At 30.8% G+C, this 69,215-nt stretch overlaps 11 protein-coding genes across 16 annotated transcripts; 8 read left to right on the top strand and 3 right to left on the bottom strand.

Moving 5' to 3' along the window:
* Positions 1 to 9,425: 9,425 nt before the first annotated feature.
* On the top strand, positions 9,426 to 13,879 carry LOC105252567. Its single transcript, XM_025410536.1, has 6 exons — positions 9,426 to 9,968; positions 10,072 to 10,804; positions 10,962 to 11,365; positions 11,503 to 12,051; positions 13,317 to 13,708; positions 13,807 to 13,879. Exons 1-6 carry the CDS (start codon positions 9,753 to 9,755, stop codon positions 13,877 to 13,879), a joined length of 2,367 nt encoding a protein of 788 aa, XP_025266321.1. The 5' UTR covers positions 9,426 to 9,752.
* On the top strand, positions 12,388 to 16,603 carry LOC105252568 (protein ALP1-like). 2 transcript variants are annotated; one of them, XM_020027955.2, is made up of 4 exons: positions 12,388 to 13,259; positions 13,358 to 13,708; positions 13,807 to 14,034; positions 14,145 to 16,603. In XM_020027955.2, exons 3-4 carry the CDS (start codon positions 13,912 to 13,914, stop codon positions 14,925 to 14,927), a joined length of 906 nt encoding a protein of 301 aa, XP_019883514.2. In that variant the 5' UTR covers positions 12,388 to 13,259; positions 13,358 to 13,708; positions 13,807 to 13,911; the 3' UTR covers positions 14,928 to 16,603. The 2 variants fall into 2 exon arrangements, with proteins under 2 accessions (XP_019883514.2, XP_011258301.2); XM_011259999.3 differs by having other exon boundaries at positions 12,388 to 13,708.
* Positions 16,604 to 17,805: 1,202 nt separating this feature from the next.
* On the bottom strand, positions 17,806 to 20,022 carry LOC105252569 (mitochondrial inner membrane protease ATP23 homolog). The gene is made up of 5 exons (XM_011260000.3): positions 19,127 to 20,022; positions 18,798 to 18,843; positions 18,624 to 18,705; positions 18,199 to 18,423; positions 17,806 to 18,085 (listed from the first exon to the last, which is right to left on the bottom strand). Exons 1-5 carry the CDS (start codon positions 19,362 to 19,364, stop codon positions 17,888 to 17,890), a joined length of 789 nt encoding a protein of 262 aa, XP_011258302.1. The 5' UTR covers positions 19,365 to 20,022; the 3' UTR covers positions 17,806 to 17,887.
* Positions 20,023 to 21,190: 1,168 nt separating this feature from the next.
* On the top strand, positions 21,191 to 22,737 carry LOC105252570. Its single transcript, XM_011260001.3, has 4 exons — positions 21,191 to 21,464; positions 21,872 to 22,075; positions 22,154 to 22,291; positions 22,378 to 22,737. The coding sequence occupies exons 1-4, from the start codon at positions 21,403 to 21,405 to the stop codon at positions 22,604 to 22,606; spliced, it is 633 nt and encodes a 210-aa protein (XP_011258303.1). The 5' UTR covers positions 21,191 to 21,402; the 3' UTR covers positions 22,607 to 22,737.
* A 2,464-nt stretch (positions 22,738 to 25,201) lies between these two features.
* Positions 25,202 to 37,770, top strand: LOC105252571 (trafficking protein particle complex subunit 8). Of its 2 annotated transcripts, none has more exons than XM_025410440.1 (10): positions 25,202 to 25,623; positions 26,080 to 26,521; positions 27,172 to 27,417; positions 27,519 to 28,046; positions 29,544 to 30,063; positions 30,739 to 30,924; positions 32,140 to 32,871; positions 32,936 to 33,098; positions 34,714 to 35,791; positions 37,016 to 37,770. In XM_025410440.1, the coding sequence occupies exons 1-10, from the start codon at positions 25,467 to 25,469 to the stop codon at positions 37,281 to 37,283; spliced, it is 4,320 nt and encodes a 1,439-aa protein (XP_025266225.1). In that variant the 5' UTR covers positions 25,202 to 25,466; the 3' UTR covers positions 37,284 to 37,770. The 2 variants fall into 2 exon arrangements, with proteins under 2 accessions (XP_025266225.1, XP_025266224.1); XM_025410439.1 differs by having other exon boundaries at positions 25,203 to 25,623; positions 32,128 to 32,871.
* A 2,212-nt stretch (positions 37,771 to 39,982) lies between these two features.
* LOC105252572 (60S ribosomal protein L10) lies at positions 39,983 to 41,650 on the top strand. The gene is made up of 4 exons (XM_011260004.3): positions 39,983 to 40,084; positions 40,235 to 40,263; positions 40,687 to 40,992; positions 41,266 to 41,650. Exons 2-4 carry the CDS (start codon positions 40,241 to 40,243, stop codon positions 41,594 to 41,596), a joined length of 660 nt encoding a protein of 219 aa, XP_011258306.1. The 5' UTR covers positions 39,983 to 40,084; positions 40,235 to 40,240; the 3' UTR covers positions 41,597 to 41,650.
* A 746-nt stretch (positions 41,651 to 42,396) lies between these two features.
* Positions 42,397 to 47,655, bottom strand: LOC105252573 (E3 ubiquitin ligase Rnf157). The gene is made up of 9 exons (XM_011260005.3): positions 47,511 to 47,655; positions 47,243 to 47,361; positions 46,432 to 46,697; positions 46,195 to 46,336; positions 45,903 to 46,106; positions 44,639 to 44,881; positions 44,336 to 44,496; positions 43,983 to 44,247; positions 42,397 to 42,731 (listed from the first exon to the last, which is right to left on the bottom strand). Exons 1-9 carry the CDS (start codon positions 47,596 to 47,598, stop codon positions 42,555 to 42,557), a joined length of 1,665 nt encoding a protein of 554 aa, XP_011258307.1. The 5' UTR covers positions 47,599 to 47,655; the 3' UTR covers positions 42,397 to 42,554.
* Positions 47,656 to 51,452: 3,797 nt separating this feature from the next.
* LOC105255751 (mediator of RNA polymerase II transcription subunit 9) lies at positions 51,453 to 54,196 on the top strand. Its single transcript, XM_011265215.3, has 3 exons — positions 51,453 to 51,614; positions 53,190 to 53,295; positions 53,391 to 54,196. The coding sequence occupies exons 1-3, from the start codon at positions 51,508 to 51,510 to the stop codon at positions 53,529 to 53,531; spliced, it is 354 nt and encodes a 117-aa protein (XP_011263517.2). The 5' UTR covers positions 51,453 to 51,507; the 3' UTR covers positions 53,532 to 54,196.
* A 638-nt stretch (positions 54,197 to 54,834) lies between these two features.
* Positions 54,835 to 57,363, top strand: LOC112638529 (mediator of RNA polymerase II transcription subunit 9-like). 2 transcript variants are annotated; one of them, XM_025410420.1, is made up of 3 exons: positions 54,835 to 55,004; positions 56,357 to 56,450; positions 56,558 to 57,363. In XM_025410420.1, the coding sequence occupies exons 1-3, from the start codon at positions 54,940 to 54,942 to the stop codon at positions 56,696 to 56,698; spliced, it is 300 nt and encodes a 99-aa protein (XP_025266205.1). In that variant the 5' UTR covers positions 54,835 to 54,939; the 3' UTR covers positions 56,699 to 57,363. The 2 variants fall into 2 exon arrangements, with proteins under 2 accessions (XP_025266205.1, XP_025266204.1); XM_025410419.1 differs by having other exon boundaries at positions 56,357 to 56,462.
* Positions 57,364 to 57,984: 621 nt separating this feature from the next.
* Positions 57,985 to 59,896, top strand: LOC112638530 (mediator of RNA polymerase II transcription subunit 9-like). Of its 2 annotated transcripts, none has more exons than XM_025410422.1 (3): positions 57,985 to 58,154; positions 59,506 to 59,599; positions 59,707 to 59,896. In XM_025410422.1, the coding sequence occupies exons 1-3, from the start codon at positions 58,090 to 58,092 to the stop codon at positions 59,845 to 59,847; spliced, it is 300 nt and encodes a 99-aa protein (XP_025266207.1). In that variant the 5' UTR covers positions 57,985 to 58,089; the 3' UTR covers positions 59,848 to 59,896. The 2 variants fall into 2 exon arrangements, with proteins under 2 accessions (XP_025266207.1, XP_025266206.1); XM_025410421.1 differs by having other exon boundaries at positions 59,506 to 59,611; positions 59,707 to 59,879.
* A 1,633-nt stretch (positions 59,897 to 61,529) lies between these two features.
* Positions 61,530 to 68,573, bottom strand: LOC105255752 (GTP-binding protein 1). 2 transcript variants are annotated; one of them, XM_011265217.3, is made up of 11 exons: positions 68,402 to 68,573; positions 67,304 to 67,676; positions 66,357 to 66,468; positions 66,055 to 66,235; positions 65,791 to 65,969; positions 64,873 to 65,025; positions 64,490 to 64,739; positions 63,687 to 63,831; positions 63,290 to 63,608; positions 62,080 to 62,345; positions 61,530 to 61,945 (listed from the first exon to the last, which is right to left on the bottom strand). In XM_011265217.3, the coding sequence occupies exons 2-11, from the start codon at positions 67,397 to 67,399 to the stop codon at positions 61,763 to 61,765; spliced, it is 1,884 nt and encodes a 627-aa protein (XP_011263519.1). In that variant the 5' UTR covers positions 67,400 to 67,676; positions 68,402 to 68,573; the 3' UTR covers positions 61,530 to 61,762. The 2 variants fall into 2 exon arrangements, with proteins under 2 accessions (XP_011263519.1, XP_011263520.1); XM_011265218.3 differs by lacking the exon at positions 68,402 to 68,573 and adding an exon at positions 67,775 to 67,919.
* Positions 68,574 to 69,215: the final 642 nt, after the last annotated feature.

The following is a 69,215-nucleotide window of genomic DNA, read 5'->3' as shown; positions in this document are numbered from 1 at the left end:
CCCTGTATATATATATTTATTATTTCAAATTATTATGTAAGAAATAAATATTCATGCTTTCTCGCTTAATTATATTTTTAATATTAATAATATTAATAATAATTTTATCAGTTTTTATTTATGATTGCGAGAGAGAACCAGGAATCTTAACAGAAGGATAATAAAGCGCGTGTTCTTTGAACAAATATATGAATTATCGCATTAATTGAATGGAAAAATGACAATGAAATATTTTTCTGCATTAATATTTGATAATGTGGCCAGTGGAAATATTGTTATCTTTTTAATTTACTATTAATATTTGTGCAGTCTGCAGAAATGACAAAAGAGAAAAAAATATTTCTTTTATGTTTTCATTTTATCTTTAGCTTTATAAATTGAAATTTTATCTATTCGTGGGAAAAGTTATTAAAGAACAAGTATCGCTATTTTACTCCCAAATTGACTTTCCAGTCGGAATTAATGATACACTGTACTTATTATTAACCGAATTAGCTTTATCCATAAAATAATAAGGAAAATTTGCTTACCACCTCTTACATCATAATTTTATTTTGATCGAATTATATTAAATAATATAAGTCAATATGCGAGTATTACGTTTTTATGTCAGGTATTAATTAATAAATGATCTATATCAAATTTCTTTTTCGTTTTTTGTTGTTTTTTGTATCTGCTACATAAAATATGTTTATCGGAAATATATTGTGTATATATACACACACACACACACACACACACACACACACACACACATATACATATGCATTTGTACATTTACTGTAAAGCGTCAATATATAAATATTACATACAATTAATGCAAATAAATAATGATAATTTGTTTGTCATATTGCATGTAACATATCTTTAAAAATAATGTTTATAAAATATAATATTAATATTATCTTAATTTATAATATATAATATTATTATAACATATAATAACATTATTATAATAACATTATAATATATTATTATTATATATAATATTATATATTATATAATGCTTATAATATATACAAATTTCGTGCGGTTTTATTAACTTATTGAAAAGTTTTGACATTGTAATCGCGCCATATTTAGATTTATTTCGTAGCGTTGTTATTGTTATTAAAACGAAATCAGTCTGTATCAGGATATGAGAATGTACAGTACAACACGAAATATAGTACAGTATTTGATATGAAAACGAATATTTTCGAATAATTTTCATAATTCCTTTTTCATTGCTCATAAAAAAATTATAAAATGTTAATAGTTAAAATTATAATGTATTATACACACACACACACACACACATACACACACAATCTTATTTTCTAATTGAAGCATTAAATGTAGAAGCAAAGACAATTTATAATTTGTTACAAGCACAATGGAAAACAACGAAAATCTAATTAAATTGTAAGCGTGTCTTTTGTACGGAATAAAAATTCAATATTGAAGAAATTATGTTTGTCATACATACAGTGAGAAAAATGAGAGAAATGTCCGATGAAAAGGTAACGAATTATACCGATCACTTTAATCGGATATCTAATCGGAAAATTCCGAATTTTGAACTTTCTGATCAGATATCCGATCGATTGATATTTTCTGATTGGATATCTGATCGGTTTCTTTTTTTCCGATTAAAGTGGTCGGTATAATATCCGTTCCTTTCACCGGTTTTTTTCTCAGTGTAGCCGATGCATTTCTAATGTATATAAAACGTAAAAGGAGCGACAAATACCTACGGTCTCGGTGACTTTCTTCATGTTACATAAATATTGTTTAATCCTCCGAGGTCACACCTATTTTTTCAAACAAGGAGGTCACTCTGGGTCAATGTGACCCGAGACGAACTTTGATGGTTCGCCATTTGACCACCATTTATCGTCTTGAAAAAATTCTCGAATTCACTTGTGACATTATTAAATCGATTGCTATAAAAAAACAACTGCCTTAGGAATTATTAACATATTAAAAAAAATTCACAAAAAAATTGTTTTTTTAAAAAGAATGAATTTTACGAAAAAATGAACTACAGCTAGAAGGCTTCATGCCCGCCAATTTTCAAATTGCTCGCAAGATATTTACGAGCAAAGTTGAGGTTCGAGTCATATTGACTTAGTGTGACCTCGGAGGGTTAATTCAGATAAATCTCTATAAAAAAACTGAAATACTCAGATTTATTTCCTTATTATTTAATACTTATTAATCTTTTTAAACAGTAGAGATTTTTATTCGTAAGAAAAAATGAACGACGCTAAAAAATTGAAAAGGAAGTTTCAGCACCAGGCAGAGTCATTTTATACGGAGAACCTTTGGCATTGGTGTGATAAACATATTATAGCGTCCAGTATAGATCTCTATATCATACTCAAATTCCGCCAACTATCTCTAGAATCAAGAATCATTAAGATAAAATTCCCTGATGACAATATATCGTTAGACATATCTTTACAAATGATTGCAAACTTCATTTCCGGCGAGAATTTTAATTTAGTTGTCGATGTTTATATTCTGTTCTTTAGACACATGCAATATTTGATCACCTTAAATCTGGTCTGTATTATACATTCTTGTTTTTATCTTTAGTTTTATGAGAGTGAAATTTCGTAACAAGGGTCAACAGAAAAAAAATAAATAAAACCATTTCAAATTATTTTTTGAGACATTGAAGTTAATATTACATCTTATTTAATTAATTATATTAAATTTAATGCAACGCAATCTATATAAAACAATAAAAATAGCACAGTTAAATTTTTGCTTAAGAAATTTTACCTATCCTAGAATGTCGATTTTTACGAAATTTTCGTCTATTTTTGAGATTTAAAAAAAAACTGTGACATGATGAAGCAATTCTGACATCAGATTCGAATTCAGCGGGCCAAAATACATAAGACTAGCCTAGTCAGATCGCCAGCACAGGGTACTTCTATTGTGGGCCTGTGTTATTGTAAGTGCCAAAAATTAAAATTTTATTGATTGATTCGAGAATTCGTCAGAATAAATGCAGTAGCAGATGGTACGAACGGCACAAATGAAACATTCCAATCCCGACGAGAGAGATTATTGTTTGGGTACAATCGACAAAATATCGAAGAGAACTTGCATCAGACTTGTTGCAATTAATAATAGCCAGAATAATAATAATTTGCAACAATTATACGACTCGTACAGATTGTTAGGATTAAATATATTTTTTAAGAATTTTTTGATAATATTTTATTTTATATTACTTTGTTATATTTTCGTGCAATGCCAAAAGATTTAAAAGATTTGCAAATACATAATATTCTGATATGGACAATATTGTTTTTTAACTTAGATTTCTTAACAGTTTTTAGATATCCATTTTGTCGAATCAAATTATATTTTATAAATCAGTTTTATCGCACCAAATTAGATACTATATGTTTAATTGCGAGAAATAATGGATTCATGGAAAAAGTACAGGTTTTAATGGATATGCATACATCCCGTTCATACCGAATACTAGCTCCAAGAGGAAACATCATAAATCTTTCGACATATTTAATAATGGAAGGTTTTACTGTTAGAATGACTAGCGTGAGTTGTAATAATATAAAACTTGACGAGATATAGAAAAATTGTCAAATGTATGAATAGTACGAATAATTAACGATAAGTTTAATTAAAATGAATAATTGACATTAAGTATGAATAATATAAGATTTCAATTTAAATGAGCTGTAATATTATAAATGCAAAGAACAAATAATATACAATATATTCTATTATATTAGAAATTCTTCTTGGTTTCTTTTGATCTACTTGATGCCGTATTGAATTATATCATTAGAAGGTTGGAATTACACTGTTAATATTTTTAAAATACATTTGTAATATACATTTAAAAAATTAGTTTTTTATATATTATCTTACTCGCAATGGACAAGATAGATTGATCAAAAAACGATCGTATCTTATCAAGTTATACACAAAAAAAATATATCGTCCTTTTTCGATTAATAAATTATTAATCTGAATGTTAATTGTATGAATATGCATATATAGCTTACTTTCAGTAGTGTAATGTACACATAGATTATTGTATGTATTTATTAATTATTTTATTAATTATAATTTATAGGGATTTTAAGGGATTTTAAGGATTATAGGGATTTTAATTTATAAGGATTTTATTAATAGGGATAAAAAAAAGAGAAAATTAAAATTTCATAAATTTATTTGATATATTTTTTATCACTCTATATTACAGAAAACAAGCATAATGATATAGGAAAAATCTAATTTTAAAAAAATTTTTTTCTATATTTTGCAAAAAAATATTAAAACGTTTTTTTGTAGTCTTAAACATCATTAAATATGGCTGTAATAAAAAGTAGGAATTTAACGATAATGAAAATAACAAAATGCATGTTTATCGAATTGTCACATAAGATGGCGAAAAATATTGTTATTAATAATGTTATTAATTTCATAATAATATGAAAAATATTTACAATATTACGTGGTACATTGTGACGTATTACATATAATATAGATATTTATATATTATTACATAAATTACAATTATATCGACTTGTATATTGCGTAAAGATAAAGCTCAAAAGAAAAAAAATTTTAATATTTTACCTTTATCTTTTGTAGTTTAAAATTCCATCTATTTGTAAGTAAGTAAAGTTAGTAAAAAAGTACCATCCTGTTTCGAACCGGAGTTGATGATGCATTTTATTTAATCAAATTTACACAGTGCCATTTATAAAGTAACGATGGCGCTGCTTATTCTTATGTCTATTAAAATTATATAATTATATTAAACAGGTAAATAATATAATTCAGAATACATCTAATACTATCTTTTATAATACATCTAAATTATGTAATAATTGACGTCAAAGCATATTTTTCTTAGATATACATATACAGGGTGATTCTGAACAAACGTTTGTTTTTAAAATATCAAATTCTTGAATGAATTCTAAGACGATTTTTCCTTTTGCAAAATTTTCCCCGGAGCTCAGTTTTTAAATTATAAAAGAAAATGGTTTACTAATTACGGAACGAGTACAAAAGGTAGGCATGAACGCATAACAATTATTTATCAGCAGTATAAAGATTCTCTAGAGGGGAATAGTAGGCGTAAGCTAAGAAATCTGACCGAAAGTTGCAAGTAAATCCCTGGCAAAAAGGACTGGCTTATATCGAACGATGAATCGCACCGTCTCTGCCTACCTCATTCCGTACTTGTTCCGTAATTAGTTAACTATTTTCTCGATTCAAGCGCCATCTTTCGCAACATTCTAATACCGCGTGTGATAGTCCAGAGTTTCAGCCATAATTTCAATATTTGTGCAAGTACATTTTAAATAATCAGCCCTTTTCAGAGCTAGTAACCTTCAGAACTATAGGGCATGAAATCCAACTCTGCAGCATAACCAAAGTTTTCTTTGTTCAAACCTAGACATGCCGTATACCGGCCCTATTTCCGCCATATTGCATCGCTTCGCATCCCTTTGTCTAAAATACGTACAGCTAAGTACATATCAGATATTTTTTAACGACTCGGGAGAGCCTAAAAATCCGGGTAATTAAGTTCTCTCAAATGACAGCAACGAAACACAAAAAGCTGTCGCCTCTCTGGAAGTACCCGATTCCATCTCCTCTAGCTTTCCCCAAAAAGAACATTCAAAAAAGCGTAAAATGTCTCCTGAACCTCATCGTTCAAGTTCACCTCAATCAAACTCACCTCAATTCTCACTAAACAACTCAAATTCCTCAACACAAGGTAAATCAAATAACAATCTAATCTTAAAAACAAATAAACAGTCTACAACTTTATTCACAAATACTACGTTCTGCCGAACAATTTCTAATCCCTCGGAGGGTTGACGGACGAGGACCTTAATGAAATATTTGAATATTTACAACGAGACCATTTTTTCAACTGAAGGGAATAATATTACGACGTTGTAATGAATAATAATCACATTTGAACATTCTCTTTGATTTACAAATACACGAAATGCTATAGAGGAAACATATATAATATATATATATACATATATGTCTATATGCGTTACACATACCTGCCAAATAATAACCATAATAATATTTGTAAAATTTAATAAGGAAATATAATAAAAGAAAGCAGATTAAAAGGACAAATCGAGTCAGGTTCAATGCACCTAGAGTTTATTTCCCGTCATCAATCCTGTTCCTGAAAGAAGCGTGAAAGATTCTTAGTCTCTGGCGTCCCAGGATATAGCCTAGCAGGTTGCCTTGAAAAAGAAATAGAGAGAGGTTACGAGACGTAACATAGTTTAGTAGTTCGCATCATCGCATGCTATCTTGAAAAAAAGCGTTTATTTCTCGTTTGTACGTCGCAAAGTCGTGCGCTATCCGGAAAAAAGCGTTTATTTCTAGTTAGTTCAATAGTTCGCATCATCGCATGCTATCTTGAAAAAAAGCGTTTAGTTCTCGTTTGTACGTCGCATAGGCGTGCGTTATTCGGATAAAAAGCATTTATTTCTAGTTAGTTCAGTAGTTCGCATCATCGCATGCTATCTTGAAACGACAAACATTGTCAAGGTCCATATAACGTATTAATTCAACATGAAAACAATATTATCTATTGATCTCCTCAGCATTGGTCGTCTCCTTCATTCGTCAGCTTCACCATTAAAAAAGACATAGTCGAGATTTTAAAAAACCGATTACTCGAAGACAACAGTTCAGCTAAAAACTAGAGAAGCAGCGAATAATCTCATTAACAATTCAATCCTAAAATCAAAAAATCTAATCGCATTTATTCCCTTTTATAGGATATCTAGACAAGGAATTATCCGCCATATTCCTACTGATCTGTCAGAGGATGAAATATTGAAAAGAATTGACTCCTCATTTAACATCTCCTCAGTCAAGAGGCTCAATAGAAAGATAGCGGGCAAAGACCTGTCACCCAAATGCGTTTCGTCGAAATCTATTTTAATCAGTTTTAAAGGTCAGTTCCTTCCAAAATACATTTATCTCTTTATAGTCAGGCACGAAGTTATTCCTTACGTTACTAAAATCATTCTCTGTTTTTCATTTCTACGATATGAACATCAAAAACTACAATGCAAGAGATACCCTCGATGCTCCCATTATGGTGAAAGATCCTATGAAGAAAATATAACCTGCTCCAAAATAAACCAGTCTCCAACTTGCGCTAACTGCAAATTAGCCCACAAATCCAACGACACTGCTTGTCCGGAGCTTGCATTCCAAAAAAGAATCAGAGAACTTGCTGCTCTCAAAAATATTTCTCTTGATGCGAAAAGCATTATTAAAAGTAAGGACAAAAACCTATCCAATCGTTCTCCTTACAGTTTTGCTGACTTCTCAAAACTTAATAACTCTCCCACTCCTGATTCTATAACTTTTTCTTTCTTCAATCCAATCTTCTTCTCTTCCCCTCAAAACACGCTCCCCCCCCCCAAGTAAGTCGTTTGCGGAGATAGCCTCCAAACAAATACATAACAAATACTTCTAATTCCTCCTCCCCCTCTTCCTTCCACCATTTCCCTAACCATTTTTCTTCCCACAATTTGCCTTCATCTCATTCCCTCTTTACCCACTTCCCCATCCCTAACTCCTAAATTAACAAATCCCAATTTACCTCTTCAAAGTACCTCTCTCCTCCTCACTCTTTGTTTATAACCCTCAATGGCAGATTGCCACACTCCTCTATCCCTACAACAAAATATAACTTAAATGCCAACGCATCTTCATTCTCTTCTCCTCAACCTTCCTATCCATCGCTATCACATGCAGCCTTTTCTAACAGCATTAGCAATGCAGAAATATCCACATTTCCCCAAATGCTACTCTCTTTCATTAACATTCTCACTGAAAAATTCTTCCTTTTATTGCCGCCTTCGGATTAAGTGAACAAACTATTAATCCTTAACAATTATCTTAAACTGACTAAATGCTTCTAAATCATAAATCAAATTAACAAAATGATCCAAGCCAAACCACCACCCCAACAAAAAATTAAACATAAATTCCTTTTCTCTGAAAATTCTACAATAGCATTGCCACTCGCTATCTAACAAAAACAGACCATAAATTTTTTTTGCTCAATCTCACGATTTAATTGCACTCTCCGAAATATGGCTTCACCCCAACTTCCACTTTTTTCATTCCCAATTTTAATATCTTCAGAAACAACTGTATTCTTCAGCTGAATCAAGGTCTTCTCCTTGCCGTAAGAAATCCCCTATCATTTCATAGGACACAATATTCTTCTTCCAAATAAACTTGAAATCACAACTCTCACTATTCCCCTTGATCAAGGGAATCTCCTAATTCTATCTTTAGATCTCCCCAATCTATTCTCAATGATCAAAAGTAGGATAACTTTATTCAACTTCTGCAATAATTATCCTTTCTCAATAATTTTCGGGGATTTTAACGCCCATCATACTTCATGGGGATTTGAGACCAATTCTGGAGCGCGTATAGCCCTTCTCAATGCATCCTTTCTAACCTAATACATCTGTATCAATGACTAGGCACAAATCTATATCACCCGTCCGAGCCAAAAGCTCTCCATAATAGACTCGATCTTTGTCTCTCCCTCCATAAATCACATCTGAAATTCGTACATCCATACGGATAGCCACTTCAGTGATCACTTTCCCATCTCTACTACGCTCAACTGTCTTTTTTTAAACCCTAAAGCCTATCGCACACGAAATTGCATAGCTGCATGTGCATAACATAAGACCATATGGACCAATGAGCATCGAGTATTAAGTAGCCATATTGATTTACATAACATAGCATAAGCATAAGCATAACATGTGCATAAGAAATGAAAAAATCCATAAGAACGAAATTTTTATGCATATGGTCTATGTACAGCCAATCAAATGTCAGACATGAATTCCCGCCAGGATGACAACCTAGTTCCACCGTTATAGAAGTCTGTGGTATTTATGTTCACGCTAGACTGCATTAAAGAAAATAAATAAAAATTCATAAAGCTAAAATATGGAAGATCATAATAATTATTATTTGAAAAGAAGTGAAAATGAAGAAAATATGTGTGAGAACAGAATAATTAATACAATGACTTCGAGAGAGGAAGATTCGTTATTAGTGGATCTTGTTAAAGGTTATCCGCATCTTTATAATAAGGAATCAAGAGATTTTAAAGATATTATTAAAAAAAATAACTCATGGAAAGAAATAGGAGATATATTAAACACAACAGGTATGGAATACATTTTTTATATTACTTATATACATTATATATATATATATATATATATATATATATATATATAATTAATATATTATATATATTTATATTTAGCTTATAAAATAGATATATTTATTTATTTACCTTGCTCTAATTATCATACCATACTGGCTCTTGCCAATTTTTAATTAATAATTTAATTATTAATTATTTATACCTTGCATTTTACCACTATTCAAAATGCGGTTAATGATACATGTCACTAATGACACATATGACACATGTCATTAATACTGATCGAAAAGCGTCGCTAGCGCAATCGCTCTATCGATTAAGGCTAGTAAGAATTCGATCCGTTCAGCCGTTATTGAAATCCGATAATCTGAGTTACTCTCAACTGTTTGACTCGCGTATAGATACACGGAGTGCCGCGCAATGCTTCGCATGAACTTGGCGCGAGACACTACCGTGTCTCTTGATTTATTAGTTAGTTACTTGCAGTGAATATAGTAAGGTGATTGTAGTGAAAATGATGAGAAAAAGAGATATTGGAAGAAAATACGTAAGTGGCGCAGAGAAGGAGAGAAAGCGCAAAGCTCAAGAGGAATTTATTAATAGCCAAAAAGGCTCCATGAATAAATTTTTAAAAAGCACTATCAATACAGAAAAAAACAGGCCTACTCAAGAAATACCTGGTACAAATTCGCAAGATGATGAACTTGTGGAATATACAGATAACAATAATGTAAGTGTTATTACCCTAAAAACAAAATACTCCTGACCTGAGTCGGTTTTTAATTTAAGCTTAAGTAATTACAAAATATATTTAAAAAGAATTGTTTTTGCAGGATAATGGAAAAGAAACAAAAAAATCAACTGAGAACATAGATGAATATAAAAAACTTGAGGACATAGGCACATGGCCAGTAAATCTCGAGGTAACTGAAAAAAATATTTTAATTGAAAAAGGACCCCGTAAAATTTGTTCAAATAACTATCCGAAAGATGAAAAGGATAGATGCTTTTCGGAAGTATATTACACAAGGAAAATGAGCAATGGCGAACAAATTGATAGACATTGGCTAGTATATTCAAAAGAAAAAAATGCTATCTTTTGTTTTCCTTGCAAATTGTTTCGGAGTGGGTCAGGCCAGTTGGAGACACATGGATTTAATGATTGGCAGCATGCATCAGAGAGAATTAAACAACACGAAGTATCTAAAGTACACTTCAAAGCTATGGACACATGGAATGAAGCTCGTTTAGCTCGTATTAGTGCTGCAAACTGTTCTAATATTTCTCATATGTCTGAAAAACTTTATATTGAAGAAAAACAGAAATGGAGAAATATTTTGGAAAGAGTAATAGCCATTATTCAATATCTAGCCGAACATAATATGGCATTGAGAGATTCATCCGATTTACTGAATACTCCAAATAATGGAAATTTTTTAGGCCTCGTAAAACTTATGGCTCGGTATGATTCTGTTCTAATGGAACATGTAAATCATGCTAAAGAATCAAGAAATGTTGTTACCTATTTAAGCAAAAATATACAAAACGAACTTATATCTCTGATGGGTAATAAAATCAGAAATACTGTGATCGGTCGAATAAAAGCTGTCAAGTATTTTTCTGTTCTTTTGGATTGTACTCCAGATACTTCTCATCGGGAGCAACTTTCTTGCATCATACGATATGTTCATATACACAACGGTGAAGTACAAATATGTGAAAGTTTTACCGGGTTTTTGGTGGTCAGACACTAGCGGATTAGGATTGGCAACAACTCTAAAACAACATCTGAATGATTGTGGACTTGATTTTACAAACTGCAGAGGACAAGGATATGATAATGGAGCAAACATGAAGGGATACAAAGCTGGTGTCCAAGCCCAACTTTTACGAGAAAACCCAAAAGCTTTTTTTACACCGTGTGGCTGTCATAATTTAAATCTCGTATTGGCAGATATTGCTAGCGTTTCTCCCAAGGCTGTTACATTTTTTGGTGTTATTCAACGATTTTACACATTCTTATCAGCTTCTAACTATAGATATGATATAACTAAGAAATATTTAAAGCTTACACCAAAAACGCTATCTGATACTCGATGGGAATGCCGCGTAGAAAGTGTAAAAGCTGTACGGTTCCAAATTAAAGAGTACAAATATTTGAAGAAATTTTAACCGAACCTAAAGATCCAAAAGCTGCTAGCGAAGCTACTTCTTTATTGAAAGAAATTCAATCTTTTCCATTCATATTATCCACTGTTATATAGTATGAATTACTCGTAAAAGTCAATAGAGTAAGTAAAATGCTTCAGCAAAGGGACGTGCAAATGGATGTGGCCATATCACTCCTTGATAATCTGCTAAAAGAGTTATTAACTTTTAGAGAAGATGGCTATCAAGAGTGTGTGAAAACCACAAAAATTATTGCAAAGCAAAATAACGTTATTCCTCATTTCCCTCAAAAACGGGTTGCTAGATCAAAACGACCGTTTGATTATGAAAGCATCGATGATCCAATAAGAAATGAAGAAGAACAATTCCGCATAGAATATTTTCTCCTCGTTACCGACCAAGCCATTGCATCATTTAAGGAACGTTTTAAGCTGTACGAAGATCTCAGGAATAACTTTGGATTTCTCTACGATTTCAGAAAAATAAAAACAACATCTAAAGAAGACTTGATGAAAAACTGCATGGACTTCCATAATATTTTACAGGATGGACAGAATTCTGATGTAGATGGAGCAGATCTTCTTGAAGAATTGTTATCTTTCATTCAGATAGTTCCAGAAAACAGTCAAAGTTGCCTTTTAGATGTACTGAACTACCTAATTGAATCAAAACTAAATCTAGTCTATCCGAATATTTATATTGCGATTAGAATTTTATTAACCATATCAGTAACAATTGCTTCTGCTGAAAGAAGCTTCTCAAAACTTAAACTAATAAAAAACTACTTACGTTCAAATACATCACAGGAAAGACTGGTGGGACTAGCCATGATGTCAATAGAAAAAGAGATATCACATGAAACCGATTTTTCTAATGTGATTAATGACTTTGCTTCCGCAAAAGCGAGAAAAGTTAATTTTTAAGATTATTGTTCAAAGGTTTTATGTTAATTTTTATTTTGGAGAGAAAAATATCTTTGTTTTAAATTTTTTTTTTGAGTTGCAAGAATCGGCCTCGCATTTTTTTTTTTGCACCCAGCCCCGCATTAACTAGAACCGGCCCTGTCAAGCACTTAAAAATAGAAAAGACGCTATGAGAAAATATAAAAAAGACCCCTCTTGGGTCAACTTCATTAACTTCAAAAAATTAGAGGTCATTACCAAAAAAATTTTCAAACTGGAAAAAAAGCGGAGATGGAGAACCTTTTGTGAATCCATCTCTCCTAAAACTTCCATCACTATCATATAGAAAATCATCAAAAGATACAAAAACAGATTCCTCAAACTTCCATCACTACCATATAGAAAATCATCAAAAGATACAAAAATAAATTCCTTATTTCTTCCCTCTCACCACCTGAATCCAATTTTATAATCCCCGAAAGTATGCTTAATGATTCTATATACCTCCCTCTACATTTTTCTCCACATACTCATCTATAAACGACATTCCACCGTCACCAATCCATTCCTAGAAGATCCCTTCACAATAGAAGAACTATACTCGATATTAAAAATCTCAAAATTAAATTCTCACCCGGTCCAAACCGAAATAGATAACAATATTATCTCCAAACTACTGTTACGTCCAGACCCTTGAAAGGTCGGGCCATCTGGAAGAACGTAATCTACTTACCCGGTAACATACTTTCGGGCGTGTATATGGATCGGGTCGAGCGCACTGAGGGGCCTGACACAGATCAGTGACCACAATGGTCCCTTTAACTCTGTGAGGCCGAGTTTCCACTGAGCGCGTCTCGCGTCGCGTCAGCCGGCGCGTCACGACGCGACGTGACGAAAGTTTTGAAACAGCGTCGTTCTTATTCATACTGAACGCGTCGCGACAAATGAAGGTAATGCATGAGCAGGTACAACATAACCTAATATCAATGATTGTTGATATTAGATAGTGTCTGTTCATGCATTGCGTTATTTGCTGCGACGTGTTTAGTATAGATAAGAAGGATTGTAGAATTATGGAGGCCTACCGACAACGTTGGCGAAAAAAAATTATTGGCATGATGCTACTCCATAGCCGAATCAAACTTGTCGATAAGGAACACCAAAGGTTTCATAGATTCTGGGTGCGTCCTATACTTGAAACTAGACGAACTCACGGGAACTGGGAACATTTGATACAGGAGCTTCGCTTATATGATCATGAAACTTACTTCAATTTTATGAGAATGACACCACACACTTTTGAAGAGATTCTTTCTTTGGTTGGATCACAGCTCGTACGACAAACTACAAATTTTCGAGAACCAATACGTGCAGAAGCTCGATTATCGTTAACAATTCGGTAAGTTATGAAATACTTAATACTTATGTTACCGTAAAACGATTTTCAAGTTAATAAAATATAATATTAAAATAAATAATTTCCCGGGAATGTTTCAGATACTTGGCTACTGGAGATTCTCTGAAATCACTTTGGCCTTCAGAATTGGGACAGCTACTGCATCTAAAATAATTCGAGAGACGTGCACAACAATATGGCACAACATGCAACATGAATTCTTTAGTCCTTCTCAAGAAAATTGGCTACACGTTCATAACGAATTTACACTGCGTTGGAACTTTCCACATTGTGTTGGTGCATTAGACGGAAAGCATGTTGTCATCACAGTAAGTTAATTTTGTCATAAACAATAAGACTATTGATGTTGGGATTCAACAACATATATACGCGTTTACAGATATTTTTTTTAATGCTTTGTATTTTTATTTTCTCATAGGCTCCACCGCATTCTGGATCATCATTTTATAATTACAAAGGACAACATAGTATTGTACTAATGACCTTGGTATCAGCAGATTATAAGTTTTTAATAGTAGATATAGGGGCTCAAGGCCGCCATAGCAACGGAGGCATTTTTAAAAATTCTGAGATTGGTCATCGATTCAATGAAAAGCTAATGGATTTGCCTCCTCCATCTATTATTGATTCATATACTCAACCACTTCCATTCGTAATAGTCGCAGATGAAGCTTTTCAATTGAACTCGTATACTATGAGGCCATACCCAGGGCGGAATATGACTCTAGAAAGGCGAATATTCAACTATAGATTGTCCAGAGCACGAAGAGTTGTGGAGAATGCCTTTGACATTATGACATCACGATGGAGAATTTATCAGAAGCCTATGAATACATCGCTGGCTACGACCGAAGCAATTGTACAAGCTACCATTTGCCTTCACAATTTTATGATAAAGAGAGATAACTATTGTGACGACAACTTTGCAGATCATGTGAATACCAATGGTATCGTGACAAATGGTGCGTGGCGAAAAAATATACAAGAAATATGTGCAATTCAAAATCGAGCTATCCTAGCATTGGCAGCGTCGAAGCAGATGTCTCTCAGGCAATTCGACGTGAAAACTGCGTTCCTGAATGGAGACCTGGAAGAAGATTTCTTCATGAAACAGCCGATTGGTTATGATGATGAGAGTGGACGAATATGTAAGTTGGTTAAAAGCTTGTATGGCTTGAAGCAGGCTTCTCCACGCTGCTAGAACCGGAAGTTCACATCGTTCATCACAAAGTTCGATTTCAAGGCCAGTCAATCGGATCCATGTGTGTTCGTATGCAACAGAAAAGAAATGATTGTGTTGGCAATCTACGTGGACGATGGGCTCATTGCATCGGAAAACGAAAAGGCCATATTGCCGGTGATTGACCATTTGCAAAAAGAATTCGAGATTAAGATATTCGACGTAGGATGCTTTTTAGGATTTGAGATCGATCAACGATCGAACGGATCAATTCATGTCAGTCAACGGGCATACGCACAAAGAGTACTGCAACGTTTTGGCATGATGGACTGTCATGCAGTCTCGACCACTAGACGCCGGACAGAATTTGAGTGACTTCGAGGCGGATGGAGAGGTCAATTTTACAGGGAAGCGATAGGCAGCTTGATGTACTTGGCTGTAGTGACGCGACCGGACATCACCTTCGCGGTCGGAAGTGTCAGTAGATACCTGGAAAAGCCGGCCGAGGCGCATGTGAATGCTGTCAAACGCATTCTGAAATACGTAAAGGGTACCTTGGACATGGAAATACTCTTCGAAGGAGGCAACGATCTGACGTTCTGCGGCTATAGTGACGCAGATTATGCGGGTGACAAGCGAACTGCACGATCGACATCAGGATATGTCTTCCTATTTGGCGGAGGGATCATCAGTTGGGGTTCGGAACGTCAAAAATCAGTGGCGTTGTCAACAACCGAATCCGAGTACATGGCAGCGTCGTATGCCATAAAGGAGTTGATATGGCTGAAGCAATTGCTGTCGGAGCTGCTACAAACTGAAATGGGTACGCCGAATTTTTTCATGGATTGTTAGAGTGCGATTCGGCTTGTGAAGAATCCGGAATTTCACAAGAGGACCAAACACATCAATGTTCGATACCACTTCATTCGTGAGAAGTTCGAGGAAGGTGAATTCGAACTGAAATATATGTCAACGAATGAGCAGTGTGCAGACATTATGACAAAGACATTGCCAAGGGCAAGGCATCAATTTCTTCGTGTATTAATGAACATAGTTTCATTCGAAAATTGATTATTTCCTTGTTTTGTCATTCTAAAGTATTTGATTAATGCGTAACTTGTAACTAAAAGTGGGAGTATTGAGATTCGAATACGCGCCGATGTTTCACTGTAGTTTCAAGTTTTTTTTTGTAAGGTCCCCTACCCTTACGATTCTGTATGGATATGGTGATGGAAACTCGGCTATGTCTTGTAGCCTATGAGAATGACCCGGCACTTCTTGATCTGATTTCTCACAATAAACACGCGGTTCAGCGCTCTCGTAATTCTTCATTTTGGCAAGTTTTTGTGTGTTTTCTTTTATTTCATAATCACATCCTATTACACAACGCGATATCGTCAACACTAAATAATCATAATGGGACTAAACTGGTTGAAGGCACATTAAATATATAAAAAAAAAAATTCAAACATCTAAATTTGGTAGTATGAGCAAAAAAACATAAGCTCCTTGCCATCAAATACAAGAAGAACTATTTTCTCTTATAGTTTAAAAATTAAGCTCCGGACAAAATTTTGCAACAGGAAAAATCGTCTTAGAATTCACTCAAGATATTTTAAAGACACATGTTTGTTTAGAATCACCCTATATATAAAATAATTTGCGATTCAATTATGTAATAAGACGATATACTCAAGAAAATTTTATAATATAATAAAATTTAAAAGTAATACTAATGTTCTCTTTCTTTGAAATTCCAATTTATATAACTAGAAATATTCCTATAATCAACCCTAATTTCGATTGAAATATATATAATAAAATATAAATGAATAAAAGAAATATTCAATTAAAATGTCAAATGTTTTTAACACATTCGCTCCTCGGACATAGTTTGTTTCCACACGCCAAGTACTTTCATTTCTATAAGGTCAGTACGAGTCATCTCGTAGCTGGCTTGTGAAACTCATATATCAACTACGAGTATACTCATAGTTGGCAGCATGGACGTAAGAAATACTGGACAGAGCATAAAGTACTCTTTTAGACGAGGGTGTAAAGCCTGAGGGGTAAGGGATTTATTGTCGCGGCCATCTTAGATGCATCAGATTTAGCATCTATTTTCACATCGCACGGAATCGAATAAAATATGAGAGATTCCGTGAAATCATCTATCATCTGAAATCGCTGTGTTATTCCGAATCATTTTTGAATATTAAGAAATTCAAAAATATCACACTCCGTGAAATTAATATCCGTCGCCATCTTACATGCCTCATATTCCGTTGCAGTAGACATTTCTTTTCCCTCACCCTTTGAGCTTCACCCCCGCAGCAATACACTCTGTCCAATATTTCTTACGTCCATGGTTGGCAGCGAACGTGTTAATAAAATTATACCATTTCACATATGATGTGTATGATGTGTATCAAATTCCCAATGACTATTATTCACTTGATTATTTATGAAGTTGTACACACAAATTAATAAGATCATAAATTCTTAAGTTTTTATTCATACTGATGTATTAGGTTGGCAACTAAATTCCCGCCGTTTTTTTTAAATTTTTTAAAAGTTTATTTTTCAACAAAAATTAACAACTAATTAATAATGTATTCTTCCTTGTTGTTTACAACTTTAACAAGGAAGAATACATTATTAATTAGTTGTTAATTTTTGTTGAAAAATAAACTTTTAAAAAATTTAAAAAAAACGGCGGGAACTTAGTTGCCAACCTAATATATTAAAAAGTAATGGTAATATGGTGTCTGTATGCTATCTTAAAATTTTGTTAAAATTTACTAAATTTACTAAATGTTTGTTAAAAACTAATAATAACTGTAAATAAAGCAGAATTCTTATAATATTGATTTATTAATAAGTATAAATATCAGTAATTATCAAATAGACTGTGTGTGTATGTAAATATATTTCCAATCTAATTGACTAATTTGTGTCTCTCCACACAATTTTTATAAAATTTAACAATTATACCCGTATAAATGTGCTTCTGCATATGCTCTCGGCATATCATCTGAATTCCTACGAATCCTCCTACCAATTGGTTCTAGATCATTGTAACATTTTGTGAATACTCTTTCTATGGCTGCATTTGCTACTTCTTCTGATACTGTGTGTACTGCCATTACTGACATCTTAGCTTTATGTTTCACACAATTCTGGAAAAATACATTACACACATAAATATATATATTTTAAATTAAAAATAGCACGCACATATAGGGACAAATGTATCATCCCTCTTTAAAATCAATATTTTGATACAATTTACCTGATGTGTTGCTTTTATATTAATAAAAGACGAATCGCCTTGTAGCATTGAACTTATAAAACTACAATGACCGATATTCGCTGCTCTGATTTCGGTACAGGCTAGATGATCGATATTTTTCATATCTAATTTATTACGACAATAGTCAAACATATGAATCATTTCATGTAACAGAACACCGCGAACTATGTTTTCACTGTGTGCCATGTTCTGACAAATAACTACCTGCAAAAGAAATCAATTTTATTCTTTATAACATGTACATAAAATATAATAATACATAATAAACTTTTAAAATTTTAATTTAAAAAAATGCTTCGATATATGTGACATAATAAGACATTTCATCAACAAAAAACATACAATATAAAATAAATTTTAATTAAACAACTTAACAAGTTAAATAAATAAATAAATATACTCACTTGATTTAATTCGGAATCATATCCACCAGTTACAAGTGGATTGCATACTTCGCAAGAAATATGTCGACGCATATCTATTTCGCTGAAACATTATTTATTAATGATTTTTTTATACTACAATGAAACAAATGATCATAGATTTATATAATTAAATTAAAATAATAAGCTACAAACCATCCAGAACTCTTCAGTGCTCCCACCATTAGTTTTACTATAGGACCTACAACAAAATAAAATAAAATAAAATAATAAATTAAACAATTTTTTTTATCAAAAAAATAAACGTATATTTTTTATATTTATATTTATTTTCATATTTATTTAAAAATGTAATGGATTAAATTTTTATTAAAGACAAATATATTAAATTTTCCTTTGTGAAAAACATTCTTTACATATGTTTTAATAAAACAGTATTTTACACTTGTAAAAGCATGAAAGTAAAAAATTTATATCTTTACTCTTTTTATTTCACCCTTGTGCATAGATAAGGGATATCGTACTATCTTTTATGCATCTATAAACATTTTCTTCGCATTTGACTTTATCTATCGACTCTCGTCCCGCAGCTCCGATTAACAGATTAAACCAGCTACGCTTTTGTTTAGCTCCTTTCCTTTCGGGATACATATCAGATCCCCATAAACCGTTGTTGCTTGCATTATCTGCGGTGACTGCTTCTTTGCTAGCATCACCTTCGTTTCTCTTTCCATCATCTGACTTTTCATTCTTCACTGTCATTGTTACGCGAAATAGAAAACCAAAAATGTGAATAAACGAATAAATCAATATAAATAAATATCAATCGCACTGTAACTTATGATATTGTTAGTCAAATATTCATGTATCTATATAATACTGTGCGGATCTATTTCCCAACTTGAGGTTATAACTGGTTATAACAAGTTACATCATAAGGTGCGTTCGTTTATGCAGCAGTTAGTGCATCCACTGTATCTCTGGGTGCTTTCCAGCTATGGTAACACAGTGATACACTGTGTGACACAGTGTTACACAGTGTCGACTTGTAGCTGGAACGCTTTTTAGCTATTTTATTTTGCCACTAGAGTGCAGGGCAGTCACTTTTAATAGTTGTCACTAGGTCTAAATTTTCAGAACGTTCCCACACAACATTATGTCGTCTTAAAGACGTCTAGATGTCTTTAAGTCGTCTTTTAGATGTCTTTTGGACGCAATATCACGCAATACCATTCTTAAAAAAATTAATGATACCAAATATGAAATGTTATGTTGGCACTCACTGGGGTGCTACAAAACGACGACACAGGCGAACACAGCATTTTTGCTGTGTACGATTGTGTCGACTTGTGTCGTAGTTGGAAAGCACCTGTGTCGACACTGTAGCGACACGGTGTCGCCTGTGTTGCTTGCTGGAAAGCACCCTCTCTCTGCTCAGTCACGTGACGTAATTTCCCGAACGGATTTCTGCGCAAACCGCTGCTTGAATTGTATTGGATCGTATCCAATAAGGCCCTGTTCCACAACTCGAGTTAATCCGAGTTTAATACGTTAAACTGGGTCCTGATTGGTCCATTTGCTACTTAAACTCGGATTAACTGGATTGTGGAACTGGGCCTAAGAATATTAAAAACAGTAAACATTATAAATGTGTAATTTTTTGAAACATATGTCTATTTTATTTAAAAAATCATGACCCAGGTAGCACACGGTCGTTTTATATATGTTTCTTAAACGTATCCAATATTTTTTAACCGTAAAGCATTAAGGCCCGGTTCCACAACTCGAGTCAATCCGAGTTTAATACGTTAAACTGGATCCTGATTGGTCCAATCACTACTTAAACTCGGATTAACTGGATTGTGGAACTGGGCCCCAGTTCCACAATCCAGTTAATCCGAGTTTAAGTAGCAAATGGACCAATCAGGACCCAGTTTAACGTATTAGGGCCTATCCAGACAAACTTGCATAAGTAGAGAACCTCTAGGAGAGAGAATGGATAACTGATCAAGCTTTTTCATAATTGGCTGGCAGAAAATGTATCAATTTTAGCTATTGCGACGCCAATGCAAAATATGATGACACACAAATAGGACACACATGACACACATATATTAACCTATTTGTGTGTATCATATTTTGCATTGGCGTCGCAATAGCTAAAATTGATACATTTTCTGCCAGCCAATCATGAAAAAGCTTGATCACATGTCACATGATCAGTTGTCCATTCTCTCTCCTAGAGGTTCTCTATGCATAAGTGCATATGCATAACATAAGATCATATGAACCAATGAGCATCGAGTATTAAGTCGCCATATTGACTTATATAACATAAAGCCTATCGCACACAAAATTGCATAGCTTGCATGTGCATAGCATAAGACGATATGGACCAATGAGCATCGAATATTATGTTATGTAAGTCAATATGGCGACTTAATACTCGATGCTCATTGGTCCATATGGTCTTATGCTATGCACATGCAGCTATGCAATTTCGTGTGCGATAGCCCTAATACTCGATGCTCATTGGTCCATATGGTCTTATGTTATGCATATGCACCTATGCAAGTTTGTCTGGATAGGCCCTTAAACTCGGATTAACTCGAGTTGTGGAACCGGGCCTCACTGTCCTACTCTTTCGTCCCGTAGTGGGGACACTGATGGGATGAGTGAAAACGAAACAAGCATGCGTGTAGGAGATGAGGGGAAAGCAGCGTGCACCAGCATGAGCGGCATGTAGTCTCTTTAATTTCGTTTCGTTTTACATATTAAACATAAAAATACAAATAAAAATATGGTACGTTCCTGCTGCATTTGTCGCAAGCTGTACGGGACAGAAGGTATTACTTTCCACAGGTAAATATTCAATGTATATTCCTTAAAGGTTAGAAGAATAAATGCTCTAGCGAAAATGAATATTCGTAAGCGTAAGCCGAATGTAAGGAAGTGTAATAGAAGCGTAAACAAAGCTCCTAAAAAGCGTAAATTGAAACGTCGAAGTAACGAAGCGTTAAATGCTTGAAAAATTGCACACAAATTCATTTAGAAATATTATTACTTTTTTTATTACTTTTATTATTACTTTTTTTATTACTTTTATTATTACTTTTTAAAAATATTACTTTTATTATTACTTTTTTTATTACTTTTATTATTACTTTTATTATTACTTTTTAAAAATATTAAGAAACTATACTAAAAAACTAAATAAGAAACATTATTACTACATTAATTTGATAAACGGTAGCTACTTCTTGTTCTAGTATACCTACACAACAAGATTTGAAATTAAAATGGATCGATGCCATCGGAAAAGAAGTCTCCAAATATGCTTGTGTATGCAATCAACATTTTAAGGATAATGATATAATGTTTACCGGTATAAAAAAAGGAACTATACGAAGACGCTTACACTTTAAAGCTGTCCCCACTTTGCATCTAACGAAAGAAAAGGAGATTGAATATGAGTGAGTTTTATTTTATCTCTGTTTTATTCTAGTTTTGTATATTCATGTATAAGGATTATTAAGAAAAAATTGTTTCAGTAAAACAAACATAGATTTTGTGAAACAAGCTTGTGTAGATGAAACGAATCAACATCAAAATTTTATTAATCCTAATCGTACAAGTGAATTACAAGATATTGAAAATACAGCTGAAAATGTTAATACAGATAAGAGAAGGTAATTAGGGGTAGTAAAATTATTAACAAAAAAACATGATATTATCTCTTCAGTAATTTTTTATATTAATAATAATTTTGTTGTAGAGATGCTGAAAATAAGGAAGAACGCAAACGCTGTCATGTTACGAGATACGTTGGAGACTTTAATTGTGAAGATTTTACATCTGATCGTAATTGGAAAATATTTCGCAAATATTACAAAAATACATCAAAAAAATTAAACATTCTTCAAGGAATAATTAGACGTAGAGATAAGAAAATAAAAGAGTTAGAAGCTTTAATGGATTATTTGAAAAGAAGGCTTCGTAGATAGACTAGTCATAAAGTTTTTAACTGTACATAGATCTTTATGTTGCCTAAGTACACGTTCAGCAACTTTACAAATTATAATAACGTGTGGACTAGGAAGTAATAATCTTCCTTTATTTTTTATTTTTAATAATAAAGAATTATTTTCCTTACTCTCTAAACTTTGCCGACACATATCACATTTAATTTTATTCTTAATAATTTTTATCACATATCCAGCTATGTAAGTGACGACTTCTTAATTATTAATAATTAAGAAGTCTTAATTCCAGCACTAACCATTTGGAAACTCATAATCGTGATCAAATGATGTAAAAATATTTAAGATTTTATTTGACTTTCTGTATCTGTTTGAGATTTAAGAATTTGAGTTTCATTTTGAACACTACAATTTGCCCCTTCAGGTACACTGCGCGACAACGATTCGTTCCATGGTCCCTCTCGCGAGGCAAGGGGAGCGTAGCTTCTAGCCAATCAGCTATTGCCACGCTGCCAGCTGATTGGTCACTTCTACGCTCCCTTTGCCCCGCGAGAGAGGGGCCGTTGAACGAATCGTTGTCGCGCAGTGTACTATAGCAAAACATGGGTCATTAATTTTTTATTTGCTCTTTTAAATTGAAGGCAAGTCGGATTATTATTTAAATCCTCCCATTCTTCTTATACTGGAAAAAATGTCTCTATGTGGTCTTGAGACATTTTATAAGTTAATAAATATGAAATATATTTTTTTTCAAATAAATATTTGGCTATATTCAATACGCTATTCATGCCAAATATTAAACCCCAAAATCCGATCCTCTTACTTTCTAAAATAGGAATAACCATATAGAATAGACCGGCTCCTGCCGTAAAAGGCAGCGTTGAAAGATCTGAAGGACAGAGAGATGATTCCGGGTATCTCTGTCCTTCTCTTTTGTCTCGTGGTGGGGACACTGTAGAAGTTGAGGAGAAAGCAGTGTGCATGCTCGCTTCGTTTTCACTCATCCCATCAGTGTCCTCACCACGAGACAAAAGAGAAGGACAGAGATACCCGGAATTATCTCTCTGTCCTTTAGATCTTTCAACCCTGCCTAAGGCCCAGTTCCACAATCCAGTTAATTCGAGTTTAAATAGTGAATGGACCAATCAGGACCTAGTTTAACGTATTAAACTCGGATTAAGTTGAGTTATGGAACCGGGCCTAAAGCCAAGTTCCACGATCCAGTTAATCCGAGTTTAAGTAATGAATGAACCAATCAGGACCCAGTTTAACGTATTAAACTCGGATTAACTTGAGTTGTGGAACCGGGCCTTAGGCCCGTTTCTACCAACGCCGCTTAATTTTAATCTTAGCTTAACTCATTCTTTGTCTCTTTCTAAAAGAACAGTTAAAAGGAGACAAAGAATGAGTTAAGCTAAGATTAAAGTTAAGCGGCGTTGGTAGAAACGGGCCTTAGGCCCAGTTCCACAATCCAATTAATCCGAGTTTAAGTAATAAATGAACCAATCAGGACCTAGTTTAACGTATTAAACTCGGATTAACTTGAGTTGTGAAACGGGGCCTAAGGCCAAGTTCCACAATCCAGTTAATCCGAGTTTAAGTAGTGAATGGACCAATCAGGACCTAGTTTAACATATTAAACTCGGGCCTAAGACCGGACTATGAATACCGGCCAATAGTGCGTTCGAAAATATGTTTGGTTGGTGCTGGGAAAAAAGATAAAGTTAGCAGTATTGAAAACTCCCAGTGCTGCGTTTCGTTTCTCCCACTGGGATCACTAGGATTAAAAAAATTTGCTACTTGAGATATTAAAAGAGGTAAATAAGTAGTTAAATATATTTTATAATAATATGTTTAATAACATCACATATATTATTATTAATACGGACGTGTGTTTCATATTTAATAATGCAATAATTATAATAAAGTGACATAATTTACTTAAAATGTGATTTAAATTCAATATTTGTATATCTGGTAACAACATTTTCCAAATAATCTGTTATTTTTGGTACTATTTTCCTTTCACCTCTATTTTCGAATAAAATATTTTGTAATTCTTCATTATTATCATCATTATCTGAAGAATTACTCGAAGATTCAAAAATGATTTCAAGTAAATATAATAATAATAATTAGTATAATATAATAATAATTAGTATAATTGCAACACTTTCATATATTGTACACTGCGCGACAACGATTCGTTCCTTGGCCCCTTTCTCGCAGGGCAAGGGGAGCGTAGAAGTGACCAATCAATTGGCAGCGTGACAGTGGCTGATTAGTTAGAGGCTATGCTCCCCTTGCCCCGCGAGAGGGACCGCCCCCGGAACGAATCGTTGTCACGGAGTGTACATACGGTACAATACAATCCTAATGATCCCAGTGGGAGAAACGAAACGCAGCACTGGGAGTTTTCAATACTGCCAACTTTATCTTTTTTCCCAACACCGATCAAACATATTTTCGAACGCACTACAATATTCTATCATTGGATCTCCAAGATGTGACGTAACGGCGACAGCCAATCCGCTCACGCGAAAGTCCCGAAGAATTTTTTTTTTCTTTTTGCACTCTACGAAAACTTGGCGATGATTCTCATTCTCGCTTATCGAGTTTTCTAAGGGGAGGGGTGGATATTTGGAAAACAGCTGTTCGGTGGACATGTTTATCGCGCCGCGGCTGCCCGGGGGATGCGTACTGGTTCCTTCCCGTCGTCGTCGTCGTCGTCGACTCGCGAGATAACGCGGCGGGAATAAGATGTGATCGCGGGATGCGGGACACGGATCGCGACGGTCGTCACGAGAGCGCGTTCGGTGCCGCGAGAGACGTGGACGGCTACGCCACGGGTTATGTTTTGACGGTCCGCGCGTAAAACGGGATCATGGCACAGTGTAAGTTAACCCCTCGGGAGTTCATCGGCAATGCTTTCTCCCCACAGATCGCCGTAGTCTGCTCCACCGCGGCTGATGCCGCCTGCCAAAAGAATAATCTGTCGTTCGTCGAGCTGCTTCAACCCTTTTGCAAATTAAATACCGAAGGTAAGTCATAGCAATTTGCTGAAGATACTTATACGTTTCTTGAGAAATTTCTCACTTCTTGCACTGATATTTTCACATTAACTGTGTATTTGTCATCTGTGTATCTTCTCAACATTTGGAACACAATATTCTTTAATTTATATAAAATTTATATTTAAATAATTAAATTTATATTTAAAATTAAATCATTTATATTTAAATTTATATTTAAATTTATATTTAAAATTTATATTCTTAATTTAATTTATATTTAAATAATTAAATTTATATTTAAATTTATATTTAAAATTTATATTCTTAATTTAATTTAATTAAAGAATATAAATTTTATATAAATTAAAGAATATTCTTCAATTTTTATATTCTTTAATTTATATTCTCTATTTATATTCTTTAATTTATATTCTTTAATTTATATAAAATTTAATTTATTAAAAATTGTGTATACTTTCACAGGTCATTTTAAAGATCCTCAAGGGAACACTGTAACGATTAGGAATCTTCGGCTTTCCATACAAGATATCAATGCGCGTCCACCGGAACCGAGTCTTGCCAAGAAAATGTTGAACGAAGCAGTCAGTTCTACTTTGTGCGAACGCACAACCACGGTTCGCATTGGCTTCACTGAATTAGACGTTCCCATTTCTGTACCATGGTTCGAAGCATGGAGAGAGACGTTTCTGAGCGTCCAGTTTCCATCGGATCATGAGTTTACAAAGCACTTGCTTGCGTGTATGATAGTTGTTTCTACAACGGAGGACAGTCCGTTAGAAAAAATTCAGAGTATGGGAGCGCAGTTGCATCAAAATGTGTCGGGAAAATTACCTAAGTGGTTCAATAATAACGCTCTTAGGTATTACATCTTGGTTCATGATGCTATTCAGGATGATAGAAATAAGTAAGTATATATGTATTTTCTTTTTTTGTAAATTTATTTTTATAATAAATTATTTTTATAATTATTTTATTTTTATTTTTATAATAAATTATTTTATTTTATTATAATAAAATAAATATTTTATTTTATTATAATATATATTTATTTTATTATAATATATATTTTATTTTATTTTATTATAATATATATTTATTTTAATATATATATATTTTATTTTATTATAATAAATTATTTTATTTTATTTTTATAATAAATTATTTTGTCTTTGATATTTTCAAAATTCTCAATTAAAAGATAATTAATAGCTTTTTTGATTTTGACCTTGTGTTTGCGACTCTATTTCTTTTAATGTTATTATTTTTAAGAACAGCATTGAGAAGGATTTGAATGAGATCGAAACGTTTGCGCTTATTTTTGTATAATTTATGTACTATTTATATCACAATTTTCTCTTGAATATTATCATGATATTTGATGATTTAATTTACTTGTCTATGATTTGCATCGTACATCAACGCCTGTGATTATTTGCCTTGTTTATTTAATTTTTTCCTAGATATTTGTCTTTCAAGCCACATTAATTTAATTTTTTCTTTACTAGCTTTTTCATTAGACAAAAAGAAATATATGCATGTATATATATTTTTCAGAGCGGAAATAGTTTTTACAGAGATGAAGACTATTTATGGTGCTAACAATTGTTTTCTATTACAAATGAATTCAAGACCGCCAGGTCTTTCCGACGACAATACGCACTTGCCTGATCCATGGAGTCAGTTTTTGACAAGACATTCAGAATTGTCTGGTAACAGTGAACAAAATAGCTCGCCTCGTACACCCGCGGATACAGGTGGAGTATCAGCCATGCCAAGCGAGCTCACTATGGAGTCTGATAAGTATGTTCTTAAAATTGCTTATAATATTATTTTAAATAGTACATTAGCACCAAAAACTTTAGATTCTTATAATCTAAATATATTTATGTTTCTTGCTACAGAACAAGTCAAGCTGGGACACCGCTAATGCCACACAATTCTATTGGATTGCCATCTTCGGATTTGACGCAGCTAATCTCCGGAATTGATACAATTAATTTTCCTCCCGAATTATCCGAATCGACGAATGCACAGCTAGAAGTTGGACAAGAAGCAGTCCCGGTTACAATTCATCCACTCAGTCCAAACGACGACAAATTGCAAAGTTTTATTTCCGCAACTAATGTCAAGGGTCAATCTGTTACTACTAGCTCACCGATAAATACAAATGTCTGGGCGGATTCTCCGAATTACGTGGTTGCTCAACACGGTGCTCGTCTTTCCACTCAAGATTTGGAAAGACTACGGACGTTGATTACCGAATTCTGCCTGCGAAGCTTGTTGCCTTATGTAGAAAAACAGATTGGCCTATTGAACGATGTGATTTCGAACAAGAAGGGAGTCAGTAGATCACTATTTAGTGCTACAAGACGGTGGTTTGGTACAAATAAGCCTGGTGTACCAGGTTCGGCGCCTTCAAATGCTGTAATGTAAGCAAAAAAATTATTTTTTTATTATCTTTTATATTTTATTTGAAGAGAAAAGGACATCTCTTTTTTTATTCAATATGCAGGGTGCCCCATTTTAAAGGACCCACTCAAATATCTCAGAAACACTGCGTCAAAATGAAAAATGTTTCAAACAAAAGTTGTGTGGCTTCAAGAGGGCCATAAGATGGTGACAATGATTTGACCTTGGAAAATCATTTGAAGATCATGTAAAGGTCAACTTTAAAATCTTAAATGGAAACCCCAATTTTTTATTTGGTATTCTTGTAGCTGACATCGAGAGCTTTCTAAAACACTATAATTAAATGTTTTTCCATTAAGTACTTTTCGAGTTATAAGGCTTGAAATCATTTTTTAATTTTACATAAACCATAAAATATCTAGGAAAATATTCATTTTTCGATTATCTTACCTTAAAACTTTTATGTACAAAATAATGAAAGGAATCAATTGGTGTAAAGAAAAAACAGTTATTTTTAAGAAAAAATATGTAATTGTTAATTGCAAATTACATATTTCTTTTTCGAAACAACTATGTTTTTTCTTTACACCAATTGATTCCTCTCATTATTTTGTACATAAAAATATTAAGATAAGATAATCGAAAAATGAATATTTTACTAGATATTTTATGTAAAATTAAGAAATGATTTCAAGCCTCATAACTCGAAAAGTACTTCATGGAAAAATAATTTATTATAATGTTTTGGAAAGCTCTCGAAGTAAGCTACAAGAATATGCAATGAAAAGTAGGGGGTTCCATTTAAGATTTTAAAGTTGACCTTCACATTACGTTCAAATGATTTTCCAAGATCAAATCATTGTCACCATCTTATGGCCCCCTTGAAGCCACACAACTTTTGTTTGAAACATTTTTTGATTTAATGAGTTTCTGAGATATTTGAGTGGGTCCTTTAAAATGGGATACCCTATATATATATATATATATATATATATATATATATATATATATATATATGTATATATAATTTCAACTGACAAGGAAAGGTACCCAACTGTCACTCACGGATTCTAATGAAACTTTGTACACTTGTAAAACTATGCAAAATAGTAGACACGTATTTTTTTTTATCTGCGGAGAAGCAATTTTGGGGGCAGAAACAACTGTCCCATCTACTGTAATGTAACTTTCAAGCCTTATAACTCGAAAAATACTTCATGTACAGTAACATTATTATAGTGTTTTGGAAAGCTCTCGAGATAAGCTACAAGAATATGCAATAAAAAGTAGGTGGTTCCATTAAAAAAAATGACCCATCCTATATACAAGGGGTTGTTTCTGCCCTAAAAAAAAATATGTGTCTATTATTTCGCCTAATTTTACAGATGTACAAAGTTTCATTAGAATCCGTGAGTGACAGTTGGGTACCTTTCCTTGTGAGAATCAAGCTAATACATTAACACGACACGATTGGCTCCAAAAATTGAATTCTAAAATCGTATTTATTTACATTTCAGTTACACAGCGGAATCTCCGGAATTGCAATTACGACGCTTGGGTGATTTGTGTTTCATGTTCGGTCACTATTCGCTCGCTTATCAAGCGTATCACAGCGCGAAGCGCGATTTCGCAGCCGATCAAGCTTGGGTGTATTATGCGGGAGCCCTAGAAATGGCTGCTCTAAGCGCCTTCATGCAAGGCGAAACAAACAGGAAGACCATCGAGTACATGGACGACGCGATATTAACTTATACGAATAGCTGTAAGATGCCTCAGTTCGCGACAAGAGCGACGCTGCTCAGCGCCGAGTGTTTGAAGGGTCGGGGGTTGTGCGGAGAAGCCGCGAAGCAACTTATACGAATGACAAGCGAGGACTCGGATCTACGTTCGGCCTTGCTACTCGAGCAAGCCGCTTATTGCTTCATCGGGCCGAAGATGATGCGTAAATACGCCTTCCATGCGGTTCTGGCTGGACACAGATTTTCGAAGGCCGGCCAAAGGAAACACTCCCTGAGATGTTATCAACAGGCGTATCAGGTAGACGCACACTGCCCATTAATCCCTTTTAGGGGCACATTTTTTGTGCGAGATCAACAACAAAGATCATGATGGTTTTGTAGGTTTTTATAGGGTCACCGATTACGAATCTGGCATCATAATTTTAAAATTCAAGTTGGCGGATTATATCTTAGAAATATTGACAATTCGTGGATTTTTTTCTCAAAAACTACACATCTAATCGAAAAAACAGCAAGAATACTTTCTTCTTCAAATTATATGCAAAATATGATAAGATTTTTTAAAATTGAAAATTATCAGATTTTAGATATGTCATCCGCCATCTTGGATTTCCAAAATCTGAGGCCGGCATTGTGATCAGAGACCCCGAAAAGCTATATATGCGCAATTTGGGGTTGATTCCACAAGACCTGTATTCAAAACTGATTTTTTTCCGAAAAAAATAGTGCTTTTTTCATATTGATTATTTATTAATTAATTATTGTCAACCCCCCCAGTGAAAAGTGATGGAAGATTACTATATGTAGGTAATCAGAAGTCTAAGGAACTTGATTGCATGCATATAATTGTAATACATCCATAATGAGGAAAATACTAAAGATAAATAGGTGTATCATATATGATGCCCCTCAAACGCCGCGATTTATCTTGCAAATTGCCGAACTATTTTACAAATAATGTTTATTACACTAGGTATATTACGAAAGAGGCTGGTCTTTGGCCGAGGATCACATCCATTTTACAATCGGCAGACAGGCTGCGTCCCTGAAACAAGTTTCCGAGGCTGTGAAGGCATTTGAAAAGTTACTTAACGCTTCTAGTAAACAACATGCTGTGCAACAAGCCGCGTTTTTACGAGAATTCTTACACACTCGTAACGTGAGTATACACGGATCCGTTATCACATAAAAAAAGCAGAGTTGGTAAAAAACTTGTTTTTTTTTATTTTAAACAAAAAACATTGTTTTTTTTGTTTTATTTGTGTTTTTAAGTAAAGTAAAAAAAAAACATGTTTTAAACAAGCAAAAAACACTTAATAGCTTTGATCTGTGTAAATATTTAAATTTTTCGCTTGCATTAAACTGTAAATAACGTTGCCAAAATTGACAACGCTATTAAAAATATAAATAATAAAATAAAAATGATAAGATGGGTATTATTTTAGCAGAATATTTATTTTTGGATATTAAATAACAATCAGTACAATAAAGATTACTTGGAAAATATTGATTGACTTTACATTTTACATTTTAACATTTTAAATTAATAGTACATAACTCATAGGTCAGTAGTTCCGAAAAAAATGTTCTAGTTAATAATATTTAATATATAATACTTTGGTTCCTATTCTTATTAAGTAACCTCACACTTAACTCTCAACACATAAATTATAAATAAAATAAAAATAAAAAAACCTCAATTTTTCTTTTTAAAAGAAGAACTTTTTTTAGAATTGACCTTTGCTATGAGTTATGTACTATTAATTTAAAATGCTAAAATGTAAAATGTAAAATCAGTCAATATCTTTTAAGTAATCTTTATTGCATTGATTGTTATTTAATATCCAAAAATAAATATTCTGCTAAAATAATACCCATCTTATCATTTTTATTTTATTATATTTTATTTATATTTTTATATTTTATTATTTTATTATATTTTTATTACATTTATTATATTCTGCTAAAATAATACCCATCTTATCATTTTTATTTCATTATATTTTATTTATATTTTATATATATTTTATTATTTTATTATATTTTATTTATATTTTTATATCTATATATTACATAAATATAGATAAAAACTGGAAACACTAAAACAAAAACTTTTTTGCAACATACACACCTATTAGTTTTTTTTTTTTTTTTACAATTTCTCTTTTCCAAATAATCATACATTTTATTTGCGATATTTTAAACGATTCTAAATAGTAGTTTAAAACAGTTTAAAAAACAAAAATGTTTAAAACAGTGTCCACTGTTTTAAACAAGTTTTAAACACATTGTTTAAAACATGCCAACCCTGTAAAAAAGAAACATCAATATTGGACAATCCTCATTCATGGCCATTGTACAGTTATTGTTTCAGGAAAATGGCACTAGTTATAAAGGATTTCCTATTTTGCCTTTGCCGTTGATAGATAGCGACAATATTAAAGTATTATACGGCCCCTTGAGTAGGCAAAGTGAAAGCAATATTCCGGCAAGCCACGTTACGTTTAATACCGAGGAGACGGACGACGCAAAATGGTCGAAAATGGAGGAATTATTAATAACCGAGGCGCAGGGATCTCCACCTATGATATTTAAGCCAACAGTCGCGCTGTATTCTAGAATGAGTAATAATGCTACAAAACCGACTGCAGTTCTAGACGAGCCAGTGCATTACTCTATCGAACTGCATAATCCGTTGCACGTCCCGCTACCGTTGTCAGACGTGACCTTACTTTGGTCGTTTACTTGTAATAATGAGATTATTACGAATGAGATGGAAACGAGCGACGATTCAAATCCGGTCGTCTTGAGCGTCATAGACGCGATTCTCTTACAACCGACATGTAAACAGAACATCGTACTGTCCCTTGTACCCAAGCGAGTAGGAGAATTGAGGGTCTTAGGTATAAGTTACAAACTGTCCAACTCGATACAGGGGATAAGTGACTCACCGGTTGCGAATTCGGCTGTAATTATCGCCGGTAAAAGATTGTTTGAGATTACACCACCGAAATTAAAAAATATCAAGGAAAAATCAAATACGAGCTTGTACGGAAAGGATTATCGACTGGAAATGAACGTGATAGAAAGAGCACCATTTATGCAGGTATGAATTTTTATGAAAATAATGTTATTCATGCGGAGATTCATATTTATATTTTCCCTTGCAGATATTCTTCACCAAGCTGTCACCAGAAATGTTGTGCGGTGAGGTACAGAAGGTGGAAGTCACGTTAAAAAATATAGGCAACGCGCCATTGACAAGTGTATATATCGCATCTACTGATGCCAAGCTCTTCACGTTAGAAGATTCGGAAATTAATAGGAACGAAGGTAGGGATCTTTATTAGGACACATTGTTCTGCAGGGTTGGCATGTTTTAAACAATGTTTTTAAAACTGATTAAAAACAGTGTCCACTGTTTTAAACATTTTTGTTTTAAACTGTTTTAAACTACTGTTTAGAACCGCTTAAAATATCGCAAATATATGATTATTAAAATAAATGATTATTAAAATATATGATTATTAAAATATATGATTATTAAAATATATGATTATTAAAATATATCGCAAATATATGATTATTAAAATATATGATTATTAAAATATATGATTATTTGGAAAAGAAATTAAAAAAAAAATCAAAAACAAACAAAAACTAATAGATGTGTATGTTGCAAAAAAGTTTTGGTTTTAGTGTTTTTAGTTTATGTATATTTATGTAACATATACAGGGTGTCCCAAAACTCATAATGAATCTTTCAAAGACAGATTCCTGGGATCATCTGAAGACGATTTTTCCTCAACGAAAAAGTCGAGGCACTAATAATTTTCGAATTATAAGTGATTGGAAATAAGGGGTTTTTCGTAAACTAAGCTTTGTAGAAATAAAATATTAACAAAACCACATTCTTCGATTAATTTTAAATAGAGTTTACTTTAGTTGAATTTTAATTTAAGGCTTAATTGCAAAGATATATGATGACAAAAATTGGGAACATGCAAAAAATGATGGCCTTCATCGACATTTTCGCTGAGGAAAAATCGTCTCCAAATGATCCCAGGAATATGTCTTTAAAAGATTGATTATGAGTTTTGGGACACCCTGTAGATGTAAATAATAAAATAAAAATGATATTATAAGATGGGTATTATTTTAGCAAAATTTATTTTTGGATATTAAATAACAATCAATACAATAAAGATTACTTAGAAGATATTGACTGATTTTACATTTTACATTTTAGCATTTTAAATTAATAGTACATAACTCTTAGCAGGTCAGTAATTCTAAAAAAAAAGTTTTTTTAAAAAGAAGAACTGAAGTTTTTTATTTTTTATTTTTTATTTATAATTTATGAGAGTTAAGCATGAGATTACTTAATAAGAATAGGAAAGGAACCAAAGTATTATATATTAAATATTAACTATTAATTATTAACTATATTAATTATTAACTAGAACTTTTTTTTAGAACTACTGACTTGCTATGAGTTATGTACTATTAATTTAAAGTGCTAAAATGTAAAATGTAAAGTCACTCAATATCTTCTAAATAATCTTTATTATAGTGATTATTATTTAATATCCAAAAATAATCATTTTTATTTTATTATTTGTATTTTTAATAGCGTTGTCAATTTTGGCAACGTTATGTACAGTTTAACGCTAGCGAAAAATTTAAATATTTACACAGATCAAAGCTATCAAGTATTTTTTGCTTGTTTAAAACATGTTTTTTTACTTTACTTGAAAACACAAATAAAACAAAAAACATTGTTCTAAACAGAACAAAACAATGTTTTTCGTTTAAAATAAAAAAATAAGTTAATTTTGTTTAAAATAAAAAAAACAAGTGTTTTGCCAACCCTGGCAGAAAGAGAATATAAGTTTGATATTCTCATCTATCAATTATAATATTTATAATAATGATGAAATGCTTGCAGATTTGACGATGAAGAAGAGTAGTAGATCAGTCACGAAGGTAGCATTACCAGCCTTTATGAATGGTGCATTAAACGTAGGCGAAGTTTATAAAATGCCACTTTGGGTACAGGCCCCGTACGAGAAGGGCACTCATAGATTAGATTTACTCTTTTATTACGAGAGCGTGGAATCGAAAACGACGTTGAAACATCGATTGTGCCGACACACCTGGCAATTGACCGTGTTAGACTCGATACAAATCACCGCGATCGCCTCTAGAAGTGGATTGTTCAAGGACGACTCGCCGACGTTGAATCTAATAATGTCCGTCAAGAATACCAATCAAGTACACGATCCATCCATAAATGAGATTATGCTGTCGAAAGTGTCGCTTCACAGCGCTGGATGGTCCGCGTTTCACTCTTCCGTTCTACCGCCAAGTATAAAGGTGCAGCCTCAAGAAGTATTTCATTTGATGTTAAAGCTGAGGAAGAAGACTGATGGCGAATCCATGATTTCCGACGTGTCCTTAACCCGCGACGATGAAGCCGACGCCGCATCGGTCGACGATTATCCGTTTGTCAATTTTGTACAGAGACGCGATATCCAATCGTTGGACGTCAACGAAAATGCGAGCGATGCACAACAATTTCAACCGCAGCAGAGTGTCGAGCGCAGCTCCGTATCGGATATCATGCTGTTGAAGTCTACGTTAATCGTCAAGTGGTGTGCCAATGTGACGGAGAGTGGGGTAGTTACTCGGATGGCGCTCGGGCAACATCACCTCGAGCTGGAACATCTGAACAAGACGTACAAACACCCGAGGGAACCGCGTACCGAACGTAATGAATTTGGTGCGCGCTTAAAAGTCTTTGGACCGGATCGAAACGTACCGAATATGATAACCGCTCCTGTTAAAGACCTCGTGTGGGAAGCGGAATGCTTGAAAAGCCTAATCTCTTACTCTCTAAGTCACGAAAGGCAGATTACGCACAGCTTTCAGCGAGGTCGATTGTGCATTGTTCCTGTAATGATATATATACAGAATCACTCAAAGATGCGACTCGATGTTAAAATAAGTACGATAGGCACTAGCAGGTAAGAATCTCCTTTAGCTACACAAGATGCGTAAAAAATATGGAACCGAACATTTTTTTCTAAAATATCTTGAAAACGAGACCTTTTAGAAAAAAATGATTTATACGAAAGTTGTTGGGTTTCAACAAATGTGTCAAATAGTCAGTGTTTGCTGTAGATAATTTCAAAATTATCTAAATAAAGATAAAGATAAAAATCCGTAAATTTATCTTAGATGAGATAAAGATGATTTTGCTTTTACTTAATCTAGATGAAAGATGAGATAATTATTGCGATAATCTAGATAATTATCTAGATATTTTTGTTTATTTTAGAAGACTATAAATATTTGTAAAAAATGTGACGCAGATTATAAATGGGATATTAAAATCATAAACATATTCTTTCTCTTTTCCTAAAGAATATTTAAATAATAGCATAAATGATATGATAAATATTTATTTATTTATTTATATTTATAATATATTTATAATATATTAATAATATAATAATAACATATTTATAGTATATTAATAATAATAATATAAAAAATATATTTTAGACATTTTAGATAGATTTTTAGAAGCTTGCTTTAGATTTTTGGAAAACTTTATTGCATAATGAAAACGACATCTTAGACAATTTTTAGATAAGATGACATATATTTTTCATCTAAGATAAAGATAAAAATACTTTGTATTTCTTCATCTAGTTAAAAATAAAGATGATCCATTTCTTTATCTAGATGATTATCTAGATAATTTTATCTAGATACCAGCAAACACTGCAAATAGTAAAACTTATTTGACCTTGAGGGTAATCATAGAGGAACTCTCAACTTTATAATTTTAAATGGAAATCTCCAATTTTTATTCGATATTCTTATAGCTTATCTCGAGAGCTTTCCAAAACACTATAATTAAGTTATTTTTCATTGAATACTTTTCATGAGGCTTGAAGTAATTTTTTAATTTTACATAAACCGTAAAATATCTAGTAAAATATTAATTTTTCGATTACCTTACCTTAATACTTTTATGTACAAAATAATGTGAGGAATCAATTGGTGTAAAGAAAACACATAATTGTTTCTAAGATAAAATATGTAATTTGCAATTAACAATTACATATTTTTTCTTAAAAAACAACTATGTTTTTTCGGTCCGGTATTTTTTGCGCACTTTATTAATATAACATTGCCATATATGAACCTTTAATTATATATATAAATATATTTTTTTATAGTGAAACTCATCTTCCAAATATTAAGGCCCAACTGTATTCGCCACAGGCTTCAACGTATTACAAGTACGCTGGGCATTCGTCAATTTATTCTAACGTTGAAGCGTGTGCAAGTAACGTCGCAAAGTTACACGCCGTATTGCCCAGCACAGGGACGTACGATTTAGCAGCGCGAATAGAGATATCCGTTAAAGATGTAAATAGTAAAGAGTACGTCGCTCAAAAAGGCAAAATGGAAAGCATATGTATAATTAACGACGGCAGTACATAGGTACATATTATTGCGATTTTTTAGAGTCATCACCGGATATGAAAATACTATTTTTTAGTGTAATTCGGAATCATTCCTTGTCTCTCTTTCTCTCTCTTTTCAGTGTATGTACATGTCATAATGTTCCAAATTGTTACATTATATTACAATTGATATTTTAATAACGCGTCAACGTATTTTTTACCTTGCACATTACGTTTCAGTATCCATCACATTTTCTTTTTATACTTGAAATAACCTTTACGTACTCCGATGAGTACAAATAAAAAGTATATACATAAATAAAAAGTATATACAGGGACCAATAACTCTGTCCACCTGGAATATCTCCGTTATTTTTAGGGATACAAAAATTTTGTACTTATACAAAAATTTTGTACTTAAAAGTTGTACGATAGAAGGCCGGTCAAGAGGGCCTAATATATTACTAATAATTTTTTTGTAGGTGCTTGAAGGCGTTTCAGAGATTTCAAGGTCATCTCCATTTTTTTAAATGGAACCCCCCATTTTTTATTACCTATTCTTATATCTTATCTCGAGAGCTTTTCAAAACACTATAATAAAGTATTTCTTTATTGAGTACTTTTTGAGTTATGAGGATTGAAATCATTTCTTACTTTTACATAAACCATAAAATATCTAGTAAAATATTCATTTTTCGATTTTCTTACCTTAATGCTTTTATGTACAAAATAATGAGAGGAATCAATTGGTGTAAAGAAAACATACAGTTGTTTTTAAGAAAAAATATGAAATTGTTAATTGTAAATTACATATTTTTTTTTAAAAAACAATTATTTTTTCTTTACACCAATGATTTTTCCCATTATTTTGTATATAAAAGTATTAAGGTAAGATAATAATAAAATGAATATTTTACTGGTAAAAAAAATATTTTACTGGTAAAATAAATGGATATTTTATGGTTTATATAAAATTAAGAAATTATTTCAAGCCTCATAACTCGAAAAGTATTCAATGAAAAAATACTTTATTATAGTGTTTTGGAAAGCTCTCGAGATAAGCTATAAGAATAGGTAATAAAAAAGGGGGGGTTCCATTTAAAAAAATGGAGATGACCTTGAAATTTCTAAAGTCCCTCCACCTACAAAAAAATTATTAGTAGCATATTACGGCCCTCTTGGTACCGTACAACTTTTATGTGTACAAAATTTTTGTATCTCTAAAAATAATGGAGATATTCCAGGTGGACAGAGTTATTAGTCCACCCTGTATAAATTTAAAATTCTTTTTTGTTTAAAAATCGATTTTGTTCTGTCAGTCTTATTAATGTAGTATCTATAATGTAGTATCTTTGACCTGTTAGTCTTGAGCTACCTCATGGTAATTTATAAAGCAGTCAAATGCATGGCAGAAATTTGAACAACTCTTTTTCTGTTGTGTTGCAATTGTAATTAAGGATGACTGCTTACATATGGCTGCCAAATCAACACATGTTACCTTCTGTCAAGACATATCGTTCTTAAAAACATTTTTGTACAACCATTTCAAATAATTAATTATTTTTTATGCTATTTTTATTGGTTAAAACATTTTTTTTTTCTTTATACAGATGGGTTCTCTTTCGGATATACAGAATGAATATATTTCTTGTCATATTAAGAGGAATAAAAATGTGCAATTTTGATTTTTCATGTAAATTAAATATTTATATATATATTTGGTGGTTGTTAATTTAATTGTTTACATGACAATATAGTGAATAGAATAATAAGATTAGAATTTCCAAACACTTTCGCAAACATTAACACACATACACAAACATACGATTAATAAGAATTTTTTTCCAAATGCTCTACAAAGATTTGAAAGAACAAATATAAAGATATACTTAGAGTCTTTTAAATAATAGACTTGTATTATATTTTTTGTACAGTGTATCTTTCTTAAAGTAAGAATAGGTGTAAGTTTCATACAAATAATGAAACTATTGAATTTTATATAGATTAGAATATATAGTGCGAAAAGGAAACTCTGTACATATCTTGTCAAATTTATGAGTTGAGTAAAAAGTGAAATTTATTTAGTGTGCACTTTTAATGACTATAAAAGGGTGACTATATTTTATATTGTCTTCCCATAACATACTCTAAACTTTTCATTGAACATTTCTTTAATTGTTTTGCTGTAATTAAATATATATAATATATATAATTATTATGGGATTTGATTCTTTATAAAGTAAAGAGATTTAGAATTTTCTGTAAAATATATGACAGCATGTTATATATATAAAATATCTATTTTATAAGTACATTAAAAAGAAATGTGTTATACTTTAATAATGCATTATAAATATATGTATAATCATGTAGATAAATATTAATATATATACATATATATATATATAAATGTAATATTAATATTAATCCAATAGTATATGCATGATATCTTTTTTTACACAACGATGAATCTTCTTAAACAAATTTGTTAAGAAACAAAAAATGTTTAATAATAGCATAATTTTATCGAAATATGCATTATATAAGAAAATATGTTTTAATTTTAACGCAATCGATAATTTCAATATTCATTACGATCGAAAGACGTAATATTTAATTTTTAATTTCGAAATACGCGCTACTCGACAGGTAATCAAGATTGCCAACTTTAGACCGATCAAAAAAAAGACCTAGATTTATTTTCTGGAATAGAATTTTTGTGATCGAGAGTTGGTTAGCCTGCTTTTGCGGCCAACTTCTCATCGCTGACTGCGGAATTCACGCTCGTTGGAACGAGCATTTCCCTTTTCTCGTTTGGGTTAGCCTCGTTTGGAATCGGTGAGATCGCTTTTCTTCATCCATTGTTATTTCCCAGCATCGCAATACGCACTGAATACATTTTTGCATATTGTATTTTTTCAATGTATTCTGATTGCGTTAATTGATGTCATTTTAGCACTTCTGATTTTAATTCCATTTAAATTGTAGGTTAAAATGGGGCGCCGACCAGCAAGATGGTATGTATAATGAAATTTTCAATTTTCCTTGTCTTCAGTAACTACAATTTTTATAACATTTTTATAACATTTTATAACATTTTTATAACATTTTCTTTTCATATAATGAAACTTTTATTTTCTTGTAAGATATTTATATATTTAGATATTTGTAGATATTTTATATATATAACATGCTGCCATATATTTTACAGAAAATTCTAAATCTCTTTACTTTATAAAGAATTAAATCCCATAATTATTATATATATTATATATATTTACAACAAGAGACAAAAAAACATGTATTATTCTCCATATGTATGAAATTAATGTACAGATTCTTCTCTGATTGAAATTTGCGATTGCATTATATTGCATAATATTGTAATGATAAACACAATGTAACACTGTCCAGCGCATATTACAAAGATTTCTTTTCAGTTATCGCTACTGTAAAAATAAGCCGTACCCGAAATCCAGATTCTGTCGTGGTGTACCGGACCCAAAGATCCGTATTTTCGATCTTGGCAAGAAGAAAGCATCGGTGGAAGATTTTCCATTATGTGTGCATCTGGTGTCAGACGAATATGAGCAGCTCAGTTCTGAGGCGTTGGAAGCCGGACGTATCTGTGCTAACAAGTACATGGTGAAGAATGCTGGCAAAGATCAGTTCCATATTCGTATGAGACTTCATCCTTTCCATGTTATTCGTATCAATAAAATGTTATCATGTGCTGGAGCCGATAGGTATGTAACTAACGTTGACAAAGAATTTTATTCCTTTTAAATGTATCGTTTTTACTCTCGACTGCTGCCGACCTACGGTTGGCAAAAGACTGAGGGAGTATACGTTTCACTAACGATAATATTCGGTGTCATTTTTTGCACATCAGTTTTTTATTAACCAAGGATGGTTTAGAACATATAATTATCATTCTTTATTTGATATAAATTTGACTCATTTTGACATGCATTATTATTGACAAAGTATTATAACTTGGGATAATTTTCTTTGCGTAGGCTTCAGACTGGAATGAGAGGAGCCTTTGGCAAGCCTCAGGGTACTGTAGCGAGAGTGCACATTGGTCAACCGATTATGAGTGTACGCTCCTCTGATCGTCATAAGGCGGCTGTTATTGAAGCTCTGCGACGTGCTAAGTTCAAGTTTCCCGGGCGCCAGAAGATTTATGTATCGAAGAAGTGGGGTTTCACGAAATACGATCGTTCCGAATACGAGGAACTGAAGGCGGCAGGCTATCTTGCTCCAGATGGTTGCAATGTTAAATATCTACCTGAACATGGACCACTTGAGGAATGGAAGAAGTTTAGGAAGGTACTTGCTGCTGCTTAAATAGATACGGGACATTTTTAACATGGAATTGAATAAAATTTTTGAAAAGCAAATCGAATTTTTTTATTTACTAAACCTAAGAACAATCTAAGATACAGGATATGGCATTCAAAATTTTTTCGAAAATTCAGGTTTCTAGTATTAATTTCTATGCAGATTCTCTTGTGTAAAAAATTTTTTATTACTAGTTTATCTAGATACAAATTGCAAAAATAGTATTGTAAACAAAAAATAATTCTATAATTAATCTAATTTATCTAATAATTATAGAAAAATTAATCTAATTATAGAAAAAAAAAGAATAAAGACATAGATTTAATAAAGTTTTTTAAAGCTGTATTTGGAATAAAGATTTGATGACGATCATATATAGACTATATACATTTATTACATCTACTATTAGAAATTGATCTATCAAAACGCTCTCATACTCTATCTCATATGTTATATACTATTTCATTAAATTACATTTTAGAAAAAAAACAAAACAAGCATTTCCTCGCGATTCAAGATAAATTTTTACATGAATTAATTTAATAATTACAATTTATTATTTAAAAAAAATGGTGTTATTTCTTTTTTACAAATACAGTCTTTATAATTTCAAAGTATACACTTGTATAAGTATACATATTGCTTTAAAATCTAACAATTTAAGAGCATAAAAATTTATAAGAAATACAATATATTACATCCTATTTTCCTACAATATCTAGTTAAATATACAAAATAATAAAAGATCTATATTAAAATTCTGTATGGATTAATCACAATGTAACTATATAATAGATTATATTTAAAAAATCTTGAAAAAGATTCGGTCTGATCGCGATAAATAGTTTAAAGTTTTTGAATAAATAACTAATCTGCATTTTTTTTACAGAAAAAATAAAACATTATATAGACAATATTTAACAAGAATGAATACTGTATCCAAAAATATATCTTCTGTCATTTTTTAATGCGAATGACATGTAATATCCGCGTCATTTTCATTTCCTGTGTTTTGAATTTCGTCATCAATATCAATGTCGCATATTCTATGAGAATGTACATCTAAAGCTTCAGTACTTGTAGCTGCGTCTAATAATGGCGACAATTTCTCTGCTTCACTATCTTCATCTTGTCCCTGGCCCTTTACAAATACAAATATAGATAAAGCAATTTGAAATTTATATATGTATGAGAGCTAAAACAAGGATTGGCATGTTTTAAACAATGTGTTTAAAACTGTTTGATTAAAACTTGTTTAAAACAGTGGATACTGTTTTAAACATTTTTGTTTTAAAACTGTTTTAAACTACTGTTTAGAATCGTTTAAAATATCGCAAATAAAATATATGATTATTTGGAAAAAAAAATTAAAAACAAACAAATACTTATAGATGTATATGTTGCAAAAAAGTTTTTGTTTTAGTGTCTTTAGTTTTTTATCTATATTTATGTAACATATAGATATAAAAATATAAATAATAAAATAAAAATGATAAGATGGGTATTATTTTAGCAGAATATTTATTTTTGGATATTAAATAACAATCAATACAATAAAGATTACTTAGAAGTTATGGACTTACTTTACATTTTAGCATTTTAAATTAATAGTACGTAACTCATAGCAGGCCAGTAGTTCTAAAAAAAGTTCTTCTTTTAAAAAGAAGAATTGAGGTTTTTTATTTTTCTTTTATTTATAATTTATATTGAGAGTTAAGCATGAGATTACTTAATAAGAATAGGAAAGGAACCAAAGTATTATATATTAAATATTATTAACTAGAACTTTTTTTAGAACTACTGATCTGCTATGAGTTATGTACTATTAATTTAAAATGCTAAAATGTAAAATGTAAAGTCAGTCAATATCTTCTAAGTAATCTTTATTGTATTGATTGTTATTTAATATCCAAAAATAAATATTCTGCTAAAATAATACCCATCTTATCATTTTTATTTTATTATTCATATTTTTAATAGCGTTGTCAATTTTGGCAACGTTATTTACAGTTTAACGCTAGCGAAAAATTTAAATATTTACACAGATCAAAGCTATTAAGTATTTTTTGCTTGTTTAAAACATGTTTTTTTTTACTTAAAAACACAAATAAAACAAAAAAACATTGTTCTAAACAAAAAAACAATGTTTTTTGTTTAAAATAAAAAAAAACAAGTTTTTTGCCAACCCTGGCTAAAACCCAATATAGTGCTGATTAATTTTTTCCTTTTTAAGATTATAATTTTAAAAAGTTTCTGAAGCGGATTTATCCAAATCAAAATTTCAGAACTATTTACAAGAATTCAGCATCGTGGAAGAAGCAATAATAACATTCAATACATTCAAGTGTAGATTTAATGTGCCTTTTGTTAAAAATGAACAAAAATAGCATACCTCATATAAAGAAACTGGTTGTTTCTCATTGACTAATCTTAATGTGTCGCGTGCTCTTAAGCCAGATTTGTCGCGCGAATGAACTGATTTGGTTCGCACAGCTGGAGATCTATTATGCAGTTCCTTTTGAGAACCCGAGTGTTCATCTCTGGCTAATAATACAGACATCCGGAATTCAGGAGTCGGACAAGTAGTACCGCTGGATCTGGCTGACGTGTCTTCTTTAACGGATACGTGTTTCGACACCGGAGTACGTTCAGCTGAACTGAAATAAACATGTTTTTCAAGTGTCTTATTGATATATGTGTCTTGTTTATTATAAAAAGAATAAAGATATTAAATGAGATAATTACCGGTTTAAGGTTTCCGCGGCTTGAATAGCGCTCGCCGTATCTGTATCGGGTGTATCCGGGGATTCTGGTGCGATAATAGCAGTCCGTGGAATATAAGGCCCATTTAAAGCTTCTATCAGAGATACTGCTTCGTAACCTGATGGAATATTCTCACAGCTTCCCTTGAATAATAATTTCAAGATATGTTAAAGAATTTTTAACATCAAATATAATAATAAACAAATAGAAATATGCTTGAATCAAATTAATACATCGATCGAAAAAAAGAAAAAACAAATGTATTAATTATCTTAATAGTCTCACCTCTGGCAATGGCGGATTCGATATAATTGTACCAATTGCCTTTTGAAGGGCTTTAATTTGTAAGAGTGCTCTAAATGGCGCGCGACATATCGGACAATTATTCGCTTGGTATCTCAAGGAATCGGCGCAAGAATTACATAAACACAAATGTCTGCATGGCAAAATTAGCGTGTCACGGACATCACTCATGCAAATGACGCATTCAGATCCATTGTCTTCGGTATCCTCATCGCTACCTTGTTGCTGTGAGAAAATACAAGAATATATATATATACAGGGTGTCCCAAAAGTCCCGGTCGAATATTTCATAAACTATGCACTTTAGAAAGAAATGTTTCAGACAAAAGTTGTATGGCTTGAAGGGAGCCATCAGATAGTGGCAATGATTTGACATGGGAGAGTCATTTGAAAGTCACGTGAAGATCATCGTCAATTTCTTAAATAGAACTCCCAATTTTTTATTACATATTCGTGTAGCTTATTTTGAGAGCTTTCCAAAACACTATAATTAAATATTTTTTCATTGAGTACTTTTCGAGTTATGAGGCTCGAAATCATTTCTTAATTTTATATAAACTATTCATAAAAACTATTCGTAAAATATTCATTTTTCGATTATCTTACCTTAATACTTTTATGTACAAAATAATGAGAGGAATCAATTGGTGTAAAAAAAAACACAGTTGTTTCTAAGAAAAAATATGTAATTTGCAATTAACAATTACATATTTTTTCATAAAAATCACTATGTGTTTTCTTTACACCAATTGATTCCTCTCATTATTTTGTACATAAAAGTATTAAAGTAAGATGATCAAAAAATGAATATTTTACAAGATATTTTACAGTTTATGTAAAATTAAGAAATGATTTCAAGTCTCATAACTCGAAAAGTACTTCATGGAAAAATAATTTATTATAGTGTTTTGGAAAGCTCTCGAGGTAAGCTATAAGAATATCCAATGAAAAATAGGGAGTTCCATTTAAAAAAATGCACTTCCGGTCTGAATCGCCTATTTCCGACCAGTCTAATTATCTTATCTAAAGTCACAGCCTATATTCCAGACAAAAATACAAAAATAAATGAGGGAATATTTAATGACTTCATGAATTTTTGTCAAGATCAAATCTTATGAAAATTGACGTGATTTTTTGAAACTTTATTTGAAATTAAATGTTTCGATTTCTGTAAAATAATAAATATAATAAATATATAAATATAATAAATATATAAATATAATAAATATTGTATATATTGTTGTACCTTTGCATTCTCAGTATTTTTGTTCTCAATGCCATAAATCTCCTGTAGTAAATAACAAAGGCCATCCACATAAATTTTTTGTTTGAGCGCTTTTAGGACATATGTGCCATCAGAATGTTTTTCAACAACAGCTATGGTCGTGTGAGATTGTTTTGGATCGTCTGATCCTTCTTCTGCTACACAATGTATAGCTATTGGAATAATCTATTAAGTTCAAAAATATATTTTATTCTTACGTGGAAAAATATCAGATTAATTTTAAGGATAAAAAAATATATAGCGTTGTAAATACTTCTCTATCTGCATTATACATCAGATCTTCTTCTGTATACAATGTTGGATCGAATATGTGCGACATTTGTGAAAATAATTGGTTTGCTCCTTTTTTATAATGATAAGTTTCAGAATTCATAGTTGAATCTCGTGGTATGTAACTAGATATAATAAAAACTAGATATAATAAAAACATTGTTGTGAAAATATATTCTAATGATTTCCGCAGTATCTCTTATACATAAAATATACATACGCGACTCCTTTTGTTGAAACCTCTTCTGTACAAAAGTAATATATCGTTATCGCACATCTGACATCGCAGTCAAATACAAATTCAATGTTAAACCGATTAGGTTTCTTGTCAATGTCAATATCCCCATAATGCTTAACATTATGATACTGCGAGGATGTCGATGTTTGATCCATATTACGAACCAGTCTTAAAGATTCCTTCCTTATATTTACTAAACTCTTTAATGTCTTTGTAGGATCGCCTGCTTGTGGTGGGGGATACGGAAACTACGGCAAGAATGAAATAAAATTACCTTTGCTATTAATATTGAGAAATAACAAAAAAAAAAAAAAGATATTTCACATATTCAGATATTTAACATCTTTGTTATATTTTTTTATCACATCACATTTGCAAAGATGACCCAAGGTCGAAACGTTCGCTATCCTTTCTTTGTATTTATTTCATACTTTTTATTGTATAATAAATAAACAAATGTGTTATAACATCGACGCTTGACTCGTATTGCTATTGAATTTGTTAATTTTATATTTCAAGTCTGATACCTTTTATTATTTGTAAAAAAAAAATAATATAATCATATATAAATATAAATAATATAAAAAAAAATAATATAATAATATAAAATATAATATAATAATATAAATAATATTATTTGTAATAAAAAAAATAATATATTATTTTATTATTATATATTAATATATAATAATAAAATAATATAACAAATATGTGTGTCCATATTTAAACAAATCGTTCATATATGAGTTCCCTAGTGTATAAAAAATAATTTTATATTGCACGGTGTTCATACGGGGGTTGGTCGACTGCCCAAAAAATTCAAGTCTGCATTTTCTCCAAATAGATACGCTTCGGGCTGAGGTGTGTCAAATCGTTCGCCACCCATTATGAAGTGACTACCAAAATAGGAACCTGTCAGAAGTAATTAGGAATTAATAAGCCAACAGCTCCGATGAAGCGGAACGTCGTTCGTTCGTGTTTACAAGTTTCGTTAAAAAAAAAAAAAAATGAATAAATAAAATAAAACGAAGTAAAATCTTCCAGAATTAGCAATTCAATACCAGATCGTGGGGGATATTTATACGCGTGATTCGAAGTGATATCAACTTCCTCGACCCCGGCATTCTGTCTGCTCGTCAACGATCCCATTTTGCAATTGGATTCACAAATTGTAGAAATATCTGTTCGGCAACGATTGTTAAAAACTCATAAACTTATATTTAAATCACAGGCAACTGTCACAAACCGTGCCACGAACCGTCATATTTATTTGGCGATTCTTCTATCCTGCTCTATCCTACGTGACCTGCTAACGTCCTTCTGACGCATGCGCAGTAGTGTTGCAATCGCTGCGCAGCCTGTCAGTTCGAACAGCTGTTTGTGATTGGTGCGTACTCTTGCATTTATCCAAAATCTAAAGGCCGCAGCACACACTTTTGCATAAGGGCATAACCAGAAGCATAAGAAAATTGATTGGTCCCCAAGTATATGCATAAGAAAATGAACCAATCAATTTTTTTATGCTTATGGTGCGGTCCCATGATACGGAACGTATGCGCAAAGCGGAATTGGCGGAACGCTCGTGATTGGTTTAACCTGTTTTACGTCTGTTCCGCCGATTTCTATCCGCAAGTTTCTATTTTATACACATTTTGTGCGGAACTTCGAAATTGTGTGTATGATGAAAAATGTCGAAACAGCAGATATCCGTAAGAATATTATTAAAAAATATTTTAAATAAGAGTGTAACAAGGAATGGTCCAACTAATGCTAATAATGCGTCAAATAATTGAGGTGCCATTTTAAAATAATCCATATATTTTTCTGTGTCTTCGATCAGCATTTTCTTTACAAGATTCTCACTTGCTCCTTGTTGAAATCTTCTTTCTAAGCTGAATATAGGTCGCATCCAATATTTTCGTCGTTTTTTAATATTTTCACTTCTTTTTACAATTATATACAATGAATATAATTTTATAATCTTACGGCGTAATTCATTCTTTTTAAATATACACCAACTTTGTTTTAATTTACTTAACAATCCACAAATAATAATAAACAATTTTTCAGAATCCATATTCAATATTAAGTTGTCAGTTTTGAAAGTTATATATGAAATTCATGAATTTTTTGACATATATGTGTGAATCCGATCCGCATAAATTTGTATTTCCTATGTCCCATGCAGCGGAAAATACGGAAGCGTAATTTGCGCGAACCAATAATGTACGCTGTTCCGATATAGACAACAAAAAAATCTATGGGAAAGAATCTTGTGATCGGCCAACACCAATTGCGCTTCCGCGTTTTCCGCTCCATGGGACATAAGAAAATATATTTCAACGGAACGCAATTGACGGAATGTCTGTGATTGGACGAACTTCGTTCCGCCAATTCCGCATTGCGCATACGTTCCGTATCATGGGACCGCACCATTATGGTTATGCGCTTATGCAACAGTGTATACTGCGGCCTTAAAAGTTGTGCCAATAAAGCCAGGTCTACAATAGACAATTTAAGGCTTAGGGCTTAAATTATCTATTGTTAGACTCGGCCTAAATAGCCGTTCACTGAATCGCGCACTGTTAATTGTGATTGGTCGATTCTCGCGGACCCAATAAATTAAATACGGTATACAGAAATTAAATTTCCCAGGCACCAAAAAATTCAGCTTAATTTGCAATTTTTCTGTGATCCTTGAGAACCTATAAATTCTAATGATTTTCGTTTGTTTTGACGTTTATATTGTTATTAACTTTATTATTTATTTTTATATTATATTGTTATTAACTTTATTATTTATTTATAAAAAAAAGTAAAATGGTGCAAATTCTGAAATTTGAATATTATTAGTGCGTTCGAAAATATGTTTGGTTAGTGTTGGGAAAAAAGATAAAGTTGGCAGTATTGAAAACTCCCAGTGCTACGTTTCATTTCTCCCACTGGAATCACTAGGATTAAAAAAATTTGCTACTTGAGATATTAAAAAAGGTAAATAAGTAGTTAAATATATTTTATAATAATATGTTTAATAACATCACATATATTATTATTAATACGAACGTGTGTTTTAATAATGTATTAATATTAGTATAATATTAATACATAATTAATATATAATATTAATAATGTTATAATTATAATAAAGTGACATAATTTACCTAAAATGTGATTTAAATTCAATATTTGTATATCTAGTAACATTTTCCAAATAATCTGTTATTTTTGATACTATTTTCCTTTCACCTCTATTGTTATTACCTCTATTTTCGAATAAAATATTTTGTAATTCTTCATTATTATCATCATTATCTGAAGAACTACTCGAAGATTCAAAAATGATGTTTTAAAATATATTGTTTCATAATAATAATTAGTGTAATTGCAACACTTTCATATATTGTACATACAATCCTAATGATCCCAGTGGAAGAAACGAAACGCAGCACTGGGAGTTTTCAATACTGCCAACTTCATCTTTTTTTGCAACACCAATCAAACATATTTAATACGTTGGAAAATATGGGTGCTTTCCAATTGTTTAACACATCTTAACACAAACATACACAGGAAGGCACAAAGTGTAGCGATGTGCACGACTCAATTGGAACAAAGTTAATGTGCGACTTTCGAGTGGAGGGTTAGGATTCTTCATAACCATGTCCATCTTGATATTTTTTAATCCATGCTGAGGGTGATAGCATCGATATATAAAATGGATTAACATACATAGATGTATATATATGCATAATATTATATAATATATAAATAATATATAAATAAAATATATAAATGCATATTATATTAATATATAAATATGAATGAAAATTTAATCAGTAATATATCTAACCTGCAAATATGCAAAAGAGACAATTTTATTTTATTTATTAAATATAATAAAAAAATTAATTGTACAAAAACTCATTAATTTGAATTACTTACTTCAATGATACTTTTAATATTTTTATTGTCCATTTTTGTATTTGTATGGTGTACTTTAATGGTTGTCTTTTAATTAAAAAAAATAAAACGAAAAGAAAATTGCCAACATAATCGCCGTCAGTCTGTAACCGCATATTTCATTTGTCCCTAGAAAACAGAAGGTTACACAAGTTGACTAGTAGCCCTCGAGCTGAGTACGGATGTGTAAAGTTGTGTCGGCAGTTACGGCAATTGGAACGCGACTTGTGTCGCCGTGTGCATAAAAGTGTCTAGGGATATCTCAATTGGAAAGCACCCTATGTTTGGTCGATGTTGGAAAAAAAGATAAAGTTGGCAGTATTGAAAACTCCCAGTGCTGCGTTTCGTTTCTTCCACTGGGATCATTAGGATTGTATTGTACCGTATGTACAATATATGAAAGTGTTGCAATTACACTATTTTTATTATGGAACAATATATTTTACTCGAAAACATCATTTTTGAATCTTCGAGTAGTTCTTCAGATAGTGATGATAATAATGAAGAATTACAAAATATTTTATTCGAAAATAGAGGTAATAACAATAGAGGTGAAAGGAAAATAGTATCAAAAATAACAGATTATTTGGAAAATATTGTTACCATATACAAATATTAAATTTAAATCATATTTTAGGTAAATTATGTCACTTTATTATAATTATAACATTATTAATATTATATATTAATTCTGTATTAATATTATACTAATATTAATATTATATACTAACATTAATAAATATTAATATTATACTAACATATTAAAACACACGTTCGTATTAATAATAATATATGTGATGTTATTAAACATATTATTATAAAATATATTTAACTACTTATTTACCTCTTTTAATATCTCAAGTAGCAAATTTTTTTCCTAGTTTAATCCTAGTGATCCCAGTGGGAGAAACGAAACGCAGCACTGGGAGTTTTCAATACTGCCAACTTTATCTTTTTTTGCAACACCAATCAAACATATTTTCGAACGCACTATATGAAAGAGCAAATTAAGCTGAATTTTTTGGTGCCTGGGAAATTTAATTTCTGTGTACGTTACTGGCTGGGGAGCTTGAGGGTGCACGGTTATTACGAGACGTAATGGAGACGGTGGAGCTGCCAGAGGATGTCTCCCTGAGGACAACGCAATTTACCGTCGACGATTTAGATATAGAGATCCTGCCGCTTATCTACGAGATTATTCGTAGGTTTGTATTTTTAAAGGAGAGAAAAATCATTGTTTCGATTTTCACATAATTCGCAAACTATGCGAATAAATTGTACGCATAACCTCAAATTGGCTAGAATTAAAATCTTTCTTTCCAATATTGTCTTTAAAAAAAATTTTAAGTGATTTCTCTTCTTAATTAAAATATCGAATATATATCTTAATGTATTTTTTATTTTTTTTTATTCTGACTCGATTCATGCATCAACGTCACGTATACTGTTTGTGGTAAATAAATGTCTGTATATAATTAATTAAAATAGTTTAGCATAAAATGCGCTGCATTATTATGGCAGCTCACTAGTGCTATAAATAAATCACTGTTTCAAAAGGAAAAGGGCAAATATATTTATGTTACTTCTTTCTCATATCGATTTTTTTATTTATTCTATGTTACTTATGTCTATTCATCTATTGCGATATAAATATCTGTGATCGATAACTGTAGAAAAATATAAAATGATGATAAAAGTGTGTAAAATGATTAAAAATTGATGCAGGATATTTATAAGATATTTGATCAAATTTGTAAGCAATAATATAATAGAACTAATAGAATTGTTTCTAAGAAAAAATATATAATTTGCAATTAACAATTACATATTTTTTCTTAGAAACAACTATGTTTTCTTTACACCAATTAATTCTTCTCATTATTTTGTGCATAAAAGTATTGAACTAAGATCATCGAAAAATGAATATTTTATGAAATATTTTATAGTTTATATAAAATTAAGAAATTACTTCGAGTCTTAGCATTCGAAAAGTATTTAATGAAAAATAACTTAATTATAGTGTTTTGGAAAGCTCTTGAGATAAGCTACGAGAATATGTAATAAGAAATAAGGATTTCCATTTAAAATTTTTAAGTTGACCTTCAAATCTCCTATGTACCTTCACCTAAAAAAAATGTTTCCCGTAATATGATGTCTCCCTTGATAATAAATAATTTTTACTTCAAACATTTTTTCCTATCACTTAAACTGTACGAGTTATTTGGGTGACTGGTCTTATGTGACTCATCCTATATATTTACAGGGTGGCCCCAAACGTTCCAGCCAGACTTTGAGATCTTGTAGGAAATTTAATTCTGATCAAAAAATTTCTTATAAACATGGGTCGAAAAATGCTTCCTTAAAAAGTTATCGCTCAAAAACTTCTGATGAAGGAAGAGCAAAAGGTGAAAAAAATGAAACTAAATAAATTTCTTGAAAAAAAATGATAAAAATAAAAAATAAAAATTTTTTTCTTTATGAAAATAAAGTAAAAGTTAATTTAAAAAAAATTATTTTATTTTCATAAAAGAAAAAGATTTTTATTTTTTATTTTTGTCGTCTTTTTCAAGAAATTTATTTAGTTTTATTTTCTTTTCACCTTTTGCTCTTCCTCCCCCGAAATTTTTTGTTCAGAATTAAATTTCCTATAAGATCTCAAAGTCTAGCTGGAACGTTCGGGGTCACCCTGTATATGAATCATTAATCAGATAGATATATTTGGCTATACATTTTATATTATTTGTATATTGGCATAAGGTAATAATATTTACAATTTCTAGTGTTGAAAAAGATCCACATGACACTACGCAAAAGGCGAAAGAGTCGCAGGATACCAGCCACAAAATCCTAGAATTGCAGAAGAAATTAGATTCTGCAAGATCGCAAGTAAGAGTTAAAATTCTGTGTACATATAAGCAAATGTATTTTATATAATCAGAATGCTTTGCATAATATTGCATAATATTTGTTATACTTTATAGATTAAGAGATTACCTGGAATAGAATATAGTAAAGAAGAGCAGTTACAAAAACTGGAGACTTTACGCAAGCAGTTGAGGCTAAAGCGTGAACTTTTATTAAAATATCGTAATACGTGTACATTTGAAATACCAAAAATATAAATGTGCACATTTGTTGTTTGCAAATATATAGAAAAGCAATCTTATATCTTCCAAAAATGCGTTTTTTCAGAGCTCTGTTTCATTATTTCCTAAATAATGAAAATTTGATTAATAAATTGGCAGAATCCAAACCAATTAGACAAAGTGCACAGTTTGTAGTGTATGTACTAATTAGAACAGGTATGATTCACGGAAACCGTACTATTTCTAGTCCGCGAGACTTTGTTAAACAGTTGCGAGATATTGCACAGCAATTAAAGCAACAGCTGGAAGAGTCAAAAAATGAATTTAAGAAAAATCCACCGAAATAATGAGTGTAGATTATTATTATTTACATGTATTTTTGCAAGACCTTATATATATGTGGTTCTTATATTAGATCTTGTATATAGCAAAGATTACAATTTGTTATTTTAGAAAAGCAAAACATGTAAAAATTATTTCTTAAATAATGAAACAAAATTTTCGTTTCTTCAGTTTTATTGAATTTTGAATCACAATATTTTAGCAATATGTAAAGTCGACGACAAACAAGTGCTCAATTATTTTGTAGAAATTATGTTTCAATATAATATAAAAGAAATGTGTGTCTCTTTCTTCCGCATTCGGAAGCATGTAAATGATAATAGTATTTATTAAGAAATAAATGTGACTGCAATAAGAAATTTTCGTTTTAGCATTTGAAATATAATGTGTTTCTTATTCTTCTTTTTTGCAAGATGTATTTTAAAAATAAACGATATAAATGACATGTGTATATATATATGTATATGTATATATATATATAGATATATATATATACACACAGGGTGGCCCCGAACGTTCCAGCCAGACTTTGAGATCTTATAGGAAATTTAATTCTGAACAAAAAATTTCCTATAAACAAGGGTCGAAAAATGCTTCCTTAAGAAGTTATCGCTCAAAAACGTCTGATAAAGGAAGAGCAAAAGATAAAAAGAAAATTTTATGCTTTAAAATGAAATTGTTGGATAATTATAAAATTTATATGTTAAAATTTATTTTTACATTATAAAATTATTTAATAAAAACAATGTATATTGTTTAATAAAAATTGTTAATATATAATATGTATGTATAAATTGTCCTATATGTATATGTATATATGTCTATATGTATATATGTGTGCGCAAGGCGAATGTTTTCAGCTAAGAGAGTAGACGAGATAGAAAGAGAAATCCGGTACCGAGTCACTGCCTTGTCTGACCGTTTTGACGAATGGAGGGGGTAGCCTGTGCGCCTTCCAGTATGGTATATATTTCAATGGTGTGAATAAATTGTACGCATAACCTCAAATTGGCTAGAATTAAAATCTTTCTTTCCAATATTGTCTTTAAAAAAAATTTTAAGTGATTTCTCTTCTTAATTAAAATATCGAATATATATCATAATGTATTTTTTATTTGTTTTTATTCTGACTCGATTCATGCATCAACGTCATGTATGCTGTTCGTGGTAAATAAATGTCTATATATAATTAATTAAAATAGTTTAGTATAAAATGCGCTGCATTATTATGGCAGCTCACTAGTGCTATAAATAAATCACTGTTTCAAAAGGAAAAGGGCAAATATATTTATGTTACTTCTTTCTCATATCGATTTTTTTATTTATTCTATGTTACTTATGTCTATTCATCTATTGCGATATGAATATCTGTGATCGATAACTGTAGAAAAATATAAAATGATGATAAAAGTGTGTAAAATGATTAAAAATTGATGCAGGATATTTATAAGATATTTGATCAAATTTGTAAGCAATAATATAATAGAACTAATAGAATTGTTTCTAAAAAAAAATATATAATTTGCAATTAACAATTACATATTTTTTCTTAGAAACAACTATGTTTTCTTTACACCAATTAATTCTTCTCATTAATTCTTCTCATTTTGTGCATAAAAGTATTGAACTAAGATCATCGAAAAATGAATATTTTATGAAATATTTTACAGTTTATATAAAATTAAGAAATTACTTCGAGTCTTATAATTCGAAAAATATTTAATGAAAAATAACTTAATTATAGTGTTTTGGAAAGCTCTTGAGATAAGCTACGAGAATATGTAATAAGAAATAAGGATTTCCATTTAAAATTTTTAAGTTGACCTTCAAATCTCCTATGTACTTTCACCTAAAAAAAAATTTTCCCCGTAATATGATGTCTCCCTTGATAATAAATAATTTTTACTTCAAACATTTTTTCCTATCACTAAAACTGTACGAGTTATTTGGGTGACTGGTCTTATGTGACTCATCCTATATATTTACAGGGTGGCCCCGAACGTTCCAGCCAGACTTTGAGATCTTGTAGGAAATTTAATTCTGATCAAAAAATTTCCTATAAACATGGGTCGAAAAATGCTTCCTTAAGAAGTTATCGCTCAAAAACTTCTGATGAAGGAAGAGCAAAAGGTGAAAAAAAATGAAACTAAATAAATTTCTTGAAAAAAAAACGATAAAAATAAAAAATAAAAATTTTTTTCTTTATGAAAATAAAGTAAAAGTTAATTAAAAAAAAATTATTTTATTTTCATAAAAGAAAAAGATTTTTATTTTTTATTTTTGTCGTCTTTTTCAAGAAATTTATTTAGTTTCATTTTCTTTTTATTTCATTTTCTTTTCACCTTTTGCTCTTCCTCCCCCGAAATTTTTTGTTCAGAATTAAATTTCCTATAAGATCTCAAAGTTTGGCTGGAACGGGGTCACCCTGTATATGAATCATTAATCAGATAGATATATTTGGCTATACATTTTATATTATTTGTATATTGACATAAGGTAATAATATTTATAATTTCTAGTGTTGAAAAAGATCCACATGACACTACGCAAAAGGCGAAAGAGTCGCAGGATACCAGCCACAAAATCCTAGAATTGCAGAAGAAATTAGATTCTGTAAGATCGCAAGTAAAAGTTAAAATTCTGTGTACATATAAGCAAATGTATTTTATATAATCAGAATGCTTTGCATAATATTGCATAATATTTGTTATACTTTATAGATTAAGAGATTATCTGGAATAGAATATAGTCAAGAAGAGCAGTTACAAAGACTGGAGATTTCACGCCAGCAGTTGAGACTAAAGCGTGAACTTTTATTAAAATATCGTAATATGTGTACATTTGAAATACCAAAAATATAAATGTGCACATTTGTTGTTTGCAAATATATAGAAAAGCAATCTTATATCTTCCAAAAATGCGTTTTTTCAGAGCTCTGTTTCATTATTTCCTAAATAATGAAAATTTGATTAATAAATTGGCAGAATCCAAACCAATTAGACAAAGTGCACAGTTTGTAGTGTATGTACTAATTAGAACAGGTATGATTCACGGAAACCGTACTATTTCTAGTCCGCGAGACTTTGTTAAACAGTTGCGAGATATTGCACAGCAATTAAAGCAACAGCTGGAAGAGTCAAAAAATGAATTTAAGAAAAATCCACCGAAATAATGAGTGTAGATTATTATTATTTACATGTATTTTTGCAAGACCTTATATATATGTGGTTCTTATATTAGATCTTGTATATAGCAAAGATTACAATTTGTTATTTTAGAAAAGCAAAACATGTAAAAATTATTTCTTAAATAATGAAACAAAATTTTCGTTTCTTCAGTTTTATTGAATTTTGAATCACAATATTTTAGCAATATGTAAAGTCGACGACAAACAAGTGCTCAATTATTTTGTAGAAATTATGTTTCAATATAATATAAAAGAAATGTGTGTCTCTTTCTTCCGCATTCGGAAGCATGTAAATGATAATAGTATTTATTAAGAAATAAATGTGACTGCAATAAGAAATTTTCGTTTTAGCATTTGAAATATAATGTGTTTCTTATTCTTCTTTTTTGCAAGATGTATTTTAAAAATAAACGATATAAATGACATGTGTATATATATATGTATATGTATATATATATATAGATATATATATATACACACAGGGTGGCCCCAACGTTCCAGCCAGACTTTGAGATCTTATAGGAAATTTAATTCTGAACAAAAAATTTCCTATAAACAAGGGTCGAAAAATGCTTCCTTAAGAAGTTATCGCTCAAAAACGTCTGATAAAGGAAGAGCAAAAGATAAAAAGAAAATTTTATGCTTTAAAATGAAATTGTTGGATAATTATAAAATTTATATGTTAAAATTTATTTTTACATTATAAAATTATTTAATAAAAACAATGTATATTGTTTAATAAAAATTGTTAATATATAATATGTATGTATAAATTGTCCTATATGTATATGTATATATGTGTGCGCAAGGCGAATGTTTTCAGCTAAGAGAGTAGACGAGATAGAAAGAGAAATCCGGTACCGAGTCACTGCCTTGTCTGACCGTTTTGACGAATGGAGGGGGTAGCCTGTGCGCCTTCCAGTATGGTATATATTTCAATGGTGTGAATAAATTGTACGCATAACCTCAAATTGGCTAGAATTAAAATCTTTCTTTCCAATATTGTCTTTAAAAAAAATTTTAAGTGATTTCTCTTCTTAATTAAAATATCGAATATATATCATAATGTATTTTTTATTTGTTTTTATTCTGACTCGATTCATGCATCAACGTCATGTATGCTGTTCGTGGTAAATAAATGTCTATATATAATTAATTAAAATAGTTTAGTATAAAATGCGCTGCATTATTATGGCAGCTCACTAGTGCTATAAATAAATCACTGTTTCAAAAGGAAAAGGGCAAATATATTTATGTTACTTCTTTCTCATATCGATTTTTTTATTTATTCTATGTTACTTATGTCTATTCATCTATTGCGATATGAATATCTGTGATCGATAACTGTAGAAAAATATAAAATGATGATAAAAGTGTGTAAAATGATTAAAAATTGATGCAGGATATTTATAAGATATTTGATCAAATTTGTAAGCAATAATATAATAGAACTAATAGAATTGTTTCTAAAAAAAAATATATAATTTGCAATTAACAATTACATATTTTTTCTTAGAAACAACTATGTTTTCTTTACACCAATTAATTCTTCTCATTAATTCTTCTCATTTTGTGCATAAAAGTATTGAACTAAGATCATCGAAAAATGAATATTTTATGAAATATTTTACAGTTTATATAAAATTAAGAAATTACTTCGAGTCTTATAATTCGAAAAATATTTAATGAAAAATAACTTAATTATAGTGTTTTGGAAAGCTCTTGAGATAAGCTACGAGAATATGTAATAAGAAATAAGGATTTCCATTTAAAATTTTTAAGTTGACCTTCAAATCTCCTATGTACTTTCACCTAAAAAAAATTTTCCCCGTAATATGATGTCTCCCTTGATAATAAATAATTTTTACTTCAAACATTTTTTCCTATCACTAAAACTGTACGAGTTATTTGGGTGACTGGTCTTATGTGACTCATCCTATATATTTACAGGGTGGCCCCGAACGTTCCAGCCAGACTTTGAGATCTTGTAGGAAATTTAATTCTGATCAAAAAATTTCCTATAAACATGGGTCGAAAAATGCTTCCTTAAGAAGTTATCGCTCAAAAACTTCTGATGAAGGAAGAGCAAAAGGTGAAAAAAAATGAAACTAAATAAATTTCTTGAAAAAAAAACGATAAAAATAAAAAATAAAAATTTTTTTCTTTATGAAAATAAAGTAAAAGTTAATTAAAAAAAAATTATTTTATTTTCATAAAAGAAAAAGATTTTTATTTTTTATTTTTGTCGTCTTTTTCAAGAAATTTATTTAGTTTCATTTTCTTTTTATTTCATTTTCTTTTCACCTTTTGCTCTTCCTCCCCCGAAATTTTTTGTTCAGAATTAAATTTCCTATAAGATCTCAAAGTTTGGCTGGAACGGGGTCACCCTGTATATGAATCATTAATCAGATAGATATATTTGGCTATACATTTTATATTATTTGTATATTGACATAAGGTAATAATATTTATAATTTCTAGTGTTGAAAAAGATCCACATGACACTACGCAAAAGGCGAAAGAGTCGCAGGATACCAGCCACAAAATCCTAGAATTGCAGAAGAAATTAGATTCTGTAAGATCGCAAGTAAAAGTTAAAATTCTGTGTACATATAAGCAAATGTATTTTATATAATCAGAATGCTTTGCATAATATTGCATAATATTTGTTATACTTTATAGATTAAGAGATTATCTGGAATAGAATATAGTCAAGAAGAGCAGTTACAAAGACTGGAGATTTCACGCCAGCAGTTGAGACTAAAGCGTGAACTTTTATTAAAATATCGTAATATGTGTACATTTGAAATACCAAAAATATAAATGTGCACATTTGTTGTTTGCAAATATATAGAAAAGCAATCTTATATCTTCCAAAAATGCGTTTTTTCAGAGCTCTGTTTCATTATTTCCTAAATAATGAAAATTTGATTAATAAATTGGCAGAATCCAAACCAATTAGACAAAGTGCACAGTTTGTAGTGTATGTACTAATTAGAACAGGTATGATTCACGGAAACCGTACTATTTCTAGTCCGCGAGACTTTGTTAAACAGTTGCGAGATATTGCACAGCAATTAAAGCAACAGCTGGAAGAGTCAAAAAATGAATTTAAGAAAAATCCACCGAAATAATGAGTGTAGATTATTATTATTTATATGTATTTTTGCAAGACCTTATATATATGTGATTCCTATATTAGATCTTGTATATAGCAAAGATTACAATTTGTTATTTTAGAAAAGCAAAACATGTAAAAATTTCTTAAATAATGAAACAAAATTTTCGTTTCTTCAGTTTTATTGAATTTTGAATCACAATATTTTAGCAATATGTAAAGTCGACGACAAACAAGTGCTCAATTATTTTGTAGAAATTGTTTCAATATAATGTAAAAGAAATGTGTGTCTCTTTCTTCCGCATTCGGAAGCATGTAAATGATAATAGTATTTATTAAGAAATAAATGTGACTGCAATAAGAAATTTTCGTTTTAGCATTTGAAATATAATGTGTTTCTTATTCTTCTTTTTTGCAAGATGTACTTTAAAAATAAACGATATAAATGACATGTGTATGTATGTATGTATATATATATATATATATATATATATATATATATATATATATATATATATATATACAGGGTGGCCCCGAACGTTCCAGCCAGACTTTGAGATCTTATAGGAAATTTAATTCTGAACAAAAAATTTCCTATAAACAAGGGTCGAAAAATGCTTCCTTAAGAAGTTATCGCTTAAAAACGTCTGATAAAGGAAGAGCAAAAGATAAAAAGAAAATGAAACTAAATAAATTTCTTGAAAAAGACGATAAAAATAAAAAATAAAAATCTTTTCCTTTTATGAAAATAAAATAAAAATAAAAGTTAGTTTAAAAAAAAATTATTTTATTTATTATCATAAGAGAAAAAAATTTTTATTTTTTCTTTTTACCGTTTTTTTTTTCAAGAAATTTATTTAGTTTCATTTTCTTTTCACCTTTTGTTCTTCCTTCATCAGAGGTTTTTGAGCGATAACTTCTTAAGGAAGCATTTTTCGACCCATGTTTATAGGAATTTTTTGTTCAGAATTAAATTTCCTATAAAATCTCAAAGTCTGGCTGGAACGTTCGGGGCCACCCTGTATATATATATATATATATATATATATATATATATATATATATATATATATACACACACACATGAATTTTTATACAATGTAGATAAATATAGATAGAAGTATATACTGAGTATATACTGAAACGCAACATATCAATATGTCAAATTTTATCATTAAACTCTGAAGGCATTGAAAAAGAGATTGTATTTGCACTCATTTATACAAATGTATAGATCTGTGATCCATGATGTACGTACTGCATATACTTTTATTATAGAAATAAAAGACACAATATATGTATTTCCTGACACTAATTTTACACACACATGTGCCTTTCAGAAAAATAATACGATCTATAAATAGCGATTTATATTTTATTATATTGCTAAAGAAAAGAATATTTTTGAAAATATGAATAGTTGAGACGCGTGAAATTGTTTGTATTCTAATAAATTTATTATATGAACTGTAAAGTAATTTTCTAGAGTAAATTTTCTTTTCTTTTCAGAGAAAAAAATTTTAAATAAAGTAACTTATGTTGTGGATCATCCCTTTGAGAAACTTGTACATAGTAGAAAGAGCACTAATAATACATTGTTCTTTTTGTACATTGAAGCTCTTACACTTTTGCAGGGGGGTTTTGCTCTGTTAAAGGTTGAATACTGTTGATAGCATTATGAGATCTTCCACCTCTTCGACCTCTACTTTTCTTATTTTGATTCAAACCAGATTTTTGCGGTACATTTTCTTGTTTGGCTGTTTGTTCCTCAATAATAGAGTCGGCTTCGGTTATTTCCAGCGCCTAAGGATGCAAAATTACATCTATTTATATTTTTGCTTCTTTCGTTAAAATCAATTATTTATAGAAAAACAGAATAAATGAAATCTGATGAGAGAAATGATTATTTTAATTTTACCATACTGGATAAATTATACCTGTATATTTGTATTTTGTCGAGTTTGCGATTTGTTCGGTTTGTTAATTCTTGATGTTTGCGTAGTATTATTTGAATGCGGTATAAGTTTCACTACATTTCCTACTGCTTTAGTACGACCTTCTCTAAATACCATTCTCTGTCCAGGCTTTATATATTCCGGATGTTTGATAAATCTAAAATGTACCAGTGCTTTATCGCCCGTCCTCAAACAATCCTGAGACATGGACAATATAGAAGCAGTTTGCCTTATGCTGCCACAATGTACTGTAACAATTTTTCCAATGCACATTAATACGAGATGCATAATAACAGGGTTGGCATGTTTGAAACAATGTGTTTAAAATTGTTTGATTAAAACTTGTTTAAAATAGTGGACACTGTTTTAAACATTTTTGTTTTAAACTATTTTAAACTACTGTTTAGAATCGTTTAAAATATCGTAAATAAAATATATGATTATTTGGAAAAGAAATTGTAAAAAATATCAAAAACAAACAAACACTAATAGATGTGTATATTGCAAAAAAGTTTTTGTTTTAGTGCTTTTAATTTTTTATCTATATTTATGTAACATATAGATATAAAAATATAAATAATAAAATAAAAATGATAATATGGATATTATTTTAGCAGAATATTTATTTTTGAGTATTAAATAACAATCAATACAATAAAGATTACTTAGAAGATATTGACTGACTTTACATTTTACATTTTAGCATTTTAAATTAATAGTACATAACTCATAGCAGGTCAGTAGTTCTAAAAAAAAAAGTTCTTTTAAAAAGAAGAGTTGAGGTTTTTTATTTTTCTTTTATTTATAATTTATGTTGAGAGTTAAGCAGATTACTAAATAAGAATAGGAAAGGAACCAAAGTATTTTATATTAAATATTATTAACGAACTCTTTTCTCCAAAAATAAATATTCTGCTAAAATAATACCCATCTTATCATTTTTATTTTATTATTTATATTTTTAATAGCATTGTCAATTTTGGCAACGTTATTTACAGTTTAACGCTAGCGAAAAGATTTAAATATTTACACAAAGCTAAATATTTATCAAAGCTATTCAGTGTTTTGCTTGTTTAAAACATGTTTTTTTTACTTTACTTAAAAACACAAATAAAACGAAAAACATTGTTTTAAACAAAAAAAAACAAATTTTTTGCCAACCCTGCATAATAATCACTAAAGAAATAATTACCCATTGCCTGATAGCGTGAACTGATTGTTGTAGGGTGATGTAACACCAAAATTTCACCTTCAAATTCCCAACAAGCCTGTGGATTGAGCGCGGGTGCGACCATTACCATGCCCTTACGAATGTGCGATCGTTTGATCTTTTTCAGGGCGAAACTAGCTGTTTGTCCGCCTCTGACTTCGCGGACCGGCATCCTCTTTCGATGAATACTTTTGACGGCTATAGGTATGAATCGACCCAACGGATCGGGTCCTAGTAACAAGGTATCGTTTAATCTTATAATACCCTTCAAAGTTGTACCAGACACTACAGTACCGACTCCCTAAAAATTGTCATTATAAGATCTATAATTTACGTGTAATAAAAAAAAAATATCATTTGTGTGTAACGTAATACATACTGGTACAGAGTATGTGTCGTCGATTTGAAACTCGGCAGGTTCATCATCGTGACTAGTAATTCTTGCAGTCAGCAAGTTGAGAAACATCTTGAGAAGACTTAAATTTTCGCCGGATACGTTGGATACTTGGAAAATTGGACATAATCTGCGAGTATTATAATACTGTTGTAGTCTTATATCATTTTTCTTTACGTAGAGCTTAATATGTATACAGGATGGCCCCGAACGTTCCAGCCAGACTTTGAGATCTTATAGGAAATTTAATTCTGAACAAAAAAAATTTCCTAAACATGGGTCGAAAAATGCTTCCTTAAGAAGTTATCGCTCAAAAACGTCTGATGAAGGAAGAGCAAAAGGTGAAAAGAAAATGAAATAAAAAGAAAACGAAACTAAATAAATTTCTTGAAAAAGACGATAAAAATAAAAAATAAAAATCTTTCTTTTATGAAAATAAAATAAAAATAAAAGTTAGTTTAAAAAAAAATTATTTTATTTATTATCATAATTATTTTATTTATTATTATAATTATTTTATTATCATAAGAGAAAAAAATTTTTATTTTTTCTTTTTACCGTTTTTTTTTTTCAAGAAATTTATTTTGTTTCATTTTCTTTTTATTTCATTTTCTTTTCATCTTTTGCTCTTCCTTCATCAGACATTTTTGAGCGATAACTTCTTAAGGAAGCATTTTTTGACCCATGTTTAGGAAATTTTTTTTGTTCAGAATTAAATTTCCTATAAGATCTCAAAGTCTGGCTGGAACGTTCGGGGCCACCCTGTATATTAGACACGATAAATTTACCGTTCTGAGACAAAATTCGTAGCGCTAACTACTACATCGTCAGGTGTCTTAACTGTAACCGGAACTTTCCTACAACCAGGGGACTTGAGAATCCTTATCAGTAGCTTTAAATTTTCCTGCAGGACATTCGGTGGACACATGTCGATTTTCGTCACGACGACGAATACAGGTACGGACAACGCTAAGGCGAGGCCCAAGTGCTCCTTAGTCATTCCAACAATGCCGGCGTTCGCTCCAATCATTAACATACCTGAAATAATATTTGCATTAAGATTATACAATGTATTCGTCGAGCTGTTTTAAGGGCAAACAATGCCATGGCCGATGAGTAAGATATGTTTGTTATACTTTGCAATTGTAGTAACAATATAATGTGTTTTTACCAAAGTCTGGAGCGTGTCCCGTCATTCCGAAAACAGTCGTCTTCAAATATCTCTCATGGCCAGCAAGATCGATAAATGTTATTACTTTAGAAGACTTCTCACATATTTTCACCCAATCCAACGATCCATGCTCAGGTTTATTAACTACATTACCTACAAATATATAATGGTACAATCAGTGATTGCTATAGATAATTTCAAAATTATCTAGATAAAGATAAAGATCAAAATCCGTAAATTTAGCTTAGATGAGATAAAGATGATTTTGCTTTTACTTAATCTAGATGAAAGATGAGATAATTATTGCGATAATCTAGATAATTATGTAGATATTTTTGTTTATTTTAGAAGGCTATAAATATTTGTAAAAAATTGACGCAGATTATAAATGGGATATTAAAATCATAAACACGTATTCTTTCTCTTTTTTTAAAGAATATTTAAATAATAGCAAAAAGGTATATAAATTATATGATAAATATTTATTTATTAATTTATATTTATAATATATTTATAATATATTAATAATATAATAATAATATATTTATAATATATTAATAATATAATAATAGTATATTTATAATATATTAATAATATAATAATAATATATTTATAATATATTAATAATAATAATATAAAAAATATATTTTAGATAGATTTTTAGAAGCATGCCTGGAAAACTTTTTTGCATAATGAAAACGTCATCTTAGACAATTTTTAGATAAGATGACATATATTTTTCATCTAAGATAAAGATAAAGATTTGTATTTCTTCATCTAGTTAAAAATAAAGATGAGCCATTTCTTTATCTAGATGATTATCTAGATAATTTTATCTAGATAATCATCTACCAGCAAACACTGGGTACAATAGTAAGAGGTGATAAATAAAGCATGCAATAAAAAACTAATACTCACCAACGCTATCGAATCCGAGTATGTCATTTCCAACTGAGCTGGTCCGGCCTGTTTCAGCCTCGTGCTTATGACGAAATAATTTTTGACGTGCCAGACCTCGTCCATTGTCGAGTTCACCATGAGTCAACACTCCCAATAACGTTGATTTACCGGCATCCACGTTACCAACAACAGCAACTCTGTAAACAATTGGATAATTCGTTTTACACTAAAAATTACAAAATTGCCGACGATGATTGCAGAGGATAATTATTAAATAAAAACCTAATCTCTAGGAAATCTTGTCGATCCAGACGTCTTCTCACTAGATATTGCCCCGTAAGTCCGTGATCTGCTTTAATCTGGCGTAAAAGTACGCAGTCTGCTTCCAATGTTGCAGCAAGAGATTGTAAAGTGGCAACTGATGCTTCATACTCGTCCTCCTTTAATCCACTTTCAGTTCCATCTAAATGAATTACGTAATCGTTAAGAATCAACCGATTCAAAGATTTCTAATTAATATAAGAATTAATTCGTCACGAAATATTGCATCATTTTTACTTTTGAACATTTTGAAAAACCCATACCTTCAGCAATACCAATTTCAAAAATTGTCTCGCTGCCTCCATCCTGAATCCTTTCTTTCAATCTTCTTAACAGTAACTCGTATTGGTCCTCGGATGGACTGACCAAGACATTCTGAAAAAGAAAATTATAATATATGCATATTATAAATTTTCTTTTATATATATATATATATATATATATATATATATATATATAAAATATATTTATATATATAAAATATATATAATATATATAAATTATATATTTAAATATATATAAAATTATATATATATATATATATATATATATATATATTATATATTCTAAATTTTCTTTTATAATTTATTTTTAAATATTATACAGGGTGTCCCATTTTAATGTCCCACCCCAAATAACTTTCTTACTTTTAATTTTAGAAAAAGATGTTTCAGACAAAAGTTGTATGGTTTCTAGGGGAATTTGCAATTAACAATTCCATATTTTTTCTTAAAAACAACTGTGTTTTCTTTACACCAATTGAGTCCTCTCATTATTTTGTACATAAAAGTATTAAGATAAGATAATCGAAAAATGAATATTTTACAAGATATTTTATAGTTTATGTAAAATTAAGAAATGATTTGAAGCCTCATAATTCGAAAAGTACTTGATGAAAAAATGTTTATTTATAGTGTTTCGGAAAGCTCTCGAGATAAGCTACAAGAATATGCAAAAATATATAGGGTGTTCCATTTAAGAAATTCAAAATGACCTTCACGTAACCTTCATGTGACTCTGCAAGGTCAAACTAATGGCACCATCTTATGTCCCCCTAGAAACCATACAACTTTTGTCTGAAACATCTTCTTCTAAAATTAAAAATAAGAAAGTTATTTGGGGTGGGACATTAAAATGGGACACCCTGTATAAAGTACAATCGAAGTATATATCAAAGGATACATAAATTTTGCATGGAACCTCAATATACCTTTCCTCTGATACTAGAGTAGTCTACAATCGATTCGTGCTCCTTCTCTGGTAGACGAGCAATGTTTTGCGATATGATTGGTCCAGTACCCGACATAATATTCAGTAATGATACGAATGCAAATACAATGCATAAAACACAATCTACTTATATCTCAGCAGCGATTGATTTGTATATCATTCATTTATCAGTTTATTTCTCTTGTGCACAAATGCTCATTACAGACATCTTCCAATATTTAAATCCAAATCTTCTTCTACAGATTATTAGTATTTGCGCATACATTACTGTAATACGGAGGATTTTGCACCCTTGGGCAGCATCTAGTACAAATTTCAAAACGCTCCTATCCTATCGATCCCATCTTTGCAATCTGTAACAACAATGTGGCATGTAGATAATGTTTGGCCTTGAATCACAAGTGATCGACAAGTAGCTTACATTAATTTACATGCATGATTCAACTATTACCTCATTTGGTGTAACACTCGTTGAAATTACACCATCTTTGTTAACATTAAATTTCTCTCAAAAATTACGATAGAAAGGGAGAAAAATAACTTGTTATCTGTCTCAAGGCATAAAAATAGACATACATGCACGTAAACGCATACATATTCCTATCCACTTTGCGTTTCATATATGTAGCATAAACATGAACCGCCAAGTGTGTGCGAGAGAGAGAGAGACAGAGATTGTGTAATTCTGGTCGAGTGTCAACGCATATTGTCGTCTCTCGAGCAGGTACACGTTTTAGGATCCAAAATAAAATGTGATCGAAATAAAAAAAAATATAAAAAAATTATAAAGAGACACAAAGGTTCGTATGTAAAATTGAAAGAAAATCAAAATAATAATCAAGGCTAAGAACCCGTACTAGATGGAACAGCGTGTCAAAACGAATTTAATTAGTTACGAGTAAAAATAAATAAAAAATATAAAAATAAATAATAATAAAAAAGTATAAATATCTGGTAGATTTCTCACGCTCGACAGAGGCACAAGTGTTTTTTTTTTCTCTCCATAATGATGAGTTTCACATGTGTGGTGAACGTACCGTCACTTCAATATCGTTTCCATCCGCGAGATTGGACTTACCTGTTGAAAGGAGAGACGTCGAAGAGATACGTCGTCCTCGCCCTGTCACGATTTCACATGAAACTGACAAGTTGACAGAAGTGCGCCAGCGAAAATACTGTCAATCTAAAGTGACGTCTGTGTATGTGTGTTGTGTGTGTGTACGAAATGTGAACATTTACCAACACGCACACGTAAACTGTACTTTACGTAAGGCGAACCAATCGCAGTGAAAGGCACACGATGATCCAATCATATCGGATCGCTTACTTCGCCGCGGAATTTCCGCGTTCTTTTTTGTCTCCCTCCTGCTTTTTTCTCCGTCTTTTCGAAATGAAATCACGTGTACGGTTGACGAAAAATGTGCGCAAATCACGATATCTTTCTCAATATTTTAATTATTCAATATTCTTTTATCTTTATTCAATGTACGAAGTAATTGCAAGTTTCTTTCTTCGATTTTTGACAGATGATTTCGATCCTTCGGAGCGAATTTTTCAATCGAAGTTTGGCCAAAAATTTATCTCTTATTAGACCGATATTACATTTGTCGTACGACAAATTTTTTAAGCACATTGATTGGCTGCGGGATATTAATTTTTTCAGTTTTTAAAAACTTTTTATTCTGCAGCTGATCAATATGTTTAAAAAAATTAATTAAGGGGATCCTAAAGTCGTCTGTTTTATCGACAAAAACGCCGTAATTTTCGGAAGTGTACTATTTTTTATTGCCTGTAGAATTAAAAATCCTTCTCCAGAAAGAAAATAAGTATAAAATGAGAACGAAAATAAGTATAAAATTACATTTTTATTTATTCTTAAATCAACATGGCTA

The sequence above is a fragment of the Camponotus floridanus genome, unplaced genomic scaffold (assembly GCF_003227725.1).
Source record: "Camponotus floridanus strain SB8 unplaced genomic scaffold, Cflo_v7.5 scaffold32, whole genome shotgun sequence".
NCBI lineage: Eukaryota > Metazoa > Arthropoda > Insecta > Hymenoptera > Formicidae > Camponotus > Camponotus floridanus.
Note: the sequence above shows the minus strand (reverse complement) of the source record. Positions and strands in the feature narration are given on the sequence as shown.

Excerpts from the sequence above, each read along its gene's own strand:
- LOC105255752 (XM_011265217.3), bottom strand. The coding sequence starts at position 67,399 with ATGTCGGGTACTGGACCAATCATATCGCAAAACATTGCTCGTCTACCA. Across the intron at positions 64,740-64,872 it reads GGGACACGCTCCAGACTTTG|GTATGTTAATGATTGGAGCG; the intron begins GTAAAAACACAT and ends ATATTATTTCAG. Across the intron at positions 61,946-62,079 it reads GACAAAATACAAATATACAG|GCGCTGGAAATAACCGAAGC; the intron begins GTATAATTTATC and ends TTGCATCCTTAG.
- LOC112638529 (XM_025410419.1), top strand. The coding sequence starts at position 54,940 with ATGTATTTTTTATTTGTTTTTATTCTGACTCGATTCATGCATCAACGT. Across the intron at positions 55,005-56,356 it reads CGTCATGTATGCTGTTCGTG|TGTTGAAAAAGATCCACATG; the intron begins GTAAATAAATGT and ends TATAATTTCTAG. Across the intron at positions 56,463-56,557 it reads TAGATTCTGTAAGATCGCAA|ATTAAGAGATTATCTGGAAT; the intron begins GTAAAAGTTAAA and ends TATACTTTATAG.
- LOC105252569 (XM_011260000.3), bottom strand. The coding sequence starts at position 19,364 with ATGACAGTGAAGAATGAAAAGTCAGATGATGGAAAGAGAAACGAAGGT. Across the intron at positions 18,706-18,797 it reads GCACTGAAGAGTTCTGGATG|CGAAATAGATATGCGTCGAC; the intron begins GTTTGTAGCTTA and ends ATAATGTTTCAG. Across the intron at positions 18,424-18,623 it reads ATGATTCCGAATTAAATCAA|GTAGTTATTTGTCAGAACAT; the intron begins GTGAGTATATTT and ends TTTCTTTTGCAG.
- LOC105252572 (XM_011260004.3), top strand. The coding sequence starts at position 40,241 with ATGGGGCGCCGACCAGCAAGATG. Across the intron at positions 40,264-40,686 it reads GGGCGCCGACCAGCAAGATG|TTATCGCTACTGTAAAAATA; the intron begins GTATGTATAATG and ends ATTTCTTTTCAG. Across the intron at positions 40,993-41,265 it reads TCATGTGCTGGAGCCGATAG|GCTTCAGACTGGAATGAGAG; the intron begins GTATGTAACTAA and ends TTCTTTGCGTAG.
- LOC112638530 (XM_025410421.1), top strand. The coding sequence starts at position 58,090 with ATGTATTTTTTATTTGTTTTTATTCTGACTCGATTCATGCATCAACGT. Across the intron at positions 58,155-59,505 it reads CGTCATGTATGCTGTTCGTG|TGTTGAAAAAGATCCACATG; the intron begins GTAAATAAATGT and ends TATAATTTCTAG. Across the intron at positions 59,612-59,706 it reads TAGATTCTGTAAGATCGCAA|ATTAAGAGATTATCTGGAAT; the intron begins GTAAAAGTTAAA and ends TATACTTTATAG.
- LOC105252573 (XM_011260005.3), bottom strand. The coding sequence starts at position 47,598 with ATGGGATCGTTGACGAGCAGACAGAATGCCGGGGTCGAGGAAGTTGAT. Across the intron at positions 46,337-46,431 it reads GTTTCAACAAAAGGAGTCGC|TTACATACCACGAGATTCAA; the intron begins GTATGTATATTT and ends TATTATATCTAG. Across the intron at positions 44,497-44,638 it reads CGAATCCGCCATTGCCAGAG|GGAAGCTGTGAGAATATTCC; the intron begins GTGAGACTATTA and ends TTATTATTCAAG.
- LOC105252570 (XM_011260001.3), top strand. The coding sequence starts at position 21,403 with ATGGTACGTTCCTGCTGCATTTGTCGCAAGCTGTACGGGACAGAAGGT. Across the intron at positions 21,465-21,871 it reads GAAGGTATTACTTTCCACAG|TATACCTACACAACAAGATT; the intron begins GTAAATATTCAA and ends TTCTTGTTCTAG. Across the intron at positions 22,292-22,377 it reads GTTAATACAGATAAGAGAAG|AGATGCTGAAAATAAGGAAG; the intron begins GTAATTAGGGGT and ends ATTTTGTTGTAG.
- LOC105255751 (XM_011265215.3), top strand. The coding sequence starts at position 51,508 with ATGGAGACGGTGGAGCTGCCAGAGGATGTCTCCCTGAGGACAACGCAA. Across the intron at positions 51,615-53,189 it reads ATCTACGAGATTATTCGTAG|TGTTGAAAAAGATCCACATG; the intron begins GTTTGTATTTTT and ends TACAATTTCTAG. Across the intron at positions 53,296-53,390 it reads TAGATTCTGCAAGATCGCAA|ATTAAGAGATTACCTGGAAT; the intron begins GTAAGAGTTAAA and ends TATACTTTATAG.
- LOC105252567 (XM_025410536.1), top strand. The coding sequence starts at position 9,753 with ATGATGAGAAAAAGAGATATTGGAAGAAAATACGTAAGTGGCGCAGAG. Across the intron at positions 9,969-10,071 it reads AATATACAGATAACAATAAT|GATAATGGAAAAGAAACAAA; the intron begins GTAAGTGTTATT and ends TTGTTTTTGCAG. Across the intron at positions 10,805-10,961 it reads CGAACTTATATCTCTGATGG|TTTTACCGGGTTTTTGGTGG; the intron begins GTAATAAAATCA and ends AATATGTGAAAG.
- LOC105252568 (XM_020027955.2), top strand. The coding sequence starts at position 13,912 with ATGCAACATGAATTCTTTAGTCCTTCTCAAGAAAATTGGCTACACGTT. Across the intron at positions 14,035-14,144 it reads GAAAGCATGTTGTCATCACA|GCTCCACCGCATTCTGGATC; the intron begins GTAAGTTAATTT and ends ATTTTCTCATAG.
- LOC105252571 (XM_025410439.1), top strand. The coding sequence starts at position 25,467 with ATGGCACAGTGTAAGTTAACCCCTCGGGAGTTCATCGGCAATGCTTTC. Across the intron at positions 25,624-26,079 it reads TTGCAAATTAAATACCGAAG|GTCATTTTAAAGATCCTCAA; the intron begins GTAAGTCATAGC and ends ATACTTTCACAG. Across the intron at positions 27,418-27,518 it reads CTCACTATGGAGTCTGATAA|AACAAGTCAAGCTGGGACAC; the intron begins GTATGTTCTTAA and ends TTCTTGCTACAG.